The sequence below is a fragment of the Ictalurus punctatus genome, chromosome 25 (genome assembly GCF_001660625.3).
Source record: "Ictalurus punctatus breed USDA103 chromosome 25, Coco_2.0, whole genome shotgun sequence".
Taxonomy (NCBI): Eukaryota; Metazoa; Chordata; class Actinopteri; order Siluriformes; family Ictaluridae; genus Ictalurus; species Ictalurus punctatus.
This window is the reverse complement of record NC_030440.2, coordinates 18,358,085-18,420,788: the sequence shown is the minus strand read 5'-3', so window position 1 is coordinate 18,420,788 and position 62,704 is coordinate 18,358,085. Positions and strand designations below refer to the sequence as shown.

Below are 62,704 nucleotides of genomic sequence, written 5' to 3'. Positions count from 1 at the left end.
CCGTGTGTGTGTGTGGGGGTTTCCTCCGGGTACTCCGGTTTCCTCCCCCAGTACAAAGACATGCATGGTAGGCTGACTGGCGTGTCTAAAGTGTCCGTAGTGTCTGAAGGTGTGTGTGATTGTGTCTGAAGGTGTGTGTGATTGTGTCTGAAGGTGTGTGTGATTGTGCCTGTCCGGGGTGTACCCCGCCTTGTACCTGGGGTAGGCTCCAGGTTCCAGTGACCCTGAAAAGGATAAGCAGTAGAAGATGGATGGATCTATCACATAGCGAGGGGATCTCCTGTACACAGCCCTCTTCAAGTCATTCCACAGTCCTTTGATGATCTGGGCTCTGACTGAGCCATTCCAAAACATCCGTCTTCTCCTGAATCCGTTCCTTTCTTCACCTGGGTTTGTACTTTGAGTCGCTGGAAAGTAACATTTTTCTTCATCTGCAGCTGTCGAACAGACGTCTGCAGGTTTTGTGCTGAAAGAGATATAGATTGGTATTATAGATATCTGTGATTCTCTCTGTCTTGTCCAGAGCCCCAGTCCCAGCTGAAGAGAAGCAGCCCCATAGTATGATGCTGCCACCACCATGCTTCACAGTGGTTATGGTTGTCTTTGGGATATATGCTGTCTTGTCTTTGCACCAAACATATCTTTTAGAACTATTCATAAAACATTCTACACGTTTTCCACATGGTTTGGGGTGACGTGCTTGAGGTTGGATGTTTTTTGTGAGAAAGGACTTCGGTCCAGCCGCCCTAACCGTTGATGCCACATGCAGAGAGGAATCGGTACACGTCAGATGTTCCTGCAGCTCCTTTAATGTTGCTGTAGGTCTCTTGGCAGCCTCCCTGGTAAGTTTGTGTCTTGTCCTTTCATAAGTTTTTGAGGGATGTCCTGTTCTTGGTGATGTCACTGTGTTGCTCCATTTTCTCTATTTGTTGATGATGGCCTTCACTGTGTTCCATGACACATCTAATGTTTTGGAAATGCTTTTCACCCCTCACCTGATACCGTTCAACAATCTCATACGTGCTTTATAAGCTCTTGGACCATGGCCACACTAGATAGATTTTTTTTACATACACAGATCATTGTTTTTCATTTGTTTGTGTACATTTAACTATTCTTATTTGTATTTACACTACAAAATGTGGAAAATGGCAGGGTTTTCCCTGTCGGAGGGGAGGGGTGTGAATACTTATGCATAAAGTGGTATATCCTGTTCGTGTGAGTGGACACTGTGACGTGACAGGTCACTTCAAGACAAACCAGTTGGAGTAAAACTGAATCCTGAACAATTCAGTAAAAACTGCTGCTGCTGAACCGCCCTCCAGGCATTTAGAGGAAATGTGTGAGCATGAGCGCGAGGGGAAGGAGGATGGGAAAATGTCTTTATGCAATCCTTTTCCCCTGAATAAGTAAAACAAAATTCAAAAAATAAGTACACCCTTCCTACTTCCACAATCATTAAGCAGCCAGGTGTTAATGTTACTGCTACGTATTAAACAATTAGAGGGTGTACTTATTTTTTCTCACTTGGTCTCTGAATGTTGGTTTACTTTTCAGTGAAAAAAATGACTACATGTTGAAATCTGTTGTGTTTGTTTGTCACCTAAAGTTATTTGTTTAGAGAAGTTGATGAGGACCACACAATTGTTATTTAGGCCCTGATGAAGTGAAGGAGGGTAGACGTGAAGGAGGGTGCACTTTCTTTATCTCCTGACTGTATATCCTGCATTGTGTATAGTGTAAGAAATGTCTTCTAGAATCGTGATGTGATACTTATGTTATACGGCCAAGCCCTGGTATTGCCCTGTATTGCCCTGCATTGCCCTGGTATTGCCCTGGTATTGCCCTGCATTGCCCTGCATTGCCCTGGTATTCATGCGTGTCAGCATATATAACCATGTATCCATGTACACATTCATGGATAAATACAGACACCGGAATTACATGACGCAGTGTGTAGTGTGTAAATTTAGTTGTCTTTCTTAAATTATTTTTGTAGGAAATATTCCTCCTATAGTGCACCATGTCACATTATTTTATTAAACAGCAAAATAAGGACCAATCAGAGAGACTCCTGTGTTTAATATGCTATGATATAAATATAAATGTATTTTTAAGGTGTTAAATCTAATATTTTCGTGTGCAGGGGAGAACGGAAGGTGGTGTTTCCAGGCTGATCCTCTAGAGGGCAGCAGAGGCGCAGTGCGCTGGTGTTAAAGCCGCCGCAGAGGCAGCGCTCCAGTCCCCGGATGTTACCGATTTCAGGAAGTCAATCATATGACAACAAACTACAATGGAGACACTGATTAAGAGCTTTTTCTCCGTTTAACCAAAACTAAATCAAATGAAATAAAACCTCAGAGAACACAGTGAGTACCGGCCGGTGTGATTGTCTGATATTTTCTCTTATCGGTGAAAGATTTTATTGAGAACTTTCGATAAATAACCAGCTTTCATGTGTCCGAGATAAACTGTCAAATATATATTATAAAAAAAACATCTAAAACACAGCAGTGTTCATGTCTAATGTGTTTAAAAATATTAGATTCAAACACAAATATTCTCGACTTGATGATATGAAATGGTACTTTACACCGGGACTGAGCGATACGACGGAAATATCGGATCACGATTCTTTACACGCGATATTAACCACGATATTAATCACGATATTAATCACGATATTAACTAAGAACCACAGTGCTGCAGGAATTACACCTCTAAAAAAAAGTTTATTGATTGTTTTCTAAAAACAAAATTAAAATATAACTGAAAGTAAATTAAATAAAGTAACACAGAGAGTAAATTCTGATCAAAATCAAATATTGTGTCACAGACAGTCAGAAAAAGCATTTCACTACAACTCATACTGTGTGTGTGAGTGAGTGTGTGTGTGAGAGAGGGAGAGAGAGAGAGAGAGAGTGAGTGAGTGTGTGTGTGAGAGAGAAAGAGTGTGTGTGTGAGAGAGAGTTGTAGAGAACTCATCAGCGTGTGGTGTTTCAGACAGGAGCATGGAGAATGATGAACTTTCGCCAGAGGATGGGATGGATCGGAGTGGCCGTGTACTTGCTGGTTAGCATGTTCGCGGTTTATTACATGTTCGAGATCAACCAGACGTACAACCACCTCACGCTGGAGAAGACGAGCGGGACACGCCCACCCCCGCTGCGCCCCGCAGACTCCGCCTCCTCTGCGTGGTCCTGGACGCAGAGCGTGAAGTCGCACCTCCTCCTGCTGCCCTTCTGGCTGTGGGCCGCCATCTTCCTCATCCCCTACCTGCAGCTCTTCCTCTTCCTCTACTCCTGCACCAGGGCCGACCCCAGAACCGTGGGCTACTGCATCCTGCCCGTCTGCCTCGCCCTGCTCTGTAACAGACACGCCTCCTTCACCAAGGCGTCCAATCAGATCAGCAAGCTCCAGCTGATAGACACCTGATGTGGGCGGGGCTCCGACCTGGTTTTACACTCAGCGCTGTCCTTTCCATTCCGCGCTCTCTCTCTCTCTCTCTCTCTCTCTCTCTCTCTCTCTCTCTCTCTCTCTCTCTCTCTCTACCTCTCCACCACTATAAACATGTTCATTTCCTTTTTAAATAAATCAGTTCCTTAAACCCCCGATGATGATGAAGATGATGATGATGATGATGATGAATGAACCAGTGACTCAATTATTTTAATTATTTTATTTAACAGCCTGGACCTGATGCAGTAGAGCGAAAATAAAAACAAGAATAAAATAAATGACTTTTGTTTGTTAAATAATAATAATAATAATAATAATAATAATAATAATAATAATCCGTATATTTTTTAAAGAACATGAACTAAAGGCCTTGTGATTAAAATGATCACAACACTTGCGTGTGAACTTCTGACTTTAATTATTACGTCTTTTCGTTTTCTGCAGTTTGTTTATCTTTGTGTTTATTGACTCGTTTCTGATAAACTACTCAGTTTTACTGTTCTAAAATCAACACGGAAAGAAGAAAATATATATATATGTTCATAAATAAAATAATTATACATACACCTGTGGGGACGAACACAGAAATTTTATATAATGTAATTCAAGTTAATGTATTTATTCAAATGAGTGAGAAATTGATGCATAAATAAATAAATAAATAAATAAATAAATAAATGGGGAATACAAATCTTTTACTAAAATAAATGAGTTATTTTCTGATTATTAAAATGAAAAATCTGTGAATTAAATGTATCTCCATTGAGATTTTCTTCATTTATTTACAATTTATTCTTTGATTTTTATTTTTTACCCAAGACTGGGAGAGATTTCTGCAGGTTCGTGTTGTTTCCTGCAGAAAGTCTGAAGGAATTTCCTTTTCTGCTGGTTGTTGTTTTTCGTTTTCATTCATTATTTTGTTACAGCGATAAACACAGATATATAATGATTCTATCATTCTGTGTTTGTCAAAAGTTTCTTTCCTTGGTTTTAAATCACTGGAAATGAGAGTGATTAAAAATCTGTCAAATTCATCAACCTCCATTTAAAAAGATACAGCGAGTTAAACTTCAGAGTCTGAGACACGGTGCTGCGTCTATTTTAATACGAATTTCTTTTTTAATAAAAGTATTGGCGTGTTGTAGCTGCTTTTCTCCTCCACACACTCGGGACTCAGAGGCAAACCTTCAACATCTGTAACAGCAGCGTTTATATTTACCGTGTTTTTATTTTTCTGTAATAATTGGAACTCGGTGTTTATGAAGATTGTGATGTTTTCAGTAACTGATGAAACTTTAACAGAGAGTTCCTCACACATCAGCTGGATGGTCGAGTGCAAACGTGTGTTGCTTTGTCAGTCACGCTCGAGTTTCAGCTTACGGACTGAAGACCGGACGTTCTCCTTTAGGATTTTCTGCTAGAGAGCAGAATCCATGTTTCCTCAATTACTGCAAGTTGCCCAGGCCCTGAAGCAGCAGAGCATCCCCACACCATCACACTTCCTCCACCATGGACCGTAGGTATGATGGCCTTTTTGTGGAATTCTGTGTTTGGTTTACGTCAGATGTGACGGGACTCCTGTCTTCCAAACAGTTCCACTTTCACCTCATCAGTCCACAGAACATTCTCCCAAAAGGTTTGAGCATCATCAAGGTGTGTTTTGTGAAATTCAGACGAGTCTTAATGTTCTTCTGGGTCAGCAGGGGTTTTCACCTCGCCACTCTTCCATGGAGCCGTTTTCCCCCGGTGTCTTTCTGATAGTGGAGTCATGAACAGTGAAGTTTATTGATGTAAGAGAGGCCTGTAGGTCCTTTGATGTTGTCCTTGGCTCTTTTGTGACTTCCTGGATGAGTTTGGTGCAGATCGGACATTGTATGTTTGACTTATAACTTCCTGTTTCATGGTGAAACACAGAAATTTGTGTGACCGCCACACCCACACCCACGCCCACACCCACACCCACGCACACGCCCACACCCACGCACACGCCCACACCCACACCCACACCCACGCCCACACCCACGCCCACACCGTGCAGCGCAAACTCAAAACCTTCGCAGTTTAGCATCGTCAATGCCTTTAGATTAGACTGCATATAATGCCGGTCTGATGAAATCTCTAGGAGTCTGTTACAGTACGAGGCGAAAGACAACACCACATGAGCTCACTGTGGAAGCCCTGCGGATGTCTGGTAGCGGGGATCGTTATAAGAACAGGTGAACTGATTAAAAGTGTTTTAACGATGCGTGGACGGCGACATTTGCACAGGAAGACTGTGTTTTAAGTAAAAATGAAAAATCACACAAGAAGATTTATTTCAACAACAATTGTGGTTTTATTACAAAAAGAAGAAGAACGAAACCTGCAGTTGTTTATGTGCGCTTTTCTGAGAATAGAAATCCAGAATCATTTCGTCAGAATAATATCATGCAGGTGTTTCTGCCATATCGTGCAGATGTGCAGCTAAAACCTCCAGACTGTGAAACTTCTGAAGCGTTTGATAAAAAATGAATATCTGATTAGAGATAAAAGATGAGCGACGATTTCTTCACGCTGGTTTTGTGTCAAAGGGCTCAAGGGTTTTTTTTTTAAATGATGTAATAATTCTAATGAACAGATGTTTATGTCATGTGACTGAGTTATTGCCTTTCCATGAAATAAAATATAAAGAAATAAATGTTTTGGTAGAAAAATCTTTGTGTTTTTCACTTTAATTTCATTATTAAAAAAAAAAAAATTGATTTGTGATTATTTACAGGAAAAGTGTTGAATGATTGTCCCTTTATACTGTTTCCAATTTATATTTTTAAATGTCTTTTATCTTTTTAACCTCGTCTCATCACTCAGAGTTCATTTATCAGTTCAGAGGGACAAAAAGAAAAACTTCTGTCTGCACAGATAGACAGACGGACAGACAGACAGACGGACGGACAGACAGACAGACAGACGGACGGACAGACGGAGACGCTCTGCTCAGGACGGTGTGACGGTCTTCAGACGCTTCGCTGGAGGTCTGGACTTTAATTTAACTGCGGTAGTTTCTATATCGCGGTCTTCTTCATCACCGTCCTCATCCTCGTCCTCATCTTCATCTTCCACATCCTCATCTAGAGTGAAAAAAAGAGGGAATGAGGTCACTTAAATCCCACGTTTATTTTAGTGTCAGAATGAAACTCGACCCGGTTACAGCATCAACACAACTTTTCTTTTTAAACCGTATATGCAAATTATCTGGTGGATAAATGAGTTATAATAATTACACAATATTTCTTTTTGAGAGTGCGTCACTGTGAGAGAGACGCATTGTGACGCGTCTCTCTCACGTCACTATATAAAAGTGTTCATGGGGAAAAATACAGATCACATGTATGAGACGTGAGCGTTGACTTCAGGGTTCAAAATGAAACCTCTGATCTTCTCCAGATGTGAAAAATAAACAAACAACCAAACGTATTAAACTCTGGACTGAGGTCCCATGAGACGTGTGGAATAGCGTGGAGGTTCATGTGAGGAGAGAAAACAGACAAATGGATAAACAGATGGTTTAGAGAGAGAGGAACGGACCGTCACAGTGTGGAAGAGAAAGTCTTACGCTTCTACAAAACTTTTCCAGCGAGACGTGACTTTAAACTGAAAGACGAACGTCTGTATAACGTGTTTTTGTAAAGACGGAAGTAGTTTGCAGTGACGGCTGATGAAGATATTATGATCTATTCGTTTCTGAATTCTATTCCTCAGAAAATCTGCCTTCTTCATGCAAAACATTTCAATATGCAAATGATCAGGAGGAATTGATTAATATGCAAATAAGCCCATGACATCATTCGGGGACGTTTATTTCTTTCTTTATATTTGAGTATGCATTCTCCCCTGAAAACGTTTATGCAACGCTGATTTCAGCTCTCTCTCTCTCTGTCTGTGTGTGTGTGTGTCTGTGTGTGTATGTATGGTGAGAAAGCTCAGCTGCACTGTATATCTCATAACGTTTGTCCAGTTGCTGAACCGGAAGTGAAAAATCAGTGCTCTCCTACAGAAACGGCTGTTTATAGTTGAATTTAATAAATAGACAAATAAATAATCTGGTTCTTTATCAAATCTGAAACAAAATCAAACGACATTTATTTATAGTTTGTTTGTAATTTAGGGATATTTTACACTCGCTCTGCATGTTAATCTCAGTGGCTCACCGCGCGCGCGACACTCTCCTCTCTCCGTGTTTACACTCCTCTCCTCTTCCACGAGCTCCGTTAAAACCACCGAAATCTCAGAGCTGATCTTCTTCACTCCTTCGATGATGGATTTTAAATTATTCTCCGCCTCCACCGTGAACCTGCTCGTTCTCCCGTCTTTACATTTCAGCTCTCCCTTCACCGTGCACGCCATGTTTGTTGACTAGAAGCCGCGACCACTGACAGAAGTGACGCGTGAGACACGCGACACGTCGAAGGCACCGCCATTTTGGATAGGGCTCAGTCAAGCATTGACCGGATGTAAGAGTCAGAACAAAGGAGTTAGTTTACTGGATAAGAGCCGATTGTAAATGTGTTGCTCTTTAATGAGACAATTTGTGCACGAGTATAATCTGTCTATAATAAGTGTGTGGTTTGGTAATTAAGGCTTTGTGCTGTGAGTTCAAATCCCAGAACCACCAAGCTTGGGTCCTTGATGCTCCTGTACCTTCTGCCAGATGGCAGGAGGGTGAAGAGTCGGTGAGAGGTGGTGAGAGGTAGTGAGAGGTGGTGAGAGGTGGTGAGAGTGGTCGTCCGCAATACTGGTGGCTTTGCGGATGTTGCTGTTATTGAAGAAACGTAAAAATTCAGCTATGGCACCTTTACCCAGTAGTCTGGACATTCATTCATTCATTCATTCATTAGGATTCATTTGATGTTTTATACAATGCATTAGGAATCTGTTATGGGTGAAGAAGGTTCTGGGTCAATTGTGTTACTGAAGGAAGTGATATTCTTTCGGATTATGGTGATTTCTGTTCAAACATCAGTTTCTCCTACACTACAGGTGTTTAACCGTACCAGACAAGAAGTGAGGGTGTAAAACATTAAAGAGTGCACGTATATTGATAACCTTTAATATGTGTCATGTCATGTGTCTGCACCAGGAAACTGTGTGAAACTCGAGTGAACATAGAGCGGGCGACAGAATCCGTGTCTCAGGGCTTCCCTTCATTGAATTCGCACTGAATTCCTTTCCAAAATGGCGGACGCGTTAACGCGTCGCGGAAGCTAGCAACACCGGCTAATGCCCTGTTCTCTGTTCTCTCCAACGACTTTAGCGAGTTTTATTTAATAAATAAAAATAACATAATGCAGTGTAGCCGGTGTGTGTGTGAACAGATATCGGGGCGTGAAATATTTACGAGTAAACGTGGTTTAATTACAACGGAGAAAATAAATAAATAAAACGAACATATCGTCCACAGCAAAAAAAAAAAAAAAATTAAAAAAATGCGAACAGATTTTCCCGCCAAACCAGCAGTGATTTGCATATACCGGAAACGGAAGTGTAGTTTGTAGTTATCGTTGTAATATATTTTTTTGTATAGAACAAAATAGATAAATTACAATAGAAAACAGATGGTTATATAACTGCGGTTAAATATTAAGTAAGCGTTTAAAATGTAGTTCATTATTTCGCGTCTGAAGCGGATATCGTATAGCGGAAGTGATAGTGTTTGTGTGTGTGTGTGCGCGCGCAGTGTTAGCAGCAGCAGCAGCAGCAGCATGGCGACGGCGGCAGAGGGAGAGGAGGCGACCGTGTCTCTGGTGGATGTTCTCGAGGAAGATGAGGAATTGGAGCAGGAAGCCTCGGCTGTGCTCGCGGGCAGCGACTCGGAGAAGTGTTCGTATCCGGAGGTGAGGAGGAGTACACACTCACAACAACAACAATAATAATAATAACAACAACAACAACAACACAATCTGGAAGTTTGTAGCTGGAGCGTAGATTATAAACTCTCTCTCTCTCTCTCTCTCTTTCACTCACACACACACACACACACACACACACACAAGTTATATAAACAAATATACATCTGATACAGAAAACACTTCATTGTGTCGATAACTGTTGTATAAAAGTCGCCATGATGTGTCTCCAAACTCAGCCCCTGTACACTACATAGTGCACTACTCAGGGAGTTTCTGAATCATACCATCTTATGTAAATCTCATTATTTTATTTATTACGTTCCAGGTGAAATCCCACAATGCACTGCTTTTACTGTGTCCAAATGATGATAAATATAAATAAATAAAAAACTGTTGCAGTGGTGTAACCCGCTCCACATGATCAGTGTCATTATATTCAGGGGTCCAAGCACCACAGCCGACTCAGACCCAGTGTGTTCGATGTGTAGAAAGTCGACAGGAAACAGACCTGGCTTTAAAAATAGCATTGTGATATTGTTCCTGAAGTAAACCGGGGGGTCTGATGGCTTTATTTCACCGTCAGAGATGATCTAGAGTTTACAGGAAACCCATAAAGCAGAGAATGATCACTTCTGAATGATGTGTTGTGGGGCATTTATGCTGTTTATTATTATTATTATTATTATTGTTACTATTTTAGACATTTTAGATGATTTATTGTCATGTCAAGTGAAGATCTGGATGTTTATCATCATCGCAGACGTATACAGTACAGTGAGATACATATACGAGTTATGGCGCTTTTCCAGCGCACTGACTCGACTCGAGCCGAGATAACATTCAGTTCATTTAACGTGATGTATCGTTTCTCATTACACATAAAATTACAACAAAGGTTTCTGTTTTAGACTTTTAATCTCGCTTTTTTTACCGGTTTCCAAACAGGCGTTTATGGAAGTCGCTCCCGAATCTGACCGGGTCGTATCGAGCGCCACGTAGGGTCTAGAACGCCGTTATTTTACATCCTTAATAGGGTTCATGTTCAGAGGAAAAGCGTTTGGAATACGGCAGCAGAAATACTCTGACCGCAACACAAAACATTTAACACGACACTGAGACGTTAAATGAGCAATTAGAATGAATTTGGTATTAAAAAAAGGGGGTTAAGACATTGTATTTCTGATCATGAGGTCACGAGTTCAAATCCCAGCACTGCCACGCTGAGCGAGACCCTTAACCCTCACCTGCTCAGACGTATCGGAGATGGAGAAAAGCAGAAAGTCGTAAGTGTAGCATGAACTTCGACAAACCAAAAACAAGACTGTAGAGTTAAGAAGGGAAATAAAACGGAAATGAAAAATAACGTTACTGTAAACTCTTAAACCGTCTTCAGAGTCGCGTTGGCGAGGTTGTGCTCATTGAGCTGCGGAAATAAAATACCACTAATAATAAATGGGTGTTTAGTCCGTACAGCAGGGGTGTGAAACTCATGTTAGGTGACGTCCCGCAGTCCCCCAGTCCAGACTGAGACACATCTTCAGCGTGTGAATGAAGAACGACGTCGTTCACAGCCCCGGGTTTATCGCTCGGTTTCGCCCTCTTGTTGAAATCTTTTCAGTCTTTCGTCCAATTAAATCTCCATTTTGACGGCACGCGCTCTTTTCGGAACAGTGTGACAGATGTGGCATTATCGGGCAGGTGTGGCCTGTTTTGCATCTGCCTTCCTGACTTTACGTCCTGTCACGCGAGACTAAACCTCTGCAGTGAAATCGTAGTTCTTTTGAACTCGGTATCGTTTCCTCTGCTGTTTCCCCGATATTAAAAACAAACCGGGAGTTATCCACGTTTTCATACCCGACTTTATCCACACAGAAAGAGCGAAGCTGTTTGAAGAAGCTGTTGATTCAGGATTTTAATAAAAAAAAAATGAAAACATCAGAAGGATTTTTTACTCTATTGTTTTGTCTTTCATGATGCGTCACTGACCCTGGGAATGTTCGGTGACCTGTCATTTTTTTAAAAAGGGGGCATCTTCGCCACACCTCCAGAAACGCCCATTCTACATGGCGGTACTGAAACCCCTGGAATTTACTGAATGACCGTTTTGACGAAAACGTTCAACACCCCCTATACACACGTGATATTAGAAAGAAACGGCGTTAGTGAGGGGAAAAGGTTCACGTTGTTTTAATAAAAAAGCGTAAATCCTCTGTTGTGCATCTTCCTCTGCGATTCAAGCCAAAAAACGCGGTGCATTATGGGTAACGTGTAGCCATTACATGTGTGTTTCCCTGTACCAACCACACGAAGAACGAGTCGAATCCTTGGGAATCGTTTTTTTTTTTTTTTTTTACAGGAGTCAAATTAATGCCTTAAACGTGCAGGTTTTGGTCTTGTAGATGAATGTGGATAAGTGCCGGAACACTCGCCGCGAACACAATGGAGGTGATGTAGAAAAACCATACGCTTGCGAGACGCATTTACATTAAATGCAAAACGAAACAAAACCCCGAGGCTTTCGCTTCACTCGCGCTCGTACCAAATGAGCGGAGGCTTGACAGCGATGTTCCTCATTTTATAGCAGAATACCATTTCCGAATCAGTCTAATTAAAATAAGAGAACTGAAAAACGAACTCGTGGGTCTGAGCCGAATCACTATGAAGTCGCGGTGCATCATGGGATGTCGAGGTCGTTCTTGTTGGCAAGCGATGCGTCCTTGGGTTTGGGGAGGAAGGAGCAGGGCACAGGGCCTGTCCGAGCAGTGAGATCCTGAACAAGAGTCGGTGTGTTGGACCTGCTGAACAAAGCGGGCTCTGATTGGGTGATGATGGATATTATGGGATGTAATGATGTTGTCATGGTGTTATAGGGGTACGTGAAGCGTCAGGCTCTGTATGCGTGTAACACCTGCACACCAAAGGGAGGAGAACCAGCAGGAATCTGTCTCGCCTGTTCATACAAGTGTCATGAAGGTCATGAATTGTTCGAGCTCTACACCAAGAGGTGAGTACGACCCCGAGCGGGAGATTGTTTCTCTCTCTCTCTCTCCCCCTCTCCCTCTGTCTCACACACTCACACACACACACACACACGGCCCAGATGTTCTGTTTCCTCCCCTCCAGGAATTTCCGCTGTGACTGTGGGAATGAGAAGTTTGGGGAGATGGAGTGCAGGTTGTTCCCAGTGAGTGCTGTTGATTTGTTCTCCTCTCTGTAATATCTCTGCTGTGATGTGGAGTTGATGTAGAGAACGATGATGGTGACGCCTCGCTGTGTCTGACAGGAGAAAGAGAAGACTAACTGCGGGAATAAATACAGTCACAATTTCTTTGGGCTGTACTGCACGTGTGAGAGGCCGTACCCCGACCCGGAGGATGAGGTAACCCCATAGGCTGCTACTGATCATCAGGCTTTAAACCATGGAGGTAGCGTGTCCCTCAGGGAAGGGTCATGTAGTTTGACTACATTAATGTGATCGTGTGTGTGTGTGTGTGTGTGTGTGTGGTCAGGTTGCCGATGAGATGATCCAGTGTGTGGTGTGTGAGGACTGGCTGCATGGCCGGGTGAGTTTTTACTCCAGTGTGTATTTGCAGAGAGAATGCGTTTACAAAAATATATCTAATGATGTAAAAATAACCTCTACACACATACAGCATCAGATTCTGTGCATGTAAGTGTCTCTCTCTCTCTCTCTCTCTCTGACTCTCTCTCTGACTCTCTCTCCCGCCCTCTCCCTCTCTCAGCACTTGGGCTGTGTTGTCCCGGAGTGTGTGGAGCTTCAGGAGATGATCTGTGAGTCCTGCATGAATAAATCTCCGTTCCTCTGGACCTACGCTGCTCAGCTCGCCGGTACCGCTTCATCATATAAAGAACGTATGAATTTGATGGTAGTTTAATTTACAGACTTGATTGAATTGAATGAATCTGCGCAGTGCCTCCTACAGTGAAAGTGTGTAAAGAAGAGGAGGACAGTGCGAGAGTGGAGGTGGAGCATGATGAAGAGGAGAATAAAACAGAGGTGAAGAGCTCGCTGAATGAGAAGGTATAATGTGTGTGTGTGTGTGTGTGTGTGTGTATGTATCATGGCCGACCACTGGGTGGCAGTGTAGTTCTCGTCATGTTCCTCTTGAACAAGTTAGAGGTGTTAATAATGTTCCAGCCTTAAAGTGTCCGAGAACTCACAGGTGTGTGTGTGTGTGTGTGCTGGATTTCTCTGCGCAGGTGGAGGTGTGTGAGCAGGTGGAGGTGAACGGGACGGCCGGCTGTAAGAGGAAACTGCAGGAGCTGGAGGCTGAAGGTTCAGGGTGCAGGTTTGAGGAGATGAAGTGTTCGGGGACGAGCCGGGTTCAGCAGGGAGCCGTGTTCTGGCCTGCAGCGTGGCGCACTAAACTCTGTTCCTGTCACCACTGTAAGGTACGACACACACACACACTCACACACACTGCATCCGCAGTCCTGATCACACGCCTGTGTATCGTCGTTTTTTATTATTATTAGTTTTTACATTTTTTCATGACAGCTCAGCGTGCAGGACGTAGTAACGGTAGTCGAGCCGTGTGTGTGTGTGTGTGTGTGTGTGTGATATTACAGAGCGTGTTTGCGGAGGGCGGAGTGTCCTTCCTGTTGGACGAGACGGACACAGTGCTCGCCTACGAGAACAAGGGCAAAACCACGGAGCAGGCGAACGGGGGCGAGGCTCGAGACCCGCTCATGTCTGCACTCGACAACCTGAACCACGTTCAGCAGCTCGAGATCATTCACGGTACGCACACACACACACACACACACACACACACACACACACACACACACACACGCAGTGATGGGAAGTGGAGTATAGTGTTCATTTACTTTTTATCCGATTATGGTTGGATCTAATGAAACAAGTCCTCACTCACGAGCGCAGAACAGGGGGTGCTGTCTGGGTGGGCGGGGCTTATTCTCCACAATCTCCCCTGTCAGCCTCAGCAAGGCTAGCCAATTAGCCAATCTGTGAGTGGTTTATGATGAAGAGGGCGGAGTTGGGCAGTTGGCCAAGACCAAATTTGGGTGAAAAGAATACATTTACACATTACAGTTAATCTGAGGGTTAATTTATCAACACGTCCATAATTACCCCTCGCATTCGGCGCTGTAATCCGTGTTGTGTATCTCCTGTAGAGTATAACGACATGAAGACGGAGCTGAAGGATTACCTACAGAGGTTTGCAGCAGAGGGAAAGGTACGTTCCTTCAACCCTCACACACACACACACACACCGCTCTCACTTAAAGCGCCGACACTAGAATATTCCATAAATATTACAGAAACATCCTCCTTACAGAAAACCGTTGCTATAGAAATGCTAACGTATTAGAACGAGCGTTAATACGGTATAAACCTGACCCGCTGTTGTAGAAATTATTAATCACCACCTTCTGACCCAATCACAATCCAGAACACAGCAACGTCATCGGTCAGATCGATTCGAAAGCCTTCCATCGCTGTGATTGGTCGTGGGCGGGATTTAAAACAACCAATCAGCGAAGACATGTTGGCTTCATTTTCTTTTCTTTAATAAGCCGGTCAAATTCTGATGGAATAAACGAGTCCTGTCCACACGGAGATTCTGTTCTCCTTCATAACCGCATCTGTAAAGGGATCTGATCAAATACACACACGATACGTGACCTCGAGCGTGCGTCATTTACTGATGCGGAATCAGAGCAGCTTTAATGCAAAGTTTAAAAAAATTTAAGATTACGAGAATAAAGTCGTACTGATACAAGAATCGTCTATTTCTCAATAAACACACACACACACACACACACACACAATGTGTATTATTAAATATTCAGTTGTAGTTTTTCTGCCCAGTCCAGAGCAGCAAAATACCTTTATTTATTTGTTTATTTCTTGAGAAATAGAAGAGCGAATACAGAGCCCAAGTTTACCTCCATGTAATTGTGACTTTATTCTCAGAACATTACGCCTTTACGGTTACGAGAATAACGTCAAGGTTTCAAGGCGTAACATTTTGAGAATTCTGACTTTATTCTCGTCATCTTTTTTTTCTTCCTGGCACTAAAACTCCGTCGTGGTCGTGCATGGTATTGATGTGTAACGAGAGAATAATGCTGTATCTGAGGCACCGGCGTCGTGAATTTTGTGACTTTTTGGGCGAATCAGGACTCGGAGATCATAAACGCAGTCCAGCGTGTGAGCGATTACTGGTGATATTACTTTGAGTCATAAATAAACAGACTAAACGTGTGAGAGTTTCTGACCCCAGACATTATTTCTTCCACCAGGTCGTGACCCCGGAAGACATCCGTCGCTTCTTTGAACAGCAGCAGAGTCGTAAAAGACGGAGAGCCAACGCTGGTCAGTTCTACTGCAGCTAAAACCCCCTCCACCCCGACGTCCACACCCGCGCTCCTTTTGTAATGAATATAAATACGCAGACGTGAAGGTTTTGAGGTTAGAAGTCTGGTGGGCGAGGTCGACCCCAACGAGGCGTTAGAATAAAGGAGGTGGAGCAGTTCAGCACACGGAGAAACAGCAGGACGTACACCAGGCTGAAGCCCCGGGGGTTCAACACGCCTCTCACGTCTCCGACTCGTCTCCTGCTTGGTCGTTACCGTATCGGGGCGCTGTTATAAACGCGTTCCGAGCCGGCCGCTCCAGTTCGTGTTGGCTTTATTTTGTGTTTGTCGTAGTGATTTTATCAGCGCTGTTTTATCTGAACTTTAGACCTTACGTTACTTTGTAAATGTATCTTTGAGAAATTAAACATATTAATACTTTCAACCTGTCAGACGTTTTTCTTTCCTTCAGCTGAAGTGATTTAACGGAGATCCGCGTGGGGACACGGGACCTGGGGAAAGAAACACACACACACACACACACACACACACACTATAGCAGTCCAAACACATCATAAATACCCCTCAGATCTCAGACAGGACACGCCCCCACACCATCCTGCCTTCCTTCCTACTCTATCACTAAGGCTAGCTAAACTACTTTCTATCTACACGTATGTATCATTTTTAACACAAACCTGTTACCATAGCAACTGCTATCAGTTCGTCACTAGCTGACGAGTTAGCCGTATAGCTTAGCACACCGGCTTCCCAGTTACCACCTGGGCTCTGTCAACATCTGTGGAGATTTACTCCATGTAGTGACATCACAAACTGAGATGGCTCGTAGCCCCGCCCCTTCCCTGATTATAATTTCACCACCACCTTCTGAGAACTTTTATTTCATGTGTTTTAAATAATAGATAACAGGATAAACAGGAAGGAAAGGGTAGAGCGAAGATTTAAAAAACAAACAAAAAAAAGATGGAAGGCTGAGAAGTGAACAGAACGCAATAACAAACATGACGGTGTTTCAGAGAAAGTACGGACTCTGTGCCACGCGATGAAGAGGAGAGATGAACGGAGACGAGGCGTTTGTGTCAAAGCCGTTTATTTCCGTCTAACTGCAGAGAGAAGATCTCCGTTACACCCCGGCGCAGAGAAGAGTAGAAAAATAGACACTTCTCTCAAGAAGTCCGTACAAGAATGTAAAAGAAAAGCTTTGCTCCTGGTGTATATATATATTTATATATATGTGTGTGTATATACACCGAATCACGTCTTCTATAGATATTTATATATAAATCTTTACACTTTTTCACACGTCAGAACTACAAGGCTTCTCTTCAAAGGTACCAAAAATCTTGAAAAATATTCTTTGAATAAATGAAAACAAAACAAAAAGCTAAACAAGAAAGAAAAGAAAACAAAATGAGCCTCTGTGTAGACGAGAGCCTGGGCTACGGGCCTACAGAGAGCTTGTAGAAATGGCTTGCATAAGACAGAGAGGGTGAGGAGGAGGAAGAGGAGGAGGAGGAGGAGGAGGAAGGGGACACGCCCGGCCTCGGGCATGAAGGCACTCGGATATCATCAGAGAGAAAAGCTAAAGCAGGCTAAAGCACGTGGAGATCAGCGACGCTTAGCCCAGCCGTGCAGACAGACCCGTCCAGAACCGGGTCGGGCAACAGAACTCGGAGAACACGGTACACACTCTGAGACGCGGAGGAGTTACTCTGAAATGTAGTGCAGGATTCATTTATCAGCTAACGACCAGCCTGGGTTTCAACCTCAATCACCAGACCACTGCAGGTCTGTTCTGACTGTGATGTAGTCTCTCTCTCTCACGCGCACGCACACGCACAGAGCTGTAACAGGACTGAGCGGAGTCTGCGTGCATGGGATAATATCATCAGCTCGTATCTCACACACACACACACACACACACACACATCAGCATGGAACAGATGGGGAAAGATGGATAGAGAGAAAAGGAAAAGGAAGAAAGAACGGACAGGAATGAGAGATAAAAGGATGTAGAGTACGGAGAGACAAAGGAATAAATGAAACTGAAAAAGAGAGGAGAGGAAAACAGACAGGACGGAAAAACAGGTTGAAATCGAGTGGGGAGGAGGAGAAGAAGGGAAATGATCACGTGTGAGAGGTAAAAAGACGGACGGAGGGGATCAAGGAGACGAGAGGAAGGAAAAGTGATGAAACGAACCGAAAGAAAAGTAGACTGAAGGATGGAAAGCACGACGAGGAAAGAGAAAGGAAATAGAAAATAAAAAAGATAAAACGCGTGTGTACTGAGAGGAGAAGACGAAAGATCGGAAAGTAAAAGAGGATGGGAAAACGAGAAGAAGAAGAAGAGTGGATGGTTGAAAAGGAAGAAGAGTGGAAATACAGGGTGGAGGAACGACTGAAAACGAGATGAAGGGATAAAAAGAGAAACGAGAGAGACGAAGAAAGAAAGGATAGAGAAAAAGTAAGGATAAAAAGAACGAGGGAACAGAGAGAGGAGTAAAGAATGAAAAGTAAATTAGAAAGACACGCACACACAAGATTTCTATCCGTATCGTTGCGAAGGCACGCCCTTAACAATTCCTCGCAGCACGTTTTGTCGCGTGAGTGAGAGTACACCCGTGTTCAGTGCTCAGATTCAGACAGCGAAATGTTTCTGAAATGATCGAATAAACGAGTAAATCTCTCTCTGAATCGTCCCAGTGAACTCTAACGAGGAAGTGAATCGACTCGGAATCGACTCACCTGCAGAAAGTGAATCGCTTTTGGTATACGGCGAGTCTTCTTCTCTGTACCTGTTTGATTTACGTTACATCACATCCTCGTATTCACGCTAGTCAGCTAGCTAGCTACTACCGACGTAACCTTTGACCCGAGTCACCCTCCATAACCTGCTGCTCCCTTTCTTCCAAACCTTATTGTTCTCTGTAATACGCGGTGGTGTACGGCGCCAAGTCCTTCTAGCGTTTTTGCAGAACTAATAAGGGAACCGACGACGCGTCGGACCGCGCGCGCCGTGCGTACGGTTCCGGCGAATCGTTCGGGTGCGCCTCTTCTCTCCGGCCTCACAGCTAATTTGCATAGAAATGAGAAAATTTCTTTCAAACGTCTCGTCCTGCGTCTCTGAAGCGGCGGCGGCGGCGGCTCGGTGTCAGGCACGTACGTAGAAAACCCCACGTGTCGCTCGTTCGCGTCAACTCCGGTTTAGATTAACGGTGTGAATGGTAAGATCCGGGCAGCATCACTCAACCCTCATTACTCACCTGATGCAGGTGCAAAGACGATTCCGGAGATTATAGGTTTAAAAAAATAAGGCTGATTGACGAGTTCTGAAACGATCCGAGTTCCACAACACAGAAGCGAGGACAGGTAAAACAGAGGTAGAGGTGTAGCGTCCTAGCGTCCTAGCGTCCAGGCCTTGCAGCATTACGAGTCTGTGCTTAGAAAAATAAATAATAAGAACAAAACGACGCAGGCCCGACTAATAAAACACCGACTTCTTTCTTTTTAACGGAAAGGCAGAAAGCACTGCACTCAGCAGCGGACTGGGCTAGACGAGACGAGACGAGGGGGAGGAGGAGCGGAGAGGAGAGGAGGGGAGAGGAGGAGAGGAGAGGAGGAGAGGAGAGGAGGGGAGAGGAGGAGAGGAGAGGAGGAGAGGAGAGGAGAGGAGGAGAGCCTTCATTACGAGCGAGACGAGGAGACGAGACAGATCCCTGATTCCAGCTTGCACAGGTGAGCGTAACGTTACAGTACCATGAAACATGGCATAAACAGTGTAAAGCTGCATATATCACGCATCAGCGACTGCATCAGAGAGATTATCCTTTTGTCATTCTCAGAAAGGACAGGAAGAGAGGAATCTGAGGCGACTGTAGTTCAGGCTGCTATAGTGGTGTGCGTGGAGGTTACTCGACGCAGCATGTGAGATCTCCAACGCAGGATGAAGGTGGGTTCGAGTGTGAGGTCGTCAAAATAGGCGAATTCAAAACAAAACAAAACGATGAACAGATACGGGTTCTCATCCAGGACTGATGATGAAGCGCAGATGTACTGGAGGATGAGTGTAAGGTGTGTATACGTATATAAAAGGAAGAGGCAGAAGATGAAAGAGTGGACTGTTGTGAAGTGAGAACGCCGGAGCTTGGAGGAACGCGGCCAGGTGCGTGCAGCTCGATCACCGTGATGCTGCGCTCGTGACAACCGGGACTTTCCACTGTTTTTAAACGCCACACGTGCTCGAGTGTTTAAGATCGGAAACGTTCCATGTTATTCGCGCTCTCGAGTGCTTTATTTTAAGCCGCCGTAATTCACGAGATAACAAAAAACGCAAAACTCAAACTGAGGGGTGAAAGAAAGAAGAGCCCTAACGCTGTGTTTCTATAGTGATTTGTCTTCATTTTAACGTATTCGATGTGTTTAGAGTTCGAGCCGGGCGATACCATACGATACGATACGCCGCGGTACATTTCTCCGGGATATCGTGACGAATAACCTCGTGTATTTTCGTACGTATTAAATAGCAGTATCCTCGAACTCATTTTTAAAAGGTTTATTTTTAAACGCGTCGCAGAAACACCTGGGGATGTATCGTGATACATTTCTGTCACGATGCCCAGTGCTAATTTGCATAATCCTAACAACAGGATGCAAAAAGAAATATCACGAAGGAAAAACCACAACGTTAGTGAGGCGGAACGCACGCAGAGCTCTTAGTTAACGAAATAAAACAAGCGCGCGAGCGGATTAGGCTACCGATGTGAGACGAGGGGAAGGGGGCGGAGCTTCCAGAACGTTATCAATATCAGCGAGCGCAAAACACCGACGCTGTTCCGGATTCACGCGTCAGTCGATTCGTCCGGAGCGTTTTTTGCATATTTTCGAGCGGTAACTCGTAGCAGCGATGTTAAAGCGTGTGAAGGTTAGCGCGTCTGTCGAACTAGCCATCCGTAAACACGGACTCCTAGATGAAAAGACGAGCAATTCTACATTTCAGGGTTACGATGGGAAGTGAAAGCTAGTTCCCACTTTAGTCCTGAACGCAGTGCTGGTATTTAAACCCGGCGTGTGGTTAATGAACCTCGTGTTTATGTGATGTTTGGATGAGGTGACTTATTGCCTGGACGTTTTTATTTCACGGTTTATTCCTAAGCAAAGATAAATGCATAATACGTCTGTGTGAATATATATTTCTCTCTGTCTCCTCCTCTCAGCTCAGAGTGTGTTGGACTCTCAGGCGGAGGAAAATGAGCGTAACGGGAGCGCACGGTGACGGCTCTCGGGCTCGGGGACTCGATTCTACGCTGATTGTCAGTAACCCAAGTGAGTTTTAGCTTCAGCGCCCTTATCGAGGGCGTTTAAATATTGAAAATAAAACGTGGACAAGATATATATATTCATCATATTTCCCCGCCCTGTAATCAAACCCCAGCATTAAATCTGAAATTTTGTGCCTTAAAGCCTTCTCGAGTCTCTCTCCAGGGTCATAGTGCCGACTTCCTGTACAGGTATTCGTGTTTGTTAGGCGACCTGCGCTCTCGAGCCCCGATCCCTCCTCCCTCTTCTCCCGTGCCCGACGCGCCGGCGCCGGCGAGTCTTCGGCTCGGGTTCCACTCGTCGTACGGTTCCGTGTCGGGGCTCAGGCCGCAGGTCAGGTCCGTCTCTCCTTTAGGAGGCGCTCTCTGGTTGGCCTGAGCTCCCAGGGCGAGGTGGAGCCTGTGCGCGGAGTCGGTGCGGCCGTGCGTGTAGAGTTCGTACAGGTCGGGGAAGTGTGTGTGCTGCGGCGCGTCGGGTTTGGGCTCGGCCGCGTGCCGCTTGCGTGATGACGAGTGCGGGTGGCGGCTGGAGAAACACTGAGAGACGGGCGGAACCGTGGAGACCAAAGGGCGGGGGTCGCGACCTTCCACCTCCATGGTGACCTCAGGAAGGCGGCGGTCCTTCAGACTCATGGCCGACACGCCCATGGCGATGTCCGGCATGAACTCGTTGATGACCGGCTCCATGTTCTGAATCAACACAAGAAGGAAGAGTTACTTTTTTAAATTACATATATTATTATATTCTTTATGTATGTGTGTGTGCGTGTGTGTGCTGCTATAGTAAAATAATCAACAATCTCATTCCATTAAGTGCAAAAGGGGGCGGAGTCAGATTAGTTACTATGACAACAAGCTCTGCTCAGCAGCTTTATAAATGATCTGAAGCACAGCACTCCCCTAGTTTACAGGTAGCTCCTAACAAACTCTGTACTCACCCCTTTCTTGCTGGGGTTGAGGACCCTCCCCTGCTGGTTGGTACAGTCCGGAGGTACGGCCTTGACCCCCGTGACTGAATAAATGGGGCTGGCCATTTTGGAGGAGGCCTGGGTGTGTAGCAGCGTGTGATTACAGGGGTAGGATAAGGAGCGTGAGGGCTGCTGGGTGGGCACGCGGGGCCTCCAGCCACTCCGGATCTGCTGTGTGGTGGGGGGGTGGTACGGCGGCGGTGGAGGAGGCAGGGGTGGATGGAGGCCCATTACGGTCTGCAGGTCTGTGAACATGCTCTCCACAGCCGGAGTGCTGTTAACCCGACAGCGAGCGGACGGACGCAGGGCCAGCACCGGGCTCTCATCTCCGAAACGCTCGTCAGGGAAGAACTTGTGCGGGTTCTGAGAGTGAGTGAGAGAGAGAGAGAGAGAGAGAGAGAGAGAGAATGCAGAACAAAGCTGCATCACTAACAGGCATTAAAGGTTCTGTCCACTAGGGGGCGAGTCAGAGCAGGAAACACTATAAAGACATGTGCAGTGATTTCGAGGGTTTGGTGTCTCCCACTGTGCAACAGGTCTGAGCTAGGCTTGCTGTGGTGCCGTGTTACACGGTGTCGGGTTTCATTTATCACGTGATGAGAGCGAGGCGAGCCGCCCGCCAGGACGAGCGAGGCGAGCCGACTGACGATGGTGGAAGATTTGGTATAATATAAGCGAGTTTGTCATTGTACCGTTTTGTTATTGCTGTGTTTTTCATTAAGAATAATAATGAACCATTCAAGCAACTGCCCCCAAATTTGCCACTAATTCAAAAGTGAAAGTAAAACACGCACACCACAGGTGTGGGTGTGAGGGACTGAGGTGTGTTACCTGAAGCAGTTCTGCAGCTCCATCAGGCAGGCTGAACTCCCTGAGCACTCGGATCTGCAGCTCGTAACTGACCGTCGCTCCCTCACCGCAGTTCAGGGCGTACGCCCGCTGTACCTGCTCCGTGTGCCGCAGCTCGTGCAGCCGCCGAATCATCTCCTTCACCACTGCTAGCCTGGGAACTGACACACACACACACACACACACACACACACACACACACACACACACACACAGAGGCCCAGCAAAATGAGCATGCAACCACTGCTATGGCGTTTCAAGTATCATGTATCTGTAATGATGTGTAGGGGCGGGGGCTTGTGAGTTTCATTTTTACGAACCCTAAGAAATCTGGGGAGTAAATAAATAAATAAATAAATAAATAAATAAATAAATAAATATCGAATGCAGATTCAATTCCCAAGTGTATTACTGACTATCAGAACAGTGCGTTCTGTCTGATCACCCGTCAGATTTAAACAGCTGACGTTCTGCTCGGGTACGAGCACGATCACTTACACCACACCACAGAGTAGAAATGAGGAGGAAATGGAAGTAATAAAAGGACATGAAACCACTGGGCAGAAGCAGACAGAAGAGACGGCTGGACGGGGTCGGTCTCGAGGGAACCCACCGACGCCTGGAACAGGTTTAAAACAGATCATCTAGTCCAGGGAAGGAGTTTATAAAGAAAGTGTTCTGACCCTGAAGCTCGGCTCAACCTCCTGAGATGTGAGAACTTGGCGAGGTCAGATTGATGATGAATTTACTACCCACCATCACGAGCAAGCTCACCAAGGAACCAGGGCTGTTCTTCCTCCCACACACACAACCCACAACACTGCTATACACACACACACACACACACACTCTACTGGGTGGAAAAAACTATTCACACTAAATCCACAACCAGGAATAATAAACAAATGCACAAGGAAATCCTCTCCATCTTCTATATACATCTAAATAATAATAATAATAATAATAATAATAATAATAATAATAATAATAATAATCATAATAATAATATACACATTAGGGTCACTGAGAAATGTTAATTTTTTATTTATTTATGTACTTAATACCAATAAAATTATTCAATTCAGACACATGAATACAAAAATAATAAAGACAGAAATGCCCTAGGAACATCTCTACACATTTATCCCAGGATGCTAGGATTTATGAATATGCATAATTATGCAAATGTGGAAACGCCCCTATGTCTTCCTGCCATTCCTTCTAGCTTAATATGGCTAACATTAACTAAGCAGATCGCTAACTGCTAGTAAACTGGGTGGACAGGAGTGGGATTTCAGTCTCAGTAACTCCTGCCAGTCACCGTGCAGTCAGGCTTCTTTCACGCCTAAAGCCGGGGCAGGATAATGTTTAACACGTGACTCTCCGCAGATTATATTTTTATTTTTTATAATTAAAGTTATATTTTCTTTAAGTGTTAACAAAAAAATACACGTTATCTTTATTCTTTTAATGGTTAAACTGTAATGATGGACCGTGCTGGATTTCCTTACAAGGGAATTCCTAAACATACAGAATGACATCGAGAAAGGGAGAGAGAAAGACTGAAAGAAAGAGAGAGCGAGACAGAGAGAAAGAGAGACTGTGAGAAAGAGAGACCGAGAGAGAGAGAAAACCGAGAGAAACCAAGAGAAAGAGACCGAGAAAGAGAGACCGAGAGAGACCAAGAGAAAGAGAGAGACCGAGAGAGACCGAGAGACTGAAAGACAGAGAGAGAGAAAGAGAGAGAATAATCTGATTGTCAGAAGAGGAGAATAATAAAGAAATGAAAGAAAACATGATGTTGAAGGCTTTGTACTCGCTTTCGTCTTGATTCTGGATGGTTCTAAATGGAAAGCGGTACACACGAGCTCCACTCACCTGGTATCTCATTGGCCACCACTGAGGGCGGGGCCGTCTGGCTGCCAGCCATTTGCTGGTGGTTGATCATGTGACAGCACTGGGGTACGGCGTTATTGACCATGTAAAGAGTGTCGGGAACGTTGGACATGCGCACCATGCGCAGCCTCACCAAGTCCGTCTGCTCCACCATCATCTCGTCCAGGACGGCCTAACACACACACACACACACACACACACACGCAGTTTTAACTCCTATGTAAGATTCCCTCTCTCTCTCTCTCTCTCTGACGTGTGATTTGAGGTGTTTGGTGTACCTTGGCCTCGTCCACGTACGGAGTGAAGAGGCGGGGTCGTACGTAGATGCCAGCGCTCTTCTGCCTCAGCCAGGCGTTGGCTTTTCCTCCCTCCACTGTGGGGATCATGTCTGCCGGAGGCGTGCTGATCAGACCTCGCTTCAGCTATTAGGAACACACACGCACGAGTGTTGACATGAAGAGAAGGAAGTCTTAAACACGTGTGTGTGTGTGTGTGTGTGTGAGAGATGAACACACAGCAGACGTGATCAGTCACGCCGTCCCACTCACCGTGTCGGAGAGGACCTCGCTGTTGGTGGGCAGGATGTGTTCGGTGCGCACGCAGGGCAGCAGAGGGGACAGGATCTCCTTCAGCTCCTCCAGGTCCAGATCACGCCTCTTCACTCCGCGCTTATTCACACTGTGGGCCGTGCCGCTCAGCAGGTTGGGCTCTGACACACACACACACATTACAGATATGATACAGAGATTAGATCTCAGCACGTACAGTGTGTGTGAGTGTGTGTGTGTGCGTGCGTTGCGGTCACCTCGATCGGCCATCCTTCTGATGAGCTGGTGTTCTCCCCACTTCACCACATACTTCAGGACATCCTGCTCGCTGGCCTGTAGGGAGGCGGAGACAAACACCTTCACATCAGAATGAACTTCGGCACCGAGGTGGTGAAGAACCTCCTACACACTATCAAAAGAAGCCCTCTCAAGGTGTGCGCTGCCATGGCAACTCCAGATCTGTAGCACGGTCCACTCTTATTTACGCTTCCCTCCATCTCTCTGCTGGAGGATACAGACAAGCTGCCACTCGTCTCTTTTAATCCAAATTTACTCAAGACGAGAGATTAGTAACGCGGGATGGAGTGGGGGAAAGGAAGCGGGGCTTCCACACAGAGGTCAGGTCCACGTGTCGACTCGGACACATGGCTGCCTCAGTAAGGTCGAGGTCAAGGTCAAAGCAGCACCGGAGTTTACTGCGCTGAATCACGCTCTTGAATCGATTTGCAAACGCGATGAAATAAAACAGGAGCAGCCTGAGAATTAAGGAGCTACCCCCCACACCCTCCGCCCCAAACCCCCCCGCAGATCTCCTGATAATAATGGCAGTATATTATAAAATTCAATTTAGCAAGCGGGAAAAATCAATACCGGTGCTTTCACTGGCCAGGAGGAGGGAGAGAGAGGGAGTGTGAGAGAGCAACAGGGAGAGAGACAGAGAGAGTGAAAGACAGAGAGAGAGAGAGAGAGAGAGAGAGAGAGAGAGAGAGAGAGAGGGATAGATACAGAGTGTGTGAGAGAGACAGAGTGTGAGAGAGATGGAGAGTGTGAGAGAGATAGAGTGTGAGAGAGACAGAGAGTGTGTGAGAGAGTGTGAGAGAGATGGAGAGTGTGAGAGAGATGGAGAGTGTGAGAGAGATGGAGAGTGTGTGAGAGACAGAGTGTGAGAGACAGAGAGAAAGACAGAGATACAGAGAGACAGAGAGAGAGAAAGAGAGAGAGATACAGAGAGACAGAGAGAGAGAAAGAGAGCGAGAGACAGAGAGAGACAGAGAGAGAGAAAGAGAGAGAGATACAGAGAGACAGAGAGAGAGAAAGAGAGCGAGAGACAGAGAGAGAGAGTGAGAGAGAAAGAGAGAAAGAGAGAGAGATACAGAGAGACAGAGAGAGAGAAAGAGAGCGAGAGACAGAGAGAGACAGAGTGAGAGAGAGAGAGAGAGAGAAAGAGAGAGAGAGAGAGAGAAAGAGAGAGAGATACAGAGAGACAGAGAGAGACAGAGTGAGAGAGAGAGACCATGCTGAAATGGAATTATATTAAAGCTTTATGTATCTGTTAAAATCAATCAATCAATAAATAGATAGATAAAGAAAGAAAGTGAAATTAAAGCGTCTGTAAGAAACCCTGTTCAGTGGTTATACTGTAAGTGTACGGATCCTGTAAAAGTTACTGTAACTAGTATGTTGTTAGTTTTCCTGAACGGCGGATGCTGATTGGTCAGACGGTGTGGGCGGTCCTCACCTGCAGGTAATCAGACTGGATGGCCCCCAGCAGGTACTCCTTGTTCAGTTCGTACAGGACGTCTGACGTCATCACGTGACTGAACTCCTCACACAGGAAGTGCAGGGCCTGACGATGGACCCACTTAGACCCGTACGGCTGGGAGCTCCACTTCAGGATCGGAACCACCGAGTCCAGAGAGATGCTCTCCACCACGATGTCCTCACAGCCTGCACACACACACACAACAAATTTTACTCACAGATTTAATATCTAAATACGAACCAACATGTAAAATCATACTGATATCATCTGGTGCAATTGTACTATATACAGTATCTCACAGAAGTGAGTGCACCCCTCACATTTGTGTAAATATGTGATTATAACTTTTCATGTGACACACTGAAGAAATGACACTTTGCTACAGTGTAGTGAGTGTACAGCTTGTGTAACAGTGTAAATGTGCCGTCTCCTCAAAATAACTCAACACACAGCCACTAATGTCTAAACCGCTGGCAACAAAAGTGAGTACACCCCTAAGTGAAAATGTCCAAATTGGGCCCAATTAGCCGTTTTCCCTCCCCGGTGTCATGTGACTTGTTAGTGTTACAAGGTCTCAGGTGTGAACGGGGAGCAGTGTGTTAATTCCTTTACTCCTGTCACTGTTATTAATGTCCTGCTTGACTACTCTATGTTTCATGATGTTACTTAATTATTTGTTTGTTTGTTTCCGTGTTGTTCTTCACACTGGAAAATCTTTTAGCTGCTTTTTAAATTATTCTTATTAGGGCGGGGCGACATGACAAACATATATCACGATGTTTTCTACGATACACATCACCACACACAGTTTAGCTAACAAACCGTCCACAACCGAGTTTGAGGATACTCTTCTTTACTGCCCACAAAGGCAAACAAGTTTAAGGTTTAATTCATTATTTATTTAAATATGTCAAATCGACAGAACCCATTCGGTACCATTTCATTTGTGATTATTAAAAACATTTTTTTAAAAATGACTATTACTATTCTTCTTATTATTACTGAAATAAAGCAGAGCGCGAGCAGGGAGTTGAAGGTTTTCCCAGAGTTCCTGAGTGTGAACACCGAGCTGCAGCACTGACAGCTGGAGACTAATGAACATGTCACTTCACTGACAGAGCGCTGGGGCACCTGAGCAACACACACACACACACGGCAGTTCTACAGGACGGGGCAGCAGAAGTAAACACTAATCACTGAAGCCAAGGTCGTCTGTATGTCCAGCGCAGAAGATCTTAATCTCCACTAACCCACTTCTAACAAGAGGAAGATACCATCAGCATGTCAGTGCCACTTAGTGGACTCTCCCAACACTCATTTCCTTCTCTTATCTATTCGACCTTCCTGTTTAAACACACACACACACACACACACACCTCCAGTAACATGTCACTGCTGAGAAAAAAATCCCAGTCCTGATAAATAACAGCATGAATATTATTGACAGGCAGCAGGTGGCGCTCTGTTTGAATCTGTGTGTGTGTGTGTGTGTGTGTGTGTGTGTGTGTGTGTGTGTGTGCCATGACCAGAAATAACCGCTCTGCTGCCTGCTGCTCAGAGGAACAACAACAAGCAGAGACAGGGACATAAAAATCAGACTACAGTGCGCGCACACACACTCTTCTAATACACACTACACGAATCTCTTGATGTTCATATTAAAGCGCTCGTTGTTCACCGTTATCGTTTCCATAGAAACAGTACAGAAGTACATAACACCGTGTGTGTGTGCTGCAGTTCTAGTAAAATAATCAGCAATGAACTGGAGTTACTGTTACCATGCCGACGACAATTATCTTCCCCTGACAGCACAACACCGAGTGTTTTATTCCTCTTACACCACAGCGACTTTCCAACCATTCACACTGTTATATTTGTTAAAGAAGGACATGTGGTACTTTTTATCCGTTTCCAGTTGCAGTAAGCATGAGACGAGTTAGTTCTTCTTCTCACGTATGTTACAACAGCGATAAACATCGCCGCGTCCCCTCTTAAACCCACACAGCTCGTCACGTCACATCACCGAGAGACCGCGACGGAGCGCACACTCCCCTGTCCTCAACATTTGCCTCCGGTACTGGAGACTCCTTCAGTGAAGATGAAATAAACGTCTCCTTACACGTCAACGAGACCGGACCGCTGCTCCAGTAAACTAATCAACACCTTCTGACCAATCACAATCGAGAACGAATGAAGCAACATTTGCGCGTTTTCCTTTATCCCATAGCACTGCTGAATTCTGTATTCTGATTGGTTGATTAGTTTTATATAACAGCAGCTCCGACAGTAGTGCAGCTCTGCTCCAAAATTCCTATTAATACGTAGTTATCGTTTCTATAGCAACAGCTCGTTTGTATTGAGACGCTCTGCTAATCATAAACGGAATGAAATCCGCCGTGTGTAATCGTCAGGGTGTTTAAGTAACGTTTATGGAAGGAGTCTCCAGTGTCGGTCCGTGGTAATTCGTCTGTAGGAGTTCCTTGGGAACATGACTAGCTGCTGTTGTGTGTTTGGTTTAGTTTTAAACACGGTGTAAAACGAAAGCGGGTGGTAATTGTGTGTTGTGAGGATCCGAGTGGTAAAAGATTCATCTCTGCGAGTGTTTAATGCGATCATGTGTAGCTTAAGCAGAATGAAGGTGTGCACACGCAGGAAAAAAAAGCTCCAGCGACTGCTGAAAGAAATGACTCCATTTTGTGAAATCACTGATGTGGGACGCGGAATCAATTCCTTTATCATGGAACAATCAATAACACTGGGAAAAGGGGAAAAATGTAATGAAGCAGGGGAGCGAGGAGCAGGTTGGTTTTTGGGGCTGATCGATGACGTTTCACACTCGGGGGTTTGGGTGTGTTTCAGTCAAAACACTCACGTGTGAATTTAGTCCTGCAGACAAGAACACAACTACAGACGCTCATTAATCCCAGCAGTTATAACGGTTTGTCTGTCAGCAGGAGGAGGAGCAAACCCTACTCTCATCTCCACAAACAGATTAAGAAATGGAGAGGAGGAGGAGGAGGAGAAGAAGAGGAGAAGGAGAGGAACAGGAGGAAGATGAGAAGGAGAAGAAGAGGAAAAGGAGGAGAAGAGGAGAAAGGAGGAGGAGGAGCAGGAGAAGGAGGAGGAGGAGAGGAGGAGAGGAGGAGGAGAGGAGGAGAACAGGAGGAGAGGAGGAGAACAGGAGGAGAGGAGTAGGAGAGGAACAGGAGGAAGATGAGAAGGAGAAGAGGAAAAGGAAGAGAAGAGGAGAAAGGAGGAGGAGAACAGCAGGAGTGGAGGAGAACAGGAGGAGAGGAGGAGAGGAGGAGAACAGGAGGAGAGGAGGAGAGGAGGAGAACAGGAGGAGAGGAGGAGGAGAGGAGGAGAACAGGAGGAGAGGAGGAGGAGAGGAGGAGAACAGGAGGAGTGGAGGAGGAGAACAGGAGGAGAGGAGGAGAACAGGAGGAGAACAGGAGGAGAGGAGGAGAACAGGAGGAGAGGAGGAGAACAGGAGGAGTGGAGGAGGAGAACAGGAGGAGTGGAGGAGGAGAACAGGAGGAGAGGAGTAGGAGAGGAACAGGAGGAAGATGAGAAGGAGAAGAGGAAAAGGAAGAGAAGAGGAGAAAGGAGGAGGAGAAGAGGAGGAGAACAGGAGGAGTGGAGGAGAGGAGGAGAGGAGGAGAACAGGAGGAGTGGAGGAGAGGAGGAGAGGAGGAGAACAGGAGGAGTGGAGGAGGAGAACAGGAGGAGTGGAGGAGGAGGAGAGGAGGAGAACAGGAGGAGAGGAGGAGGAGAGGAGGAGAACAGGAGGAGTGGAGGAGGAGAACAGGAGAGGAGGAGAACAGGAGGAGTGGAGGAGGAGGAGAGGAGGAGAACAGGAGGAGAGGAGGAGGAGAGGAGGAGAACAGGAGGAGAGGAGGAGGAGAGGAGGAGAACAGGAGGAGTGGAGGAGGAGAACAGGAGGAGAACAGGAGGAGAGGAGTAGGAGAGGAGGAGAACAGGAGGAGTGGAGGAGGAGGAGAGGAGGAGGAGAGGAGGAGAACAGGAGGAGAACAGGAGGAGAGGAGTAGGAGAGGAGGAGAACAGGAGGAGTGGAGGAGGAGGAGAGGAGGAGAACAGGAGGAGAGGAGGAGGAGGAGAGGAGGAGGAGAGGAGGAGAACAGGAGGAGAGGAGGAGGAGAGGAGGAGAACAGGAGGAGAGGAGGAGGAGAGGAGGAGAACAGGAGGAGTGGAGGAGGAGAACAGGAGGAGTGGAGGAGGAGAACAGGAGGAGAGGAGGAGAACAGGAGGAGAGGAGGAGAACAGGAGGAGAGGAGGAGAACAGGAGGAGAACAGGAGGAGTGGAGGAGGAGGAGAGGAGGAGAACAGGAGGAGAGGAGGAGGAGAGGAGGAGAACAGGAGGAGAGTGCTTCCAGTGTTCTAGAGCAGATGGAGGAATACAGTGCCTGATGAACATTAAGCACTATGTAGTGAGGATACGGAGTGAAGGTGAAGCGGTCTAGGTTTGGGAGCGTGTACCAGAGCGATAATGAAGAGTGGATAATAAGGATAACATGACTGTGTTGTTCTCTGATGTAAGTGTAATGGTGCACACTCACCCTGTGCCAGCATGCTGAACTCGAGGAACAGGGCGATGTGGTACAGCTCCATGGCTTCCTCGGCTCTGCTCATGCTTCCCTTCCCGGCAGCTAAAGCCTGAGCTTCACCCAGACTCCCGGCCGAGGGGCTGCTCCGCACCACGCGCTCCAGCTCCACCGCGTCCGTGTACATGCAGTGCAGCACCACGCCGGCATACTTCCGCGGGATGATGGACTCGTTCAGGACGATGCGCGCTGGCACCGTCTCCTCTTCGGCCGCGCGCACACGCCGCTGCAGCAGGTTCCGGAAGAACGGCGAGCGTGCCGCCAGGATGGCCTTATGGGCCTTCAGTTCCTCCTCCTCTCCGCTCGGGTCCGCTCCGAAAGGTTCGTCCGGCTCGGAGTCGGACGAGAAGCAGAGCACGGAGTCGTAGTAGCACATTCTCTGCCGCAGCTCGCGCATGTCCGTCTCCAGAGAGCTGGGCGTCCCGAACTCCTCGCTGAGCCGCACTAAGACGTCCACGTTGTGCAGGCGGGCGTCTTCGGCGCCCAACTCGCCCGTGTACAGGTAACGCAGCAGCGCCGAGAACATGGAGGCATCTATCCCCGCCGTGCCCACGTCCAGGAGCAGCTGGGTGCTGTATCCCGGCGATGAGGACAGCAGAGTCCTGAAGAAGGGGCAGCGTGCGGCCAGGACGGATCGGTGAGCGGTGAAGCGCGTGTCCTGGAAGATCAGCTCCACGTCTGTGCAGTATTTGTGCTGGTAAAGAGAGGCCAGGTCCCGGGGCAGGGTGCGGGCCTCGGGGCGGGCCAGACACGCCTGCATGCTGAGCTCCTTGAGCGCGGCCGTGCCCTCATACTCCTCCACCAGGGCGGCGACGTCGCGTACGTCCCAGCCCGAGAGCAGATCCCTCATGTGGCGTGCGTGATCGGCCGAGCGGCTCGCCTTGCGCCGCTTAATGAAGCGCCGCTTCAGTGTGGCCAGGCTCGAGCTCTTCTTCTTCTTGTCCTGAGGTTTCTCGGGGCAATGCTCCAAGCTGTAAAGCTTCGACTCGACTCCATAACCCTGGGGTGCATAGGATGTGCCTGTACGATCACACACACACAGAGTTTTGTATTCATGCTTGTGCAGTCAGTGCTCTATATGGCCGTATAAGCTATAAAAGCTCATTTGTATTTATGTAAATATTAACAACACACTTAGTAAAGACACTCCTTTCATTCTGAAATGGAGGAAAGGCGTCGTTGCCACCCACTGAAGTGTGAATGAGTCACGCGTTGGTGTTTAGTGATTAATAAAGCTTGTGACACTATGAACAACTGTTGTGCTCAGCCGTGTGTTGATATCTCCGACATATCATCTGCTACACGAGAACGTGCAGTTAGTTAATTAATCCATGTTTTACAAATAATAACGATATCAGAGCATCAGAGAGTGGATCAGATATGAAACGGGTCAAACCCCGGTCCGATATCTGATCCAGATCCCGAGTTTGGGGCCAGTACTGGGTCCAATACTGATGCTCAGTGAGCAGGAACTCCTGCCTGACTGAACCCCAGGAGACCAGAGTGACTTCAGTGTTGCACAGCAACAAGGGACAGGAGGACCTGACTTTCTTTCCTGTCGGAGTGTGAACATGATAAAGTGTGTCCTGGCTGCAGTGACATGATGTACAGCTGCAGTTCTGGCTATATGGTGAACCTCAGCACTCCCGAGCAGCTCATTTACGCAGCGCTGCCCTCTGGGACAACCGCTACTTCATCATCGCCACACACCGAACTTATTAAACTAATGGGATTAAACCTTTTAAAGCGTGATTAATACCGCATTAAAACGGTGTTCTGGGAGCTTCTGTTCACCGTCTTCTCAAACTCGGCTTGTGGGATATTGATTTTTCCCTGCTTACAATTCACCATCAAAAAACTTTATTTACAGATTTAATCTTGATTTATAATCATTACTTTATGAATCAAATCGAATCGTAACAGATTCAGTGGTATCGTCAAACACTAAATCATTACCTTATGAATGAAATCGAATCCTAACAGATTCAGTGGTATCGTCAAACACTGAATCATTACCTTATGAATCAAATCGAATCGTAACAGATTCAGTGGTATCGTCAAACACTGAATCATTACCTTATGAATCAAATCGAATCGTAACAGATTCAGTGGTATCGTCAAACACTGAATCATTACCTTATGAATCAAATCGAATCGTAACAGGTTCAGTGGTATCGTCAAACACTGAATCATTACCTTATGAATCAAATCGAATCGTAACAGGTTCAGTGGTATCGTCAAACACTGAATCATTAACTTATGAATCAAATCGAATCCTAACAGATTCAGTGGTATGGTCAAACACTGAATCATTACCTTATGAATCAAATCGAATCAGATTCAGTGGTATCATCAAAAACTGAATCATTACCTTATGAATCAAATTGAATCAGATTCAGTGGTATCATCGAAAACTGAATCATTACCTTATGAATCAAATCAAATCGTAACAGATTCAGGGCTATCGTCGAAAACTGAATTATTACCTTATGAATCAAATCAAATTGTAACAGATTCAGTGGTGTCGTCAAACACTGAATCATTACCTTATGAATCAATACAAATCATCAGATTGAGTGGTACTGTAAAATAGGCCATGCAGAATGACTTTAGCATGTAAAAAACAGAAGTGGGGGGGTTACCTATGTAGGTCTGCTGGGTGGGTGAATGTCCCCCGAATCGGGGGGAGCACGAGTGAGGATAGCTGGAGGCATTAACCCCCATCTTCTTCCTCTTCCTCCTCTTTTTGACGTGCACAGCTGGTGCCACCCTGCTAAATCATTCCGCTCCGGTGACAATGCACCGCCCGGCTCACAGCTTCACTCGCTCAGGCCTGAGGAGACGAGGAGACACCGGAGCTCCGCCAGCCATTCCTCTGTGTGTGTGTGTGTGTGTCTGAGAGAGAGAGAGAGAGAGAGAGAGAGAGAGAGAGAGAGAGAGAGAGAATGAGAACGAGAGAGAGATTTTTCTTTTCCCATATCAGTGCTTTGGCAATACACTGTACACTTTGTCATGCCAATAAAGCTCGTTTGAATTGAATTGAGAAAGAGAGAGATGAAATTCCAGTAGAAACGCTCCACCTTTAGTCCCATCATTTCACAGCGGCAGGAAGAGAAACGTCTCATCACACACATCAATAGTTATGATAACAGAACTATTTTAATAAAACAGCATGTGTTTATTCCTCTTACACCACACTATTCCAATTTTTATCGGTTTAAAGTTACATTTAATGACAAGTTAGCTCCTAGTTACGTAATAAACTATCCCTCATAAAAATCCCCCACCAGCCTCTCTTTTTCTCTCTTTAAAGTTTAAAAAAAGCAGTCTCATTACAGGAAACTTCACTTCATCAACGATCCATTTAGAGAGAGAGAGACAGAGAGAGAGCTCTAACCTGAAAATCATCATCAACAGCATAATGTACTCTACTCCTTCCCAGAAATACCCGATTTTCTATTCCTTGAACTGGCAACGAACCGTAAGCCGTCACCTCGGTGCCAAGAAAGACATTTCTCAGCGCTGGCTGTTCCACAGAAGCCCCGTGTGAAGAGCTACTGCTGCATCCTTTAAACCTGTCCCACTTGTGATATCCAGAGGAGGGAAAGTAAAATAAGAACCCACAGGTTTCTCAACACACATCCAGACGGGTAATGAGGAGTCCTGTGGAGCTCAATCACATGTCTGAGGCAGAAACTGGAGTGCGCTGGGGTATACGCGGGGTTTTACGGTAACCGCCAGGCTCCAGACATGCGAGATGTGGAGGAAGAGGCGGGTTCAGTTACACCGCGATTACAAGGTGAGTGCACTGAAACGCCACCATGACGACACACACACAAAAGTTCTCACGGTGTCTGTTTTTTCTAACCAAAACCATCTGAACACACACACACACACACACACACACACACACACACACACACACATCACAATCGCAGCCCCCGGGCTCGTACGCACGGACGTCCGAAGAGCACGCGAAGGCAGCAATAATATCGGAGAGTTCAAAAACACAACTGTCAATCATTCCAGATCCGTACGTCGACGGCGTTATTGTACGTCTCTCTCGGAGAAAAGGAAGACTCGTGTATTTTTGAGTGATAACTCATAGTGACCTACTCCGACATTAGAACATCCGTCCCTGCAAGATTACGCGGTTTCGCAACACTCAGAGAAGCGTGCAATTTTCCAGAATAACTGCAGATTTTCAGCAGGTCTGGGCCGAGACGCGTCGCGAGACATCATCACGTCAGCCAAAGCGGTCCTGGATGCACGTGCGTTGAACGTGAATACAGCTAAAAGGTCTTGTTTACCAACAACAATCACTGCGAAAAAAGCACGCAGAACCATTTCGTGCTATCGCAATTATGCTAATCCGAGTCGTTTACCGCAAAAACAACGACGAAATTAAAGCTCAAAAACTTGCAAGTTTTTAAAAAAAGTTGCAGCAAAATCAAGCGTTTTTGTACGGACTGAAATACGTAAAGGACGTCAGGTCTGAATCTCGCACTGCAAATAAACAAATAAACAAATAAATAAATAAACGGAAGCATGAACAAGTTCACATGCAGCGCGAGTTGAAATTTCGGCGATGCCTCAGCGCCTAACCCCCCCGCCCCCTCCCCAAAAACAGAGCCGCATTGTTTCTCTCAAGCCGCAGAAGGCCCGGCGCGCTCGGGTTACCCGTCCTCTTTTGTGGTCCCGGGCCTCCTGCCGAGGCGGCACAAAGACTCTCAGGCTCCGGTTTCAGACCCAGTCACAACAGCGGCGAGTCCTGCACACGTGTACGTCCGTGTTGTGACCGTTCCCCCCGCATGCGGTGTCTGGAATGTTCTCGACATCAAAGCCACGGCGAGAATAAAGCCGACTTTGATCCTGACTGCTGAATGAAAGCACGACGAACAAACTGCTGCATGTCAGCGCGGCGGGAGAGGATACTCACGAGGGGAACGGATTTAGGATTAAGAAAAAATCCAGGTGGAGATAGGAACGTGGCTGTTGCAGTATAGCAGCTGAACCTGACTACCGGATCACACGCCGGAATAAAGTACCGCTGCGTCCATGACTACAGAAACGCCGAGGAGAAAAAGAAAGACATATGGAACAGCAATGCACAGATATACAGGGTGTGATTAAATAAATAAATAAATAATAATATATAAACATATATAAACCCATCGCGACGTATTGTACCCGAGTGAGGAAGAACCGATCCAAACAGGAAAGATGTTTGAATAAATTTAAACACACGGGACGGCTACAGATACGACAGCGCCGATGAAGAAGCATGCTAACAACCTCATTACCTCCAGCTCACTCTGAAGAACGGGCGTGGTCAAACGAGCCCGTTTTCTCCACAAGCCGATTTCCGGATTGACGACATTCGCAGGACGCAGTAATCGTTTGCACGGTGTGATGAGTCATCTTAAAACAGCGCTGAAATCGTCACGATGGGTTGGTTCCGTGGTAAGATTTGTTGCCAAGGAACGCATCGAAAAAAATCTACAACTCTCGATTAACAATTAGAATTAATTCGTCGTCGAATACGAATCGGAAATTTGTTCCCATCCACAACTCCCGCCCCCCCGCAGAAATCCTCGAGCCAGGCCATCTGGTAATTTCCGGCTTCCTGATTTCCGTTAAAAAGATAAATAAGTGTTTACCTTTGACCCCCTCGCGTCCTTACACACTAACGGATGAGCGACATACCGGATTCACGGATCTGCTGCGCGTGACCGGATTCGAACTCCGTTTCCTCTCGGATTCTCACGGGCTGAACGGAGAGAATGTCTCCGGTCTAAAATGAGCTACGCTGCTGATGTAAACTTCCAACATCTTCTTTTAATGACCAGCTCCTGCTCCCGTGTTTTGCTGGAAACGTGCAAACGTATACGAACGTGAAGCAGCCTTTTGTACGTTAGGACATGGAAAATTGTTTACAATACGTAATCGGGCCACCGATCGTTTAAAAACGTTCCTCTAAAAACTATTAAAGGTGCTTTTTACGCACTCAGGTAAAAACGTCGTCGTCCTGTAGATGAGGGATGAGTACCTTGGATCTCGATCCCTCAGATGACTACGCCGTTCTCAGATCTCAGGCGGTATTAATCCCGCTGCTGTGTTTCTAACGTAAGGGACGATGGCGAAAAGAAATCCTTTTCTGAATGTCGGAAGGCGTCCAACGGTGCACCGTGGCATCTGCAAGAGCCGTGTCGAGCCGAGTTAAACTTCGTTAATATTCCCTTAATTCCCCCGAGCAAACCGCCGACCGACCACTTGTAGACCGCGGGCAGTAAAAAAAAGGCTAAAGGCAAACATTTGGAACGATGTGCCTGAGCGTTGAGCAACACTTCATGGTGCCAGAAACGACGGGTAAATAAATCACCGTCTTACTAACGCCAGCTGAACTCCGGCTAAAACTGAAGGGAGAGATGATGATTATGAAACACAAACATTTTCCACACGGCGAGGCTGGCCAACGTCAGCATGGCGCACACAGCACTGCACATTCCTGTAAGCAGGTTATACTGAAATGTGATTAATACGGAGAGTACAGACCAAACACAACCAAACACCGATTAGTCTCTCCACCCTGCCCTCGAACCCAGGTGCTCTCGAATTAAATATGTAGGACAAAGGAAACCTATTAATAAACTGCACTGCAAATCATACGGCTAAAGAAAATCGCTCATGACGCTTGAAGATGTTTTCCAGACACGTACGATACAATAGAACACATATGACCTCGTGATATGAACTGGATCAAACTGAAAACGAATCGACTCAAAGATTCCGAGACACATTGAGGCAATTTATTCCTGGGTCACGCAGTTCTGTTTCGAAACAAGTAAAGCATTGACAACTTAGTAATGAAATAAAAAGAGACGTGGTGAGGAAACGTCGGTGTATACTGTAGGCCTGGCGATACTTGCGTCGGACGATATATCGTCCCAGAAGTAATTGCGATAAACGATATTATTGTCGCTTTAAGCCAGGGACACAATGACAACATGATCGTGTATTATACAATAATGCAAGTGTGCCCTTTCAAAGAGCAACGGACGTTTAATTATTAAGAATATTCCGACGCTGCAATACGATATCGTGCGTTCTTTAGTTTTAGTTTAACGCTTTAGTTCTTCACAGTGCGTTGTTACGGAAACCGCGTATTCACGACGCGGCTTACCCGTTCTACCCTAGCTAGCGCCGTACTTCAAAGTTAGCTCAACTTGGCGTCGTTAAGTGCGCTGGCGAGTTGTAATATTGTGTTTATGCTGTGTGTAAATATCTGATTAATCTCGTGTGTGTGTAGGAAGCGTCTGGGTGAGTTAATTCACCCGCTAGTAAAGCGCTTCGGTTTACCGCCGTTACCTTCTTCTAAAAACACCGATACTGCACCGTTACTATCCGACCTGTTGTTTTCAACAGTGTTTCAATTAAAACCGCTGCTAGTGCTCGCGATACACACGTCTTAAATACGCACACACGCCGTTTTTATATTCGAATGTGCGATTTCATCTTAAATCCGACGAATATTGGAAGTTGGAATTTTAATCGGACAGCCCTAGAGCGGACGGAAGCAGCGCGAACGGCTAAAACGTTGGCGATATCGAGGTTGGTAATAACGTTCGAGGTCACGTACACACATCGTACGATGAGCCCGTAACGCATCGGTCATGACAGGTGTATGTATATAGGTGCTGTAACATAAGTGGACGTTCCACAATGTTTACTGTAACTAGAAACGGATAAAAAAGCACAACATGGTTCTTTAATTGTTATTAAATTATCACGGTTGGTAAAATCGCACTGGTGTAGGAGGAATAAAACGCTTTTAGACGTCCGGTTATAGGAAAATAATCAAGGTCCGGGTGGCTGTTCAGAATATATATTACTGCTCTTTCCCTCGGAGCAGATTCCAGGACCGACATTGAGACATCATCTGGAGGTCATGATCAGCTGACACGAGCAAACATGGAGAATAAAACCCACTCCAGCAGACATCTGTTAGAGAAAGGTCAATAACAGACCTCCGCTGAAAGAACACCTCACGTTCAGTTCTATGAAACAGCAGGGGCAGTAAATTCAGGTGATTTTCTCCATGTCCGATCACAGGGGCTTTCCCTGGATATAAAACACAGACAGTCTACTCTCATCACACAGCTTCCTCAACCTACAGCTCACCTTATGTTATCCTACCTGAAGCACACAGCTTTTAAGAAATGTTCCCGGTGAACTTTGCTCTTTTTTTTTTTTGTCACAGAGGAGCTTCCAAAAATTAAAGGGCATAAAAGATAAGAAAACAAACTAGAACACAACAAATAACCAAAACACGGCTGAAAATGCCCTCACCTGGGGCAACAGAGGCTTCCTCTGCTGCTGGTGTAACTGGTACCTACTCGACTACTGGAGCAACCGGGGCTGCACCTACTGCTGGGGTAAATGGTACCACTTCAACTACTAGGGCAAAAAAACTTCCTGTACTGTTTGGGTAAATTGTACCTCCTCAACTATTACAGCATCTTCCTTTACTGTTGGGGTAACTGGTACCTCTTCAACTACTGGGGCAATAGCATCTTCCTTTACTGCCGGGGTAACTGGTACCTCTCGAGCAATTGGAGCAACTGGGGCTTCCACTACTACCAGGGTAACAGATACCTCTTCAACAACTGGAGCAACCAGGGCTTCCTCAACTTCCGGGGTAACCCGTACCGCTTCAACAACTGGGGCAACAGCAGTAGCTTCGACTACTGCTGCTTTCTGTAAATGCCCGTCATTAAAAGAGTATATAAATAACACCGGACTGAATTAAAACTCCGATCACACCGTTATCACGACTGAAATAAATAGATGCATCATGTTCCTGCGCTCCTGCATTCGGGTTCACCTCGTTAATCGGGATCTTGCTGCTATGAGGAAAAGCGAGAGCGTGAATGGGAGTGAAAGTTAAAAGTGTTTGGGGGAAAACACTTTACCAGACCACTGAGCACAAAGTGATGTGCACTGAACTGAAGTACCAGGCATAAAGAGCTCTGTGTTAGGCCGTTATCCAGAGAAGAATGAGGATGCGGGGTGTGTGTGAGAGACTAATGAGTGTGAGGTTGTATGATCCGGTCAGCTCTACTCTCCACTCGAGTACAGGACATCAGAGCCAGAGGGGGAGGAAAAAAAACAAACAAACAAACACGAGGCTTCACTTTTCAGGATCACGTTACAGCTTTACGTCCGACACTGGAGACTCCTTCCATGGATGTTAAATAAATGACGGAATGTCACCCAAAGTCTTTCTGCGTTTATATCAGGAGGATCGGACGTAGTCAAGTACTCGTGTTTTTTACGCACTGGGTATTCCACTTCGTCATAAGTTTCAAGTTAAATCACGTTCGTTGGCGGTTTTTATCCTCATTAACTGGACCTCCATTGTGCTCGTTAATAAACTGAGGACTTCACCTCTGTATTGCATAACCAAAGGAATTTTGCGAATATAACTCCCCCAAAAAAACGTCAGAGCCGGCAGACGTCCAGTTGGAGTGTCCTAGGCTTTCCCCCGCTGTGTCTGACATTTCATCTGACATTTCATCAGAACCTTCTCCGACCTTGACACAACCCCGTCCTCAAAACGCCAGATTCGGCAAACGTGCTCCCGTGAACCATCTGATTACATCTGAAAGATCAGAGCAGCAAGAACAGCAGGATGTTTTCTCGAGTGTCTGGCCTTGTTTTCTTTTTTTTCTCTAAACAATAGATAGTAATCACAGTGTTCTGAACAGCAGAACACGGGGCCTGCTTATGCCGTTTTTAAAACAAATCCCGTTAGTTTCATTTTTATTTCGCCCTACAGTCCCAATACACCAAGCAATACAGCAGTCTATACGTACATCACGCTGACGGTCCCGGGCTAATAAACACAACATGAACCCGTGTCTGTGATGAGGATGAGAGCGCCAGTAATTAATATGGATTCGTTCAGATAGATGAGGGTTTTTATTAAAAACGGGATCAGAGAGAATTGTAAAACATTTATATTATATATATATATATATATATATATATATATATATATATATATATATATATATATATATATATATATATAAGATGTGTGTGTATATATATATATATATATATATATATATATATATATATATATATATATACACATACATACATACATACATACACACACACATCTTTCATCACACCACCCTGTTGTTGATCATTTTCCTATACCAGCACCACACACAGTGTTTTATTCCTTACGCGTATTATAAACGCACCAGTAAATCCGAATTTACCGTCATTAAGGCTTGGTTAAGATGCATGAACATGGCAAAGGAGGAAAAAAAACCCCCAGAAAAGTTTTTAGCGGGAACATCATGACTGGTGTAAGAGCGCAAGAACAAAAGCAGGAAGTCAGGATGGAGAAAGGAGGTCCAGAATATAATTAATACGCAGCTCTTTTTCTGCACCGTTCGATAGGAAGACAGAAAGAATACATGCTGGAGTAACACAACGTTGGATATTACTCGTGCCGCTTTTTTCCCCCTCAAAGGAGCGTCGGATGCGTCGCCCGGACCATTAGACCGCAAACGTCGAGCGGGACAACGGGGTCGGCGTGTATGTAGGAGTGCTGCGTTTATTTTAATGATGTAAAACGTGGCAGGTTTCTCAGAGGGAAAATGTGATTAAAAAAAAAAAGAAAATAAAGGAAGATCATTAAGTAACTCTCAGGATTGCTAAGCAACCAAGAAAAAGTTTTATTTTCCTCTTGCCCCCCTTTACAGTGAGACGATTTGGCACGATGAACAAGTTAGAAGTCTTCCAGATCGTGAGGAAGAACTTATATTACATAAATATTACTTTAATAACACCACAAGCACCGTTAGATGAAAAGTCGTCCCATTTTTTAAATCAGACAGGAGACTGTAGAGCTGGGAGAAGTGACAAAAAGATCATGTCACGATACTTGACGTTTGGACAGATTGCGATTCACGCTGCGTATCACAGTATACCGTGTTAGCTAGAAAAATGTCTGCAGAACTGTAGCAAAATAAACAACAAAAAAACACAACTTATAAAACACGTCACCATACCAACGATATCTCGGACGGGTGTATCACGTAATCCTGATCACGATATTATATTGATTTATCGCCCAGCACTATGAGACCGTGCTCAACACATACGACTGTGAATCTCTCTCTCTCACTGAGCCAATCATGAGAGTCTGTGAGGTCATGCATGCGGAAGAGGGCGACTTTTGTTTACTAAATACAAACAAATCTGCACTTTACTGTACATATACGCCGATTTCAAAATCAAACACGTACCTCGGTTAAAGTGCGAACACGCAAGTAGAACCCGATGTCCCCGCCATGGTGCTTCTTGTCGTTAACCATCATAAAACACACATCAAACAGGAAGGAAGCGTATGGAATTTGACCTTGCAGTGACCTTGATTTAATCAGTCTCTAATCGGCTGGTTACAATGTTAATTCCATATAAATATCCTACAAACATTCAACCAATCGTCATGGAGATTCTCCACTTACGAGAATCTCAAAGTGACGCGCGGACACAAAATACCCCCACCACCTCGTGACCATGTAAGAGGAGGAAAACACGCAAATCATACCGACGTTTAATTTTACTTCAATCCTTCATTTCCACCGTATTTCTGATTTAATGTTTGTCTCGCCACCTCCCCCCCGGTGCCATTTGACAACCTTATAAGAGAAGAAGTGAAGTGAACATGTTGTGTAATATCCAGGTGGAAAAGAGCAGGCGTTGCAGTGTGTGGAGTGAAACGGTGTGTATAAAACGGTACGTTTCAGGGTCACAAAGTCGTAACTGCCAAGAAAATCAAGGGTTTGGATGGAGGGGGAGCGGGGTGAGTTGTGGTGAAGAGTAAAATGAAAAAACACGTCTCATTTTCCCTTCGCAGTCACATTTCTGTCTCTCGTGACGGCAGATCGAGGTCAGGAGAGTGTCGGGCAGGAAATGAAACAAACCTTCAAAAACACATGAGAAAAAACGTAGAAATATCTAGAGTCTACATAAATATCTAATTGCTGTTAAGTGCTGAGTCACATACAGTACGAGTCCTTATGAGCCATCTAATTATTTTACACTAATGAACTAAATGCCTTCTTCAGCAACACATACTCTGAGAGCTCCATGCGATGTTGTGGAGCAGCAAAGATTAATCTTATATGCTTTTTGTTGTTGTTTTGCAAGAATAAAGTTAGGAGTGGGCGACTGCGAGGTTTCATTTAGCCCTTAAACACGATTAAACTAAAATTGGTGCAAATTAAGCAGATAAAACAAGCCCTGCTTTTCAGACACGATGCGGATTTTCTCTGCAGTTCTTTATAAAAACAGAAAGGGTGGGTCTGTTCTATCCACAAAGATGAGACGGAGCCTTTTTGTTTCAGCACTTTATCTAAATATATCTAAACACAATCGATCACAGACACAAAGGAACTCGAGCATTGTTTGGATCAACAAACGAAAGATTTTCTCCATTTAACTGGCGGGCGGGGGGGGGGGGGGGGGGGCTGGGGGGGGGGCGACCCTGACCCGGATACATCCCAAACACTCATCACCCATATACATACCCATACACTCGTCACCACGGAGCATACACTCGTCACCACGCCCCATAAACATCACCACGGCCTATACATTCATCACCACGCCCAATAAACATCACCACGGCCCATACACTCGTCACCACGCCCCATAAACATCACCACGGCCCATACACTCGTCACCACGCCCCATAAACATCACCACGGCCTATACACTCGTCACCACGCCCCATAAACATCACCACGGCCCATACACTCGTCACCACGCCCCATAAACATCACCACGGCCTATACACTCGTCAGCACGGCGCATACACTCGTCACCACGCCCCATAAACATCACCACGGCCCATACACTCATCACCACGCCCAATAAACATCACCACGGCCCATACACTCGTCACCACGCCCCATAAACATCACCACGGCCTATACATTCATCACCACGCCCAATAAACATCACCACGGCCCATACACTCGTCACCACGCCCCATAAACATCACCACGGCCTATACATTCATCACCACGCCCAATAAACATCACCACGGCCCATAGACTCGTCACCACGCCCAATAAACATCACCACGGCCCATAGACTCGTCACCACGCCCAATAAACATCACCACGGCCCATACACTCGTCACCACGCCCCATAAACATCACCACGGCCTATACATTCATCACCATGCCCAATAAACATCACCACGGCCTATACATTCATCACCACGCCCCATAAACATCACCACGGCCCATACACTCGTCACCACGCCCCATAAACATCACCACGGCCCATACACTCGTCACCACGCCCAATAAACATCACCACGGCCCATAGACTCGTCAGCACGGCGCATACACTCGTCACCACGCCCCATAAACATCACCACGGCCCATACACTCATCACCACGCCCCATAAACATCACCACGGCCCATACACTCATCACCACGCCCAATAAACATCACCACGAACCATACACTCGTCACCACGCCCCATAAACATCACCACGGCCCATACACTCGTCAGCACGGCGCATACTCGTCACCACTCCCCACACACTCGTCACCACGCCCCATAAACTCGTCAGAACGGCGCATACACTCGTCAGCACGCCCCACGCACTCGTCACCATGGCCCATACACTCATTACGGATGTGATGAAGTTTTCTGGAAGGAGAAGGAGTGTCCAGTGAGGGAGGTAAACCCGTAACTACCTTTAAAGTCAGAGGAGTTTACGCTGCGTTCTTTTCCTCTTCTTTCAGAGGTGATAAACAGCTGTTTACAGCTGCTATAACGTAAGCGAGAACAGGAACGAGTTAAATGTAGCTATAAATGGATAAAAAGCATGACACGGTAAACAGTAAGGATAAAGTACTGTGGTATAAGAGGAATAAGACACTTCAGGATGGGTCGCACTCAGGGTGGATGAGATTACAATTGCAATTTAGAGAGTTCGTTTAACTGTAATTACGTTGTCATCCGCAATATAGTCTGGTCACCAGGCTCCGCCCACTACCCAGCTCTCTCCCTATCACAGAACAGATACTAGCAGGGAGGGTGAAGGCGATCACGTGATTCCTCTGCGACACATGAAACTAGCGAACCGCCCTCTTCCTCATACACGAGCTCACAGACACTCACGACTGGCTTGGGTCGCAGTGATTGACGGGAGAGAGAGAAAACCCCTCCCACTCTGAGGACACTCTACTGGAGTAAATATATTTATATATAAAACAACACTTTAGAATTTTTACCCATTTCCAGTTACATTTAAATTAGTCCCTGTTCTCAGCTACAAACAGTCTCCAGTGAAGTTGGTGAGTTTACTCGAACTCTCTGATCTGATCGGTCAGATGTGAGGTTTGCTACAACAGCAGCTCTGACAGCGGTGCAGGTTTATATTAATGCACTCGTCCTAATACGTTAGCGTTTCTATAGCAACGGATCATTCACAGGGACATGTACGGCAGATGCACTGTGAATCGCTGAGGTTTTCTTCAAGTTAGGAGATTTTATTTAACATTCATGGAAGGAGTCTCCAGTGTCAGCGCTTTTTGGACTTAAGGACGTAAGGACAGAGGTGGGGGATTAGGGGAGAGAGAGAGAGAGGAAAAAAGAGAAGAGAGGAGAGAGAGGAAAAAAGAGGAGAGAGAGGAAAAAAGAGGAGAGAGAGAGGAGAGAGGAAAAAGAGGAGAGAGAGAGGAAAAAAGAGAAGAGAGAGAGGAAAAAAAGAGAAGAGAGGGGAAAAAAGAGAAGAGAGAGAGGAAAAAAGAGGAGAGGGGGAAAAAAGAGGAGAGAGGGGAAAAAAGAGGAGGGAGAGGAAAAAAGAGAAGAGAGGGAGAGGAAAAAAGAGAAGAGAGGAAAAGAGAGAAGTGAGAGGATAAAAGAAAGAGAGGAAAAGAAAGAAGAGAGAGGAAAAAAGAGAGAGGAAAAGAGATAAGTGAGGAAAAAAGAGAGAGGAAAAGAGAGGAGAGAGGAAAAAACAGGAAAAGAGAGAAGAGAGGAAAAAAGAAAGAGAGAGAGAGGAAAAGAGAAAGTGTTTATCGCTGCTATAACAAAGTGAGGATGTAACTATAAACGGATAAAAGTATGAGGTGTCGGTCTTTAATTAATAAAGAACTGTAATGATGGACTGCAGTGGTGTAAGAGGAATAAAACACATCAGGACATGCTGAGACTCCCTCCACTGTGGAGGTGATTAGTTTCCTGTAACAGCACCACACACAGGGGATTATTCCTTACTTCTCACCTACCATCACACCCCTACACCTACCATCACACCTACCCCCACACTTACCCTCACCTTCACACCCCTACACCTACCATCACACCTAACCTCACACTTACCCTCACCTTCGCCTACCATCACACCTAACCTCACACTTACCCTCACCTTCACCTACCATCACACCTAACCTCACACTTACCCTCACCTTCACACCTACTACCACACCATCATACCTACCCCCACACCTACCACACCTATCTTCACATTTACCATCACACTTACAATCACACCACTACACCTACCCTCACACCTACCACCACACCATCATACCTACCCTCACACCTACCACCACACCATCACACCTACCACCACACTACTTCACCTACCTTCACACTTACCATCACTTATCCTCACACCACTACACCTACCCTCACACCTACCACCACACCATCATACCTACCCTCACACCTACCACCACACTACTTCACCTACCTTCACACTTACCATCACACTACTACACCTACCTTCACACCACTACACCTACCCTCACACCTAACACCACACCATCACACTTACCCTCACACCACTACACCTACCCTCACAACACTAAACCTACCATCACAACACTAAGCCTACCATCACACTTACCCTCACACCTACCATCACACCACCATACCTACCCTCATACATACCACCACACCATCAGACTTACCATCACACCTACCACCACACTTAACATATCTCCCCAAACACATTCATCTCTAAACGTTTTATTTACTAACAACACACACACAACACTGTCACACTGAATTTAGGACTAAATTAATCTGGATTAATGCTCCATGTATGTGTGAGTGGTTTCAGGATTATTACTACAATAAAATACACCATTAATGCAAAAAAAAAAAAAAACATTATTTTTAAATGACACTTTGCCACCTACATACACAACACACCACAAATCACAGTGTCCTGCACTAGTACAAGTCCTGCACTAGTACAAGTCCTGCACTAGTACAAGTCCTGCGCTAGTACAAGTCCTGCGTTAGTACAAGTCCTGGGTTAGTACCCGTCCTGCGTTAGTACAAGTCCTGGGTTAGTACAAGTCCTGGGTTAGTACCCGTCCTGCGCTAGTACAAGTCCTGCGTTAGTACCCGTCCTGCGCTAGTACAAGTCCTGCGCTAGTACAAGTCCTGCGTTAGTACAAGTCCTGCGTTAGTACAAGTCCTGGGTTAGTACCCGTCCTGCGTTAGTACAAGTCCTGGGTTAGTACAAGTCCTGGGTTAGTACCCGTCCTGCGCTAGTACAAGTCCTGGGTTAGTACAAGTCCTGCGTTAGTACCCGTCCTGCACTAATACAAGTCCTGGGTTAGTACAAGTCCTGCGTTAGTACAAGTCCTGCGTTAGTACAAGTCCTGGGTTAGTACCCGTCCTGCGCTAGTACAAGTCCTGGGTTAGTACAAGTCCTGGGTTAGTACCCGTCCTGCGCTAGTACAAGTCCTGCGTTAGTACCCGTCCTGCACTAGTACAAGTCCTGCGCTAGTACAAGTCCTGCGTTAGTACAAGTCCTGGGTTAGTACCCGTCCTGCGTTAGTACAAGTCCTGGGTTAGTACCCGTCCTGCGCTAGTACAAGTCCTGGGTTAGTACAAGTCCTGCGTTAGTACCCGTCCTGCACTAATACAAGTCCTGGGTTAGTACCCGTCCTGCGCTAGTACAAGTCCTGGGTTAGTACCCGTCCTGCGCTAGTACAAGTCCTGGGTTAGTACCCGTCCTGCGTTAGTACAAGTCCTGGGTTAGTACCCGTCCTGCGCTAGTACAAGTCCTGGGTTAGTACCCGTCCTGCGCTAGTACAAGTCCTGGGTTAGTACCCGTCCTGCGTTAGTACAAGTCCTGGGTTAGTACAAGTCCTGGGTTAGTACCCGTCCTGCGCTAGTACAAGTCCTGGGTTAGTACCCGTCCTGGGTTAGTACAAGTCCTGGGTTAGTACCCGTCCTGCGCTAGTACAAGTCCTGGGTTAGTACCCCTTTCTAACCATCTCGAGGTCTGAAAGTTAACCATAAATCTGCGGCTAATCCGAAATCAGCGAGGTGTTACTGTTTATACTGCTGTACTCGCTAAACTAACACTCCGCTAGCTAACCGGGGAAGTTATCCAGCACAGCTAGCAGTGAATAAACCTTTAACAGTTAACCATGTTAGCTAGCTAGCACGTCATAAACACCGTGTAACAAAACAAAACAAAACAGTGAAAAGATCAGATGGAAATAACTAGCTTAGCACGACACACGAGCGCAGCATTAAGTTACTCACCTCAGTCAAGTTTCCGACCCAGAAACAGGGGAAAAAACAACAACCCTGACTGTTAAACTCCTTATTTAATATTGTACTCGTGGATAACGAGGTAATTAATCCATGCTAGGTGCTAAAGGTGAACCCGGAGCTACTTTCCATGCAGTAAGATAGCTTAGCTTAGACGATACGTCGTCACTAGCTCCAACACTCTAAACTAGCGCGTGAGCTAGCTAACTAAAGTGCTTAGTCCTGTCGCAAAACTTGTTTGTTTTGTTTTTTTTGGAAATGTTCACGTTTGTAAACATCCTCATGACTTTGCGGTGTGTTTATTTAATCTTCTCGCCTCCATCCTGGGGAAGGTGTTTCATTAAACTCGGCTGGTAAGGCGGAGTGTAACTGTTTACAGCTACATGAGCTACACCGTTAGCCTAGCACCCCCCCTCTCTCTATCTCCGTGTGTGTGTCGCGCGCAGCTGACAGACTCAGAGCGCTGGAGCGCGCGCACGCTGCGGTCGCTGTATGCTGGAACAAATGAGCCAAAATTCAACATCACTAAAACACAGTGGGTGTATGCTGCCTAAAAATCAACCGATACAAAATTAACCACAAGCATTACAATACATGAGGTTTTTATTGAGGCGATTGTTTATTTTAGACTTTTAATGGATTCATTCGATTGTAAACTTTCTAAATAACTTTGTGTGTGTGTGTGCGTGTGTGTGTGTGTGCGTGTGTTTGTGTGTGTGTGTGTGTGTGTGTGTGGTGCTCGGGCCCCCACATGTGGTGATGAAGAGTAACACAGATTGAAGCTGTTATGACTAGATCTGGGAGTCGATTCACAAATCAGAAAAGAGTCAACTCTTTATTTAAACGTACAGCATATACATGTAACTAGTGTGTAAATGTGTGTAACATAGAATCTGGTGCAAGAGATATAGGAGACAGATATATAACATTAGTAGATGATACATCTTTTCACTGTTCAGGTAAAGGTTAGACATTTAGTTTGATTTGACTCGGATTCGAAAGCAGTGGCATAAGCCTGGAAGTACTTTATACTATTCTCATGGCGTGACAGATCGTGTGTTATTCGTGCTGCCAGAGACAGTAATGTGCACATGAGAAAGAGCTGGTTTATATTATGAGGATTACATCGCTGTCTTGTGTTTCAGTGATCAAGAAAACGCGCAGTGTGGAATCGATTCTAGGAATCGGAATTGAAAAGGGAGTCGACTCTAAAGTTTGGGGAACCAATTAGTTCATCAGTTAATGTCAGAGAATTTAAGGGTTTTAATCATAGCTCTGCAGACGTTGGAGGGTTTTCCCCACATGTTAGGAGTTTAGTAAGGTTTTGTTATTTGTACAATAAAATGCTAACTTGTAAACAATTTATTAACTATTAATTAAACTTTATTCATAACACATGTAGCATGTAATAATGCCTTAATTAACATATTCTAGATGGTTAATTGATTACATTTATATGCAAGGCTTTGTGAGTGCCAAAATTTAGTAAAATGCAACTTATGCAAATTTATTTGGTCTCATTTATTTTATATATATATATATATATATATATATATATATATATATATATATATATATATATATATATATATATATATATATATAATAAAAGATGGTATATTAACATTAGTATTTAAACAAATGTTAATAAACAAGTCACGTTACGTGATTTTTATTATCATTCCTCTATATAGTTTGTATACATTGGGAACAAAATGTTGTTTTTTTTTATGTCCATGGTAAACAATGTCTAGATAACATTATTATGCGTTAATGCTGAAGTTTATGGAATAAACACAGTAATGTAGAGAAACTTTGCATACATGAATCCCAGATTAATGAATAATTAATTCCCACACTGTCATTATGTAAAAATTTAACTACAACCATGCCATACTGTCATACTGTATATTAAAGACAATGACAGTACAAAATATGAGCTTTAGAAAGCTTTGACCTTAAACTACAAATACAGAATATTTGAAATTATTTTATAAACATTTTATTTCATCCATAAATGCATTCCAAACCTTGCGTAAGTATTCAGAGTGAAGCCTGGTGGTGGCGGTGTTACAGCGTTACCCTGGGCCTCTTGGTTACCGCTCTGACTAATCCCCTCTAAATCTTTTCTAGTTTCAGGCTTTAACACTAAAATGTGAAACATTTCAAGAGGAGGTGAATATGTACAGTATGGAAGTCACTGTGCATCGCCTAGATGCTATGTTAATACATTTAACATGTTTGTATTTTTTAATGCGACTTCTGCAGTATTCATGCAGCGTGAAGAGTTAAACACTCAGAATTATTTTATTTTCGTATGGAAATACCATTCAGTGAAAGGACTGATGTTGTTAATGACACTTACATAAGCCGTTACACACACACACACACACACACACACACACACACACACACACACACACACACACACACACACACCCTTAGGAGATCAGGAGATTATCAGCAGGTGAGAGTTTTGGGCTTTCTGGCACTATCGAGCACAGATCTGTTTGTCTAATGTTCTCAGTGATGAATTAACTAACACACACACACACACACACACACACACACACACACACACACACACACACACACACACACACACACGTATAGCTGAGAGAAAATACAGCTGTCTCTCCACCATGTTTTTTCCCCGGTCCTTTAATCTGGGCCATTAATCAGATCATTAGGCCAGCATTGTGTATCCTGATGTTCCTGAACACACGCACAGGTGTTTCTCTGTTCAGTGTCACACAGCGTCCTGAAACCTGTCACGCGGCAGCTGCTCAGCCCACAAAGACACTTACACTCAGCTCCAGAAATATTGGCACCCAAGGAGGTACTTCATCACTTTCCTCCATTGTGAGGGCACCCTAGAGGGCACATTATCACATTTTTTCTACCATAGTGGAACCCTAGAGGGCACTTCATCATGTTTTCTCCATTGTGAGAGCACGATAGTGGGCATTTTATTATCTTTTTCCACTGTAGAAGCACCCTAGAGGGCACTTTATCATGTTTTATTTACCATGAGGGCACTATAGAGGGCATTTAATCACAATTTATCTACCATAGTGACACACCCTAGAGAGCACTTTATTATGTTATATCTACCATAGTGGCACCTTAGAGGGCACTTTATTATGTTTTATTTATCACAGTGGCACCCTAGAGGGCATTTTATTATGTTTTATCTACCATGGGGCACTTTAGAGTGCACTTTATCATGCTTTATCTACCATAGTGGCATCCTAGAGTGCACTTTATCATGAATTATCCACCATAGTGGCACTCTGAAGCGAACTTTATGACATATTACCTACCATAGCTGCACCTTAGAGGACACTTACTTGTGTTTTATCTACCATGGGGGACTCTAGAAGGCACTTCATCATGTTTTTTTTTCTTTTTTTTCTTCTTTTTTTTTTTTTTACATGAAGTCGCACCCTAGAGGGCACTTTATTGTGTTTTATCTACTTTAGGGGCACTCTAGAGGGCACTTTATTGTGTTTTATCTACTTTAGGGGCACTCTAGAGGGCACTTTTGTGTTTTATCTACTTTAGGGGCACTCTAGAGGGCACTTTTGTGTTGTTTCTCCAAAGTATAACACAAAGTAAATGTTTTCGAATGAGAATTATGTTAAAAGGACGGTAATGTCTCCTGTACTTTGGGTGGAAGCTTGATACATTATCTTTTTTACACATTATTTTGAAGGGTGCCAATAATTCTGGAGTTAAGTATCAGCCAGAAGAAGGGATCCTCTGTGAAACTATTACATCATCGCCAGTGAAGGAGATTTGCTCATTTTGTTCCATGTAAGGTTAGCTGAAGTTCATGCACACCTCATATATCTTTTTGGAAAGATGACCATGCAGTCTGTGATTTAATCGAATGGAATCGAATCCTGACCCTGTGGCACGCAGCCGAGTTTAAATCCGTCAGTCTGTAAGAAGTGGAGAAGTTTCTGTGAGTGGAGACAGACTCCGCCCTCAGAGTGGGCCGGGTTTGGGTCACATTCTGTTCAATTTAACAGGACAACCTTGGTTAATCATCAGCACTGGAGAGGAGAGATCCAGGGGTTGAGCACAGCAACTCTCTGTCTCTCTCTCTCTCTCATTATTTTCTTTATCTCTCTCACCCCCCCCCCCCCCCCCCTTGCGCTTTTTCACTCTCTCTCTCACTCTCTTTCTGCTCTCAACATGTTGGAGGCTCTGAGAAGAACCAGCAGAACCATGCAGCTCAGGAACGTCAGCCGGTCCAGGGTCGTCCTGCAGAATCGCAGCGGCAGCATCTACAGCAAGCCACCCAAGACCAAGATCGGACCTGGGGTGAGTGTTTAAACGAGTGCAGGTGGTCAAAATCGAACCTACATTTCGTTTTGCTCTCAAAGTAACTAGAAAATTCGATTAAATCCGAACACAGTGATAATAAAATAGCGCTTTTGCTTCTAATGATCATTTATCCAAAACTTTCACACGTCCATACTATGTAAAAAAAAAAAAAAAACCCTCATGAATTATTCATATAAATACTCGATTTGTTGTACGTTTATTCCATCTCCAATGTCAGCCACTGCATTGTGTAATATTTTTAAGCATTTAGGTTTTAAAAAAGAAAAAGCTTGCCGTATTTCCTGAACCGTTCCTGTAGATAACAGAATGATTCGTGTGAATATAGTCACCGTTTGGTTGAATTTCCCCGTTTGCTGACATTAAATCCATCCTATCGAATGTTTTCCCAAAATGGCGGGCGAGTAGGATGAGCATCCGCTTCGTTTCACACATTTCTCATGTGGAATAAAACCCCATGTGGACAATTTCTCAATATCTCACGTGGGTTTGACTTTCGGTGACATTTCACCAGTAAACTACAGCACGTAAAAATATGCCTGTGTCCTACATGTGATTCAAACAATCCCATGACATTAGAATCATTTAAATGGAAAATTAAATAATCCGCTGCTTCATTTCCATATTCTGACTTGTTATTCAATTTGTGCGGTTAAATTTAATCGGATGTGGATCACTCTACCGGAATAAAAAAGGTTTAGTGGTTTGCTTATTTTTGTTTCTTATTTAACTGCCAGGAAGTGCTATAACTGTAATGAAACATTAAAACATGACCCTTTTGCCTGGGGGGTGGGGTATGGTCAATTTCTGCGATTCCTCCGTTTTCACTTATTCGTCTAACCTGCGTTTCAGTATAGTTACATGTGGAGCAGAATAAACTGAAAACGACCTCTAACAAAAAAACAATAAATTAGCAAAACAAAACAATGAACACACACTAAACGGTGCATGAATCACACGCGCAGTTTACATCAGATGCACCTGATTGTTGCATTGCCTGACCTTGGACTAATCCCCAGGCCTGTGATTAGTTAACTCAAGTGCACTTGAATCAAACTGAGAAGGAAAAATTGTGATTGAGGGCCAGGGGATTGGGAGAAACATTCACTAATCAGTCTTTAAGTACTCTGAGAACTCAAATCCCACCGGCAAGCGTGTAACGTACTCGCGTCACTCAAATAACAGGAGAATAATCAACTCCCGTAAAGCTGCGCAGCGGCAGAGTCCGCTGTTAAAATACGCTGTACAGATATAACAGGAAATGCCTCCTTTTTTATTCCTGAACCCTTTAAACGTCAAGGAGCTGTCGATGTGCTCATATTTACATTCCTCACCCTGACAAACTCACATGCTGAGAAGGTGCTCTATAAACCATTCACATGATCGCAGTGTAGGGTATATACCTGGATCGTGATTGGACAGAAGGTGTTGATTAGATTTCTAGAACAGCAGCTCAGCTCCGGATCACAGCTTCGTATTAATGCGCGCGTCCTAATGCGCCATCGTTTCTATAGTAACGGCGCGTCCGTGGGGCGGACGCTCTAAACGGACGGGTTAAAAAATAACACGTGTGAGGTGAGGTGTGTTGGACTTTTATGGAAGGAGTCTCCAGTGTCAGAGCGGCGTAACAGTCGGAGGTTTGTCTAATTAACGTCCAGAGAGAACGGAGTGAAGAGAGGCTGTTCGTAGCTGCTGTAATGGAAGTGAGGACAGGAACTAACTTGGACGTTCAGCAACGTTAAATGTACTGTAACTGTAAATGGATAAAAAGTACGACGGGGTGTTTAGTGCATGAAAAAGTATCGGTGTTGGAAAACCGTTGGCTGCGGTATAACAGGAAGAAAACACTCGGATGATGTGCTGCTGTCGGAAAATAATCAGAAGTCACAGGAACTCCACTTCATCACGTCACGTCACGTCACGTCACGCCACGTCACGTCACGTCACGCCACACCACGTCACGTCATGCCACGTCACACCACGCCACTCCACGCCACGCCATGTCACGCCACGTCACGCCACGCTACACCACGTCACGCCACGCCACGTCACGCCATGCCACGTCACACCACGCCATGCCACATCACATCACGTCATGCCATGCCACGTCACACCGCACCATGCCACGTCACGTCGCGTCACACCACGCCACGTCATGTCACGTCACGTCACGTCACACCACTGTTGATTATTTTCCTACAACAGCACAACGTGGGGCGCTTTATTCTTTACAAAACAGCAGCTGAACTGAATTAAATACTCCCTTATAAAAATGATAAAGGTTGACGAAATGCTGCTGAGGTTTTCAATAATTTTGTTTTCAACTCGCCCAATAAATATATTTCCTCGTTTTCACCCACACACAAGCACAGCTTCACAATCACGATCATCACGTGATCAGTAAACTCCACATTATTACGATGATAAGTAGCGGATGATAACAAAACCTGAATGAAAGTGTAATCTTGTGCGGGTTTTCGTTTTCACTGTCCGTGTGTTTCCACAGCAAACGTTCTTCATAATGTCCGTGTTCGCGATTGCTCTCCTTCTCCCGGCGGGATGGATCCTGCACCACCTCCCCGAATACCGACACCGCCCTCCCGCTCCACCCTCCTGACCAGAGCACCCCGCTGCACGCTAACACCAACCCCAGCTGCCTGTGAAGAACCATTCACCTCCCTGAGACACAACCAGGTGGAGACACGCTTGGAAGGAAGCTTGAACAGGAGAGGAAGACTGCATAAGCAGACTGCTAACGTCACTGCAGCGAAGGCTTACGTAGCACAGCTCTACGCTCCTCCCTGTAATAAACCCCTGCTCTTTAAAAATAAATCTCCTGCACGTGTGTACTGCAGTGTGTGTTTATTTACAGGATCCTACAGGAAGTGGATAACCAGAGTGCTCACGAGGCTAGATCACACCTACGTAAACCCTTTCCACAACACAGCTTTCATAAACCTACATAAACATTCATAAAAACCTACACTAACCAACGTCACGTGTCATAAGCTACGTCGTGTTTTTGTAAAGTTTGACGGGACACGAGTCGAGTGACAGAGTTTTGTTGACATAAGGTTTACGTTTATATCACATCATGACTGACAGCTCAGTGTAGTTCTGGTATGTCACAGTGACATAATGACGACATCAAACGTCATAACCCGGCTACGATCATGACCTTACCGCAATACATAGCGCTGTTAATAGAGTGCCATGACACTTCCACAGGTTATAAACAGGATTATAGATCAGAGAACACAGTGATTCAGCTATAACAGTGTCATAACTTAGCTCTGTTATTGCCCTGTCATGACTTATCCATGGGTTATACGCAGAGATATGAAACTCTGATTGCTTAAATGTCAGAGAAACTACTCATAACTCAGCTATAACAGTGCCATGGGTTTGCTATGAGACTTCATAAAACAGAAACACGTAGCTCTGTTATTAGAGTGTCAGGACACTTCCATAGGTTATATGCAGAAATATGAAACTCGACTTAGGTCAAAGAAGTATACATAACTCGGCTATAGCAGTGTCATAACATTGCCATAAGACATCATGATGCTGTAATGAAGTTATCTTTTATTAGCGTGTCATGACTGTGACATGAGGTTATAAGTGCTTATATGAGACTTGCCGTAATGTGTGCATAAGATGTCATGGCACTCACACAGGTTATAAACAGAAATATGAATCTTAAGGGAAAACAAAATCATATATATATATATATATATAAATCAGCTATAACAGTGTTATGACACTGCCATAAAACATAATGACACTATAATACCAAAAAAGACTGAATCACATATCCTGTAATGAGAGTGACATGACATTGCTTCGAGTTATAAGTCAGAGAAAATAGACATAGCTCACCTAGTATAATTACAGTGTAATGATTATAACCTGTTATAACCTTCACTATGTATTAGTGTTACAGCAGGTTTTCATGTCGGTCTTTCCACCAAGTGATGCGTTATAATGAACCTCACTGTCACTATGATGCATTATTACCATTATGCGAAAGCGCACTGAGCTTCAAAGTCATAATGTTCTAACGCGTGACGTGTCATAAATCCCGGGTGGTCTATCAGGGACTGTGATAGCTGGTGGTTGTTGGAATAAGTCTTTATTAATGTTTATATGTAGCTTTATATTAGTTCTCATGAAGTGATGATGTAGGTGTTATGCAGCCCTATGAACACGTGTTATTAAGAGTTCTTCAGCAGCCACAGAGATGATTTATGTAACACAGGATAAGAACGTCTGCTAAATGCCTGAATTCAGGAGAAAATGAGCCGAGATGCTGATATGATGCGTGATAAGATCCATAACACTAACACTAACATCCATCAGGACATCTGCATGTTTATATCCTCAGTGGAGCAAAGGAAACGCTACCGAGAGCCTGAGAGGACCTAGAGTTAGGGTTAGGGTTAGGGTTAGGTAACGAGACAACGCCAGGCTTTAAAACAGTGTTATTAGCATGCCAATAAATGAATCGAGTGTAAGAATCACATGCGGGAAAAATAAATCGAGTGTAAGAATCACATGCGGGAAAAATGAATCAAGTGTATGAATCACATGCGGAAATAAGTGAATAATGTGTGAGAATCACGTGGAAATAAACGAATCGAGTGTATGAATCACATGTGGGAATAAATTAGTTATGTAAGAATCACGTGGAATTAAATGAATCGTGCATGAATCACATGCGGAAATAAATGCACTGAGTGTAAGAATCACGTGCGGAAATAAATGAATCGAGTATAAGAATCACACGCGGAAATAAATGAATCGAGTATAAGAATCACATGCGGAAATAAATGAATCGAGTATGAGAATCATATCCGGAAATAAATGAATCGAGTATAAGAATCACACGCGGAAATAAATTAATCAAGTGTAAGAATCACGTGCGGAAAAAAATAAATCGAGTGTAAAAATCACATGCGGGAAAAATGAATCAAGTGTATGAATCACATGCGGAAAAATTAATTGAGTGTATGAATCACATGTGGAAATAAATGAATCGAATATAAGAATCACGTGCGGAAATAAATGAATCGAGTATAAGAATCACGTGCGGAAATAAATGAATCGAGTATAAGAATCATGTGCGGAAATAAATGAATCAAGTGTCAAAATATCATCTCCGAAAATAAACAAATCATGTAAAAACCATCAGGTGAAAATAACTGTAGGCTATCACAAAGTATTTTTACTGATTAAACGGCCTTAATAGACGTCCTGTATCTCTTGATATTTCCCTGTTGGTTCGACAGCTTTGGAACATTATTGGGTACTAATTAAATGATCCGATCGATTAGCGCTCCCATTTTCAAGGTTGACTGCTGATGCGGTCTGATTCTCAGCGGGAACAGCGTGTCCTCGTGCGTCCTCGCGTGTCCTCGCGCGTCCTCGTGCGTCCTCCCCTGTACAGGAGCTGTGCACTCAGAAGAGGAAGAGCTCTGGATATATTTCCAAGCTCTCATGAGTATAGACAGAGAGGATAATGATTTATTATGTTTCCCTCCTACAGCACAGTCATTACGTCAAGTTCCCTCGTCTGCTTATCCGAAGATAGATCACGATCACGAGCAGGATTCATTTCTAAAAAAAATAATCTCCCCCTAATCTGTGTACGGAGAGTTGTAGTGTTTAAAGCAGGACTGATTAACATAATATTGTCTCTAGTGCAAACATTTCTGATATTCCCACGGCTCGGGATGGAATGTTCTCTTCCTCCTGGTTCGGATTTGAGGATCCTGCTGCAAAACTGATAATTAGTTGGAGGAATGTGCAAATGCCTTAGGCAAAAAAATATGAAAAAAAAGAGACCATAAACAGCGGTAATACATAAAAACAAACAATATAAATACTTCCCTTTAAAGCTAACTAACTCACAACTCTGCCGTGTTTGTTCTACATCTTGGAGAATCTTCTACATTTCTTAATAAAAGTGTACAAATGCAGATGAAACCATAGTACTGTTGATTTCTGGATTCTGATTGGTCAGGAGATGTTGAGTCATTTCAATAAAACAGCAGCTCTGACAGCAGTGCAGGTTTCTACTCTTGTGTTTTGTTGTCGTTTCTATAGTAACAGCTCATTCAGGGACTTGATCAGACACTAATAATAAAAAGATTAAAACTATGTAATGTTGAAGGAAGGAGTCTCCAGTGTCAGAGAGTAAAGAGAGAGTGAGGAGACGGAAAGACTGTTTATAGCTGCTATATTAGAGTGTGTGAGAGCTGTTTAGTGTGTGTGAGAGCTGTTTTGGTAAAGGGTAAATGGTGCACTTATATAACGCTTTTATCCAAAGTGCTTTTATCCAACTGTGTCTCATTCACACACACACACACACACACACACACACACACACACACACACACACACACACACACACACACACACCAATGGTAGCAGAGCTGCTACGCAAGGCGCTAACTTGCCATCGGGAGCAACTTGGGGTTCAGTGTCTTGCCCAAGAACACTTCGTCATGTGGAGTCATGGGGAGTCATGTGGAGTCATGGTGAGTCATGTGGAGTCATGTGGAGTCATGGTGAGTCATGTGGAGTCATGTGGAGTCATGTGGGCCGGGAATCGAACCACCAACCCTACGATTAGTGGAACACCCGCTCTACCACCTGAGGCAAAGTATTGACTAAAAGTGTGCCAATAATTATTGCACACCTATATATAACAACATTTTTTTTTGATAAACATATCTGTTTTACAGCTGCTATAGGGAGTCCAGATCCATGTCCATGAAAAACCCTTTAAAAGCATGCTTCTAAGTGGACCGTCTGCGTGCGTTGTTTTCTTGCATGTGAGGGCCGATCGCTTTAAAAATGTGAAAACTGGACAAGAAGTTGCAGCCTATTCGTCATAAAACTGTTATCACAGTTTTCAGGATTATCAGACTGATCAAATATGAAACTTTTCAGCTCTCTAACACGAGTTTCGGAGGATGTTAGTGTTTCAATTTGAACCCCTTTACTGGTAAATGTTTTTTTTTTTTAAATTGGCTTATATATGAATTTCCCCTCACACTGACGGACTGTGCGAGCTAGCGTTTGGTGGAATCGAGATCTGTCAGCCAATAAGAGACGAGTATTTCCACGTATTTTCCTGTAAACGCTGTCTGATTGGTCTCGCCTCCGTTCACTGAAAATACACAATTTCAACACCGCCGTCTTCTCTGATTGACGTTCACTGATACAGGGGCAAAGCGCCCCGAGTGGAGAATTATTAAAGCTACATTTCCTGGCGCGTGGTTAAGCTGAAGTGCTCTGTATGTCCAGCAGGGGGAGCCTGTGCACTGCAGCTGAAGGCAGCAGCTCTCACTTCACTCCTCATACAGACAAATAAAAATAAAATAAAAACATCCCGTGGAACACAGTTTTAATGACAATTTTAAAAAAATGATTACTTTTTTCAAAAAAATGAATATTAAGACATTTAAAACACAGTATTCTCTACGTACACGAATGCAGATACGTTAAATGAAAATATGGGAAAAAATGTCTAATATTTTTTAATGTGAGCTTAAGACTATTGTGCAGTGCTATAATAATGAATATAAATATAAATTTAACAGCACTCACTGCTGAATATAATATTTATCAGTGCAATACTGTGTGTGTGTGTGTGTGTGTGTGCGCAGTTCAGTGTTTATGTGCTCGGTGTGTGTTCAGTGCAGACGGAAGCATATTTCCGCAGATGTTGTTGACTCTTACTGATGAGGTTCGTGTTTCTGGGATCTCCTCTGCTCTTCACAGGAGCTGCTGCTCGAGCCATTTATTACACACACACACACACACACACACACACACACACACACACACACACACACACACACACGTCACAGTACTGACGTCTCATATGTCCTGAAAATGTCTCCAAAAACACATTTCTGTGATTTTCTGTTGGCAGTCGGACCTTCTCTTGCTGTCGGGGGTTGCGGAGGTTCTGTGTGATACAGTGCGCGTGTAATCTGATGGAAGAACACCGAGTGTGGCGCTGCGACTGTAAAATCCTGAGTGACGGCGTGGTGTGATGAAGCAGAGTTACTGTTACCGCATCAGACTTCATTACATTTCTTATAATAGCATGTTTAATTAATGTTTAATCACTCTCGCCGCGTTCCCTCGCGCCCTCTCTCTGTCTCACTCTCGCGTTCCCTCGCGTCCTCTCTCACCAGACCCAAGGAGTGATGCTTCAGTGCTCCAAATGGCCCAGTACATCTAACTGGGTTATTTTCAAATGACAGGCCTGATGGAGAGATTAGTGTGTGTGTGAGAGAGAGAAACAGAAACTGAGAGAGAGAGTGAGAGAGAGAGAGTGAGAGAGAGAATGAGTGAGAGAGAAAGAGAGTGAGAGTGAGAGAGAGTGAGAGTGAGTGAGAGAGTGAGAGTGATTGAGAGTGAGTGAGAGAGAAACAGAGTGAGAGTGAGAGAGAGAGAGAGTGAGAGTGAGAGAGAGAAACAGAGTGAGTGAGAGAGAGAGAGAGTGAGAGTGAGAGTGAGAAACAGAGTGAGAGAGAGAGAGAGTGAGAGAGAGAGTGAGAGTGAGTGAGAGAGAAAGAGTGAGAGAGAGAGAGAGTGAGAGAGAGTGAGTGAGAGAGAAACAGAGTGAGAGAGAGAGAGAGTGAGAGAGAGAGAGAGAGAAACAGAGAGAGAGTGAGAGAGAGAGAGTGAGAGTGAGAGAGAGAAACAGAGTGAGTGAGAGAGAGAGAGAGTGAGAGTGAGAGTGAGAAACAGAGTGAGAGAGAGAGAGAGTGAGAGAGAGAGTGAGAGTGAGTGAGAGAGAAAGAGTGAGAGAGAGAGAGAGTGAGAGAGAGTGAGTGAGAGAGAAACAGAGTGAGAGAGAGAGAGAGTGAGAGAGAGAGAGAGTGAGAAACAGAGAGAGAGTGAGAGAGAGAGAGTGAGAGTGAGAGAGAGAAACAGAGTGAGAGAGAGAGAGTGAGAGTGAGAGAGAGAAACAGAGTGAGAGTGAGAGAGAGAGAATGAGAGAGAGAGTGAGAGAGAGAAACAGAGTGAGAGT

The 62,704-nt window shown here is 44.8% G+C and overlaps 5 protein-coding genes across 7 annotated transcripts; 3 read left to right on the top strand and 2 right to left on the bottom strand.

Moving 5' to 3' along the window:
- The first annotated feature begins 2,210 nt into the window (after nucleotides 1-2,210).
- On the top strand, nucleotides 2,211-4,413 carry tmem251 (transmembrane protein 251). The gene is made up of 2 exons (XM_017455902.3): nucleotides 2,211-2,369; nucleotides 3,004-4,413. The coding sequence occupies exon 2, from the start codon at nucleotides 3,019-3,021 to the stop codon at nucleotides 3,433-3,435; it is 417 nt and encodes a 138-aa protein (XP_017311391.1). The 5' UTR covers nucleotides 2,211-2,369; nucleotides 3,004-3,018; the 3' UTR covers nucleotides 3,436-4,413.
- Nucleotides 4,414-5,770: 1,357 nt separating this feature from the next.
- si:dkeyp-55f12.3 (EKC/KEOPS complex subunit GON7) lies at nucleotides 5,771-7,884 on the bottom strand. The gene is made up of 2 exons (XM_017455904.3): nucleotides 7,647-7,884; nucleotides 5,771-6,566 (listed from the first exon to the last, which is right to left on the bottom strand). The coding sequence occupies exons 1-2, from the start codon at nucleotides 7,840-7,842 to the stop codon at nucleotides 6,433-6,435; spliced, it is 330 nt and encodes a 109-aa protein (XP_017311393.1). The 5' UTR covers nucleotides 7,843-7,884; the 3' UTR covers nucleotides 5,771-6,432.
- A 96-nt stretch (nucleotides 7,885-7,980) lies between these two features.
- ubr7 (ubiquitin protein ligase E3 component n-recognin 7) lies at nucleotides 7,981-16,134 on the top strand. 3 transcript variants are annotated; one of them, XM_017455899.3, is made up of 12 exons: nucleotides 7,981-8,168; nucleotides 9,173-9,329; nucleotides 12,215-12,348; nucleotides 12,468-12,528; nucleotides 12,628-12,723; nucleotides 12,854-12,907; nucleotides 13,088-13,193; nucleotides 13,277-13,362; nucleotides 13,566-13,757; nucleotides 13,935-14,106; nucleotides 14,505-14,566; nucleotides 15,636-16,134. In XM_017455899.3, exons 1-12 carry the CDS (start codon nucleotides 8,125-8,127, stop codon nucleotides 15,726-15,728), a joined length of 1,257 nt encoding a protein of 418 aa, XP_017311388.2. In that variant the 5' UTR covers nucleotides 7,981-8,124; the 3' UTR covers nucleotides 15,729-16,134. The 3 variants fall into 3 exon arrangements, with proteins under 3 accessions (XP_017311388.2, XP_053531868.1, XP_017311389.1); XM_053675893.1 differs by having other exon boundaries at nucleotides 7,984-8,168; nucleotides 13,277-13,386; XM_017455900.3 differs by having other exon boundaries at nucleotides 7,989-8,178; nucleotides 13,277-13,386.
- A 1,310-nt stretch (nucleotides 16,135-17,444) lies between these two features.
- On the bottom strand, nucleotides 17,445-49,788 carry btbd7 (BTB (POZ) domain containing 7). Its single transcript, XM_017455905.3, has 11 exons — nucleotides 49,294-49,788; nucleotides 34,313-34,565; nucleotides 31,626-32,690; nucleotides 27,025-27,233; nucleotides 25,544-25,619; nucleotides 25,287-25,447; nucleotides 25,017-25,160; nucleotides 24,721-24,910; nucleotides 22,825-23,003; nucleotides 21,964-22,356; nucleotides 17,445-21,715 (listed from the first exon to the last, which is right to left on the bottom strand). Exons 2-11 carry the CDS (start codon nucleotides 34,392-34,394, stop codon nucleotides 21,194-21,196), a joined length of 3,021 nt encoding a protein of 1,006 aa, XP_017311394.1. The 5' UTR covers nucleotides 34,395-34,565; nucleotides 49,294-49,788; the 3' UTR covers nucleotides 17,445-21,193.
- A 3,633-nt stretch (nucleotides 49,789-53,421) lies between these two features.
- si:dkey-85n7.8 (COX8 domain-containing protein) lies at nucleotides 53,422-56,501 on the top strand. Its single transcript, XM_017455908.3, has 2 exons — nucleotides 53,422-53,631; nucleotides 56,159-56,501. The coding sequence occupies exons 1-2, from the start codon at nucleotides 53,503-53,505 to the stop codon at nucleotides 56,267-56,269; spliced, it is 240 nt and encodes a 79-aa protein (XP_017311397.1). The 5' UTR covers nucleotides 53,422-53,502; the 3' UTR covers nucleotides 56,270-56,501.
- The last annotated feature ends 6,203 nt before the right edge of the window (nucleotides 56,502-62,704 follow it).

Excerpts from the sequence above, each read along its gene's own strand:
- ubr7 (XM_053675893.1), top strand. The coding sequence starts at position 8,125 with ATGCTCCTGTACCTTCTGCCAGATGGCAGGAGGGTGAAGAGTCG. Across the intron at positions 12,349-12,467 it reads TTCGAGCTCTACACCAAGAG|GAATTTCCGCTGTGACTGTG; the intron begins GTGAGTACGACC and ends CCTCCCCTCCAG. Across the intron at positions 13,387-13,565 it reads AGAGCTCGCTGAATGAGAAG|GTGGAGGTGTGTGAGCAGGT; the intron begins GTATAATGTGTG and ends TTCTCTGCGCAG.
- tmem251 (XM_017455902.3), top strand. The coding sequence starts at position 3,019 with ATGATGAACTTTCGCCAGAGGATGGGATGGATCGGAGTGGCCGTGTAC.
- si:dkey-85n7.8 (XM_017455908.3), top strand. The coding sequence starts at position 53,503 with ATGTTGGAGGCTCTGAGAAGAACCAGCAGAACCATGCAGCTCAGGAAC. Across the intron at positions 53,632-56,158 it reads AGACCAAGATCGGACCTGGG|CAAACGTTCTTCATAATGTC; the intron begins GTGAGTGTTTAA and ends GTGTTTCCACAG.
- si:dkeyp-55f12.3 (XM_017455904.3), bottom strand. The coding sequence starts at position 7,842 with ATGGCGTGCACGGTGAAGGGAGAGCTGAAATGTAAAGACGGGAGAACG. Across the intron at positions 6,567-7,646 it reads AGGAGAGTGTCGCGCGCGCG|ATGAGGATGTGGAAGATGAA; the intron begins GTGAGCCACTGA and ends TTTTCACTCTAG.
- btbd7 (XM_017455905.3), bottom strand. The coding sequence starts at position 34,394 with ATGGGGGTTAATGCCTCCAGCTATCCTCACTCGTGCTCCCCCCGATTC. Across the intron at positions 25,161-25,286 it reads GCGAGGTCCTCTCCGACACG|CTGAAGCGAGGTCTGATCAG; the intron begins GTGAGTGGGACG and ends TGTTCCTAATAG. Across the intron at positions 22,357-22,824 it reads GAGCTGCAGAACTGCTTCAG|AACCCGCACAAGTTCTTCCC; the intron begins GTAACACACCTC and ends ACTCACTCTCAG.